The sequence below is a fragment of the Electrona antarctica genome (genome assembly GCF_951216825.1).
Source record: "Electrona antarctica genome assembly, chromosome: 23".
NCBI lineage: Eukaryota > Metazoa > Chordata > Actinopteri > Myctophiformes > Myctophidae > Electrona > Electrona antarctica.
Window position 1 is genome coordinate 33,720,539 of NC_136804.1, and position 72,089 is coordinate 33,792,627.

The 72,089-nt window shown below is 40.7% G+C and overlaps 1 protein-coding gene across 1 annotated transcript; it reads right to left on the reverse strand.

The window, feature by feature from the left end:
- Positions 1-26,070: 26,070 nt before the first annotated feature.
- LOC306916153 (beta-1,3-galactosyltransferase 1-like) lies at positions 26,071-40,061 on the reverse strand. The gene is made up of 3 exons (XM_079493910.1): positions 39,923-40,061; positions 29,704-29,862; positions 26,071-28,442 (listed from the first exon to the last, which is right to left on the reverse strand). The coding sequence occupies exons 2-3, from the start codon at positions 29,748-29,750 to the stop codon at positions 27,398-27,400; spliced, it is 1,092 nt and encodes a 363-aa protein (XP_079350036.1). The 5' UTR covers positions 29,751-29,862; positions 39,923-40,061; the 3' UTR covers positions 26,071-27,397.
- Between the last annotated feature and the right edge of the window lie 32,028 nt (positions 40,062-72,089).

Genomic DNA, 72,089 nt, shown 5'->3' on the forward strand with positions numbered 1-72,089 from the left:
TTCATGTCATGATTATGAATTGAATACCCAGGACCTGAATGGAAACAAGACCGCAAGGACTTTTTTCTGATTTCATTTCTGTTTGACCGTACCCTGTACTGATACATTTCTGCCAATAAAGTATTCATCAATCAAACTTTGCACCTCACTTTGACGACCAATGACCTAAACAACTAGCTTTGTTAACACATGGCTACATTGCTTTGTCAAAGCTGAAAGTAGCAACAAAATGATGTGACATTTCCTCCAGAAAATCAAATTTTATTAATCAATCAAATGATTTGTTTTCACAACGGACAACATATTACACAAAATGAGAGGGTTTAACAGTAGCAATCACATGACAACCATCATGGGAAGCATGTGTTCAGCATTTTGCTGTTGCATGTTTTGTGAAATCTTGCAACGAGCAAAAACATTGACAATATTAGATCTACAAGCTTGCATCGCAACACATTGCAAATTTGTAGATGTTTGCTATTCGTCGTATGACGAAATACATAGGGCATAAGTGGCTAAAATGAAAACAAACAAGGTTCAGTCCCACATGGAGACTGATTCAGCTATAAGGCACAATATAGTGTTAGATCTGCTCCTCCCGTCACGTTCTCTGTCAGCTGGCCGTCCAACCTGGAGTCATACAGAGCAGTGGTTCTCAAGCACTTTCACGTCACAAGGACCCCCAGATCACACAAGGTCACAAGGACCCCCAGATCACACAAGGTCACAAGGACCCCCAGAACACACAAGGTCACAAGGACCACACAAGGACCACACAAGGACCACACAAGGTCACAAACACCTCCTTCTAGTGACAAAACAGTGAGCATAGCATTGAATGATCCACCAGCATTATGCACTACTGAATGACAATTGAATGTTAAAGCGTAGATCAATTACTGACCGACTAGCCATCATCATTACATACACTCTGTTCTTTTCAGACAAAACTAGGACAATGACTATGTTTTAATGACAATGGAACACCATCCGTATGCACCACTTTGACTGCATTACATGTGAATGGTAAAGCCATAGAAGACTAATTAATGTATCACACGGTGTGATACATGGGTGTGGCAAGAAGTAATCAGACTAACCTGTGAAAGAACACTGGCGAAACTACTGACATAGCCAACATTGTCTACAGGGTGTGTAGGATGGGTGACAAATTCCAAATGTACTTTGTCAATGAATTTAGCTTTCTCTCTCCATTCTGTCATAAACTAAATAAAACCAAACCAAAACAGGGGGTAGAGTGGCTGGATGGTAACTGCAAGGTTGCCAGTTCGAACCTGGGCTCCCCCAGAGTTGGTGTCGAAGTGTCCTTGCACTATATATTTCTAAAACTATGAAACATTTCAAAGATTTCTTTTCATGCAAACATGTCCACCGTAAGATGAACCTAAATAGGTTTGAATGGGGTTTCTAGGTGTAAGTATGTAGGACTAGTAGCATGGCAAAGTTTGTGTTTTAAATACGTCGTAATTTCTCCCCCAGGTACATTATATATTTAAACTATTTTCAGCAATGGTACACTTGTTTTTTCAGTGGGTAGATCTTGTTGAGCTGGTCATTTTTAAAGTAGATCTCACGTCATAAATGTGTGGGCACCCCTGGTCTACACTCTACTACTCTATTTGTTGTATTTTATATTCAGCTCATCTAAATGATTCTCACTACCAGTCTAATGTTAATAACAGCGACTACACTGAGTTTTCATACTCATACAAGTTATTTCATATAACATTTAGGTGAACCCGTTTTCTTTTTTAAATATTTAATATTTCATTACATTTCTTCTGAAAAATAAAAATATTAATTTAAATTAAGACACATTATTCGTTAGTGTTATTTATTAGGACTTACTTAGTGTTATATTATTGTGTTATTATTCATGTTCACACCAGAAAATGAAATGGATGTAGTGCTGACATTGTAAAGTGTAATGCGAATGTATTTCAGGGTGTTGGTGGATGTCATGTATTTAAGTTTACCCACATTAGCTATTCGCATTGCTTAATAAAATATTCAAGCCTGCTAGCTTTTTAATATGCAATATTTAATTTAATTATATATTTCTAAATGGAAAGTCCCACAATTGTCTGTTGTTGTAAAATGAATGGGAAGCAAAAATGTTTCCCTTATGTTGTATTTCAATCAGTTACATTAGTTTACCTGAATGTAGTAAACATTTTTAGTAATGTATATTTATTACTTCCTGCTTAGGCCTACTTCACTTTTTAAAGTAGTGTTGAATACTGAACCTTGAGTGAGTTAGGTTGTGATTGGTGGTGATGGTTCTATTGTTCTCCTCTTTGGCCAATCATTGCAAGCCTCCGCCTCAGGCTCTCTAGTATAAGAAGAGTGTAGTTGTAACGTCTCCACAACTCCTCTCCAGAGTATCAATCATTTCGAACCAGAACTGACTGTGGACTCCAGACTTCAAGTGAAGATGAACAACAACAACAACAATTCTGCTCCTGAGGAGGGAGTGATGCTAGCAGACAGAATGGCTCGACAGGAAGAGGAGCTCACCTGTCCTGTTTGCTGCAACATCTTTAAACATCCTGTTATCCTGTCGTGTAGCCACAGCTTCTGCAGCGCCTGTCTGCAGCAATGGTGGACGGTGAACAAGAACAGGGACTGTCCTGTTTGCACAACAATGAATACCCTATGTGATCACTTTGACTCACTTGAAATACTACCTGAGGTTAATACTTTGTGTGAGTACTTTAATGTACTACAAATACAAAGAGGAAACTTTGTGTGAGTAATTTAGTACTGCATATACTACAAGACATAGTAATTAGTAGTGTGTTGTAGTAGTGTAGATCATTTGAATACTATATCAGTTTGTAACCACCTTTACACCTTGTTTGAGCTTGTATAGGTGTGCTATTTTTGATAGCATCCCTATTCCCCCAGAATAGGGATGGTGCTGGTGTTCAAGGTGTTAATTTAGTAAAAAATACTAAGGCAGGATTGAATCAATTAACATGTTTTGTCAAAAAAAATAAAAACACCACATAGACATCCATTGACATATGCATTACATGGCTTGTTAGTTAGTATTACAGTACACATGTCTGGGACACGTATACAAAAGGAGATTATATGATTATATGGCCAGGGAGTCATTTTTACTAAATCATTGGAACAGATTGAGCACCCCAACCTTTATGAACACATCTGTGAAGAAAGCTATTTTCAACTTGTGTTATGACCTTCTGATGATACTGATATGACAATATGAGAATCAGTGTTTGTCCACATTCGTCAGGAATTAAAATGCCATATTCATTATATTAATGAATGAATATGCATGCACTAGTGGTGCAATTGCAACTCGTCTGTGTGTTAACGTGTGTTTGAACAGATTATCACATTATATTAATCATCATTTGTTTAGATCATCATAGAGTGCATTGCAAAGTGAAATATGTACTGTGTTATACCAGTCAACATTCCTATTTTTCTTCTTTTTCAAATAAAGGTTTGACAGCTACAGTTCCTTTGTGTTTTCATTACAGAGAGTACATCACATGATCACAACACATCTGTTTCAGCCACGGTTTCACCTCATTTAATTATGGGCATCTTGTACTGTGAACAATACAGTGTTTTAATGACAATGGAACACCATCCTTATGCACCACTTTGACCGCATTGCATGTGAATGGTAAAGCCATAGCAGACCAATCAATGTATCACACCCACCCAACAAGTAATCAGGCACTTGTGAGGCCTCATTCACACGTATCAAACGGATGTTCTTAGCTGTCTCTGATTAATGGCTGCACAATGCAATTCCAATGGGAGTCACATGGTTTGACCAAACATTTGTGTTTGATGAGGCTGCAATCAGCAATAAAACACAAATGTTTGGCCAAACCAAAAATATCGGACAGATCCGTCTTGAGCACATGACTATAGAGATACTGTGTAGTGATTTGCGGGATTTTTGGACAAAATCTGGAGGAGTAATATTAAAAGATGTGTTTTACAAAAGTCGACCTCCTGGTGGCGCTATAACAGGCCGTTCTGAAAAACTGATGGACGGAGTGCAAAACATACTCTATCCCCTCCCCATGCCTTCGGCCTGGTGGAGACAATAAGGGATAGATTGATACCACATGGGCCAAAGTAGCACTAATTCCAGAGACCTTCCCTGATCCACTGCTTACAACAGGTGACAGTCAGTCTGTGTCCTATGAGACAGACTGAGTAGAAAATAATTGTGCCATTTTATCATGATTATTATTATTGAGGATAGGTTGAAAAGTGAAGATTGAAGATAGGTTGAAAAGTGGTGAAGTGGTCCTTTACACATTGTGGTGCATTGAGCTTGTAGATCAGCTACAGTATGTTTGAATCAGAGTGTAGAGTAGGAGAGTAGCGACACGCTTTGATCTCGCCACAAAGCGGGTGCCTATGGGCTATAGTTCCAAACATTGCTCCTATGGCTGGAACTATCCCAAGGGGCCAGTGAGGCTATTCAACGTTGAAGCACTGGGCCCTAGTGGTATGAGGAGGGACTACAAGCGGACCCGTGGATTCATGACCGGGAAACCCAGTGCAGCTGGGCTTTAACATTGAGCGCTCGGTTGCACTTCCGCATTTGACCACCAAAATGTGGTGGTCAAATGCGGAAGTAGACGTTCTGAGACGGTACTTCCGGCAGTCTTCCGGGTGCTTCAAAACGCCACTGAGCAACTTCCACTGACATGAATAGCTGGGGGGGGGCGGAGCTTCACGCCAGTTCAGTATCTATCCTTTTATATACTCTATGAACTATCCCATTGAGATAAAACGAGCACTTCCGCATTCCATTGTTACAATGGGAGTCAACGCTAGTGTCGCCACTGTTACTATTCCACTCAGGTTTGAATGGCCCAACAATGAAATGGGGTTAAAGTGGTTAAACTGATGTGTACGTAAGCCTTGCCGAGCCATGAGGCCCATATAGGGCCTGTTTCTGTAGCGTGAGGCAGCTTGATGTACAAGTACACCCCCTGGACATGACGCTATAGTATGTCGCAGGGACTTACCCCCAATCCCAACCCTTGATGCTGAGAGCCAAGCAGGGAGGCATTGGGTCCCGTTTCTGGTCTGGTATGACCCGGCTGGGGATCGAACCCCGACCGCAAGGCCACTGAGCTGATGTGTAAAGCGATATAAACTCATTTTGCTGGGAACACGTTGGAACCCCTTCGAGGATCCCACTTGGATCCAACCTGTACTTATCCAACCTGTACATATTTTATTTTTACCTTTTAGGATGATTAGAATTTAGTTGTTATTTTTTCATGTCATGATTATGAATTGAATACCCAGGACCTGAATGGAAACAAGACCGCAAGGACTTTTTTCTGATTTCATTTCTGTTTGACCGTACCCTGTACTGATACATTTCTGCCAATAAAGTATTCATCAATCAAACTTTGCACCTCACTTTGACGACCAATGACCTAAACAACTAGCTTTGTTAACACATGGCTACATTGCTTTGTCAAAGCTGAAAGTAGCAACAAAATGATGTGACATTTCCTCCAGAAAATCAAATTTTATTAATCAATCAAATGATTTGTTTTCACAACGGACAACATATTACACAAAATGAGAGGGTTTAACAGTAGCAATCACATGACAACCATCATGGGAAGCATGTGTTCAGCATTTTGCTGTTGCATGTTTTGTGAAATCTTGCAACGAGCAAAAACATTGACAATATTAGATCTACAAGCTTGCATCGCAACACATTGCAAATTTGTAGATGTTTGCTATTCGTCGTATGACGAAATACATAGGGCATAAGTGGCTAAAATGAAAACAAACAAGGTTCAGTCCCACATGGAGACTGATTCAGCTATAAGGCACAATATAGTGTTAGATCTGCTCCTCCCGTCACGTTCTCTGTCAGCTGGCCGTCCAACCTGGAGTCATACAGAGCAGTGGTTCTCAAGCACTTTCACGTCACAAGGACCCCCAGATCACACAAGGTCACAAGGACCCCCAGATCACACAAGGTCACAAGGACCCCCAGAACACACAAGGTCACAAGGACCACACAAGGACCACACAAGGACCACACAAGGTCACAAACACCTCCTTCTAGTGACAAAACAGTGAGCATAGCATTGAATGATCCACCAGCATTATGCACTACTGAATGACAATTGAATGTTAAAGCGTAGATCAATTACTGACCGACTAGCCATCATCATTACATACACTCTGTTCTTTTCAGACAAAACTAGGACAATGACTATGTTTTAATGACAATGGAACACCATCCGTATGCACCACTTTGACTGCATTACATGTGAATGGTAAAGCCATAGAAGACTAATTAATGTATCACACGGTGTGATACATGGGTGTGGCAAGAAGTAATCAGACTAACCTGTGAAAGAACACTGGCGAAACTACTGACATAGCCAACATTGTCTACAGGGTGTGTAGGATGGGTGACAAATTCCAAATGTACTTTGTCAATGAATTTAGCTTTCTCTCTCCATTCTGTCATAAACTAAATAAAACCAAACCAAAACAGGGGGTAGAGTGGCTGGATGGTAACTGCAAGGTTGCCAGTTCGAACCTGGGCTCCCCCAGAGTTGGTGTCGAAGTGTCCTTGCACTATATATTTCTAAAACTATGAAACATTTCAAAGATTTCTTTTCATGCAAACATGTCCACCGTAAGATGAACCTAAATAGGTTTGAATGGGGTTTCTAGGTGTAAGTATGTAGGACTAGTAGCATGGCAAAGTTTGTGTTTTAAATACGTCGTAATTTCTCCCCCAGGTACATTATATATTTAAACTATTTTCAGCAATGGTACACTTGTTTTTTCAGTGGGTAGATCTTGTTGAGCTGGTCATTTTTAAAGTAGATCTCACGTCATAAATGTGTGGGCACCCCTGGTCTACACTCTACTACTCTATTTGTTGTATTTTATATTCAGCTCATCTAAATGATTCTCACTACCAGTCTAATGTTAATAACAGCGACTACACTGAGTTTTCATACTCATACAAGTTATTTCATATAACATTTAGGTGAACCCGTTTTCTTTTTTAAATATTTAATATTTCATTACATTTCTTCTGAAAAATAAAAATATTAATTTAAATTAAGACACATTATTCGTTAGTGTTATTTATTAGGACTTACTTAGTGTTATATTATTGTGTTATTATTCATGTTCACACCAGAAAATGAAATGGATGTAGTGCTGACATTGTAAAGTGTAATGCGAATGTATTTCAGGGTGTTGGTGGATGTCATGTATTTAAGTTTACCCACATTAGCTATTCGCATTGCTTAATAAAATATTCAAGCCTGCTAGCTTTTTAATATGCAATATTTAATTTAATTATATATTTCTAAATGGAAAGTCCCACAATTGTCTGTTGTTGTGAAATGAATGGGAAGCAAAAATGTTTCCCTTATGTTGTATTTCAATCAGTTACATTAGTTTACCTGAATGTAGTAAACATTTTTAGTAATGTATATTTATTACTTCCTGCTTAGGCCTACTTCACTTTTTAAAGTAGTGTTGAATACTGAACCTTGAGTGAGTTAGGTTGTGATTGGTGGTGATGGTTCTATTGTTCTCCTCTTTGGCCAATCATTGCAAGCCTCCGCCTCAGGCTCTCTAGTATAAGAAGAGTGTAGTTGTAACGTCTCCACAACTCCTCTCCAGAGTATCAATCATTTCGAACCAGAACTGACTGTGGACTCCAGACTTCAAGTGAAGATGAACAACAACAACAACAATTCTGCTCCTGAGGAGGGAGTGATGCTAGCAGACAGAATGGCTCGACAGGAAGAGGAGCTCACCTGTCCTGTTTGCTGCAACATCTTTAAACATCCTGTTATCCTGTCGTGTAGCCACAGCTTCTGCAGCGCCTGTCTGCAGCAATGGTGGACGGTGAACAAGAACAGGGACTGTCCTGTTTGCACAACAATGAATACCCTATGTGATCACTTTGACTCACTTGAAATACTACCTGAGGTTAATACTTTGTGTGAGTACTTTAATGTACTACAAATACAAAGAGGAAACTTTGTGTGAGTAATTTAGTACTGCATATACTACAAGACATAGTAATTAGTAGTGTGTTGTAGTAGTGTAGATCATTTGAATACTATATCAGTTTGTAACCACCTTTACACCTTGTTTGAGCTTGTATAGGTGTGCTATTTTTGATAGCATCCCTATTCCCCCAGAATAGGGATGGTGCTGGTGTTCAAGGTGTTAATTTAGTAAAAAATACTAAGGCAGGATTGAATCAATTAACATGTTTTGTCAAAAAAAATAAAAACACCACATAGACATCCATTGACATATGCATTACATGGCTTGTTAGTTAGTATTACAGTACACATGTCTGGGACACGTATACAAAAGGAGATTATATGATTATATGGCCAGGGAGTCATTTTTACTAAATCATTGGAACAGATTGAGCACCCCAACCTTTATGAACACATCTGTGAAGAAAGCTATTTTCAACTTGTGTTATGACCTTCTGATGATACTGATATGACAATATGAGAATCAGTGTTTGTCCACATTCGTCAGGAATTAAAATGCCATATTCATTATATTAATGAATGAATATGCATGCACTAGTGGTGCAATTGCAACTCGTCTCTGTGTGTTAACGTGTGTTGTTTGAACAGATTATCACATTATATTATTCATCATTTGTTTAGATCATCATAGAGTGCATTGCAAAGTGAAATATGTACTGTGTTATACCAGTCAACATTCCTATTTTTCTTCTTTTTCAAATAAAGGTTTGACAGCTACAGTTCCTTTGTGTGTTCATTACAGAGAGTACATCACATGATCACAACACATCTGTTTCAGCCACGGTTTCACCTCATTTAATTATGGGCATCTTGTACTGTGAACAATACAGTGTTTTAATGACAATGGAACACCATCCTTATGCACCACTTTGACCGCATTGCATGTGAATGGTAAAGCCATAGCAGACCAATCAATGTATCACACCCACCCAACAAGTAATCAGGCACTTGTGAGGCCTCATTCACACGTATCAAACGGATGTTCTTAGCTGTCTCTGAATAATGGCTGCCACAATGCAATTCCAATGGGAGTCACATGGTTTGACCAAACATTTGTGTTTGATGAGGCTGCAATCAGCAATAAAACACAAATGTTTGGCCAAACCAAAAATATCGAACAGATCCGTCTTGAGCACATGACTATAGAGATACTGTGTAGTGATTTGCGGGATTTTTGGACAAAATCTGGAGGAGTAATATTAAAAGATGTGTTTTACAAAAGTCGACCTCCTGGTGGCGCTATAACAGGCCGTTCTGAAAAACTGATGGACGGAGTGCAAAACATACTCTATCCCCTCCCCATGCCTTCGGCCTGGTGGAGACAATAAGGGATAGATTGATACCACATGGGCCAAAGTAGCACTAATTCCAGAGACCTTCCCTGATCCACTGCTTACAACAGGTGACAGTCAGTCTGTGTCCTATGAGACAGACTGAGTAGAAAATAATTGTGCCATTTTATCATGATTATTATTATTGAGGATAGGTTGAAAAGTGAAGATTGAAGATAGGTTGAAAAGTGGTGAAGTGGTCCTTTACACATTGTAGTGCATTGAGCTTGTAGATCAGCTACAGTATGTTTGAATCAGAGTGTAGAGTAGGAGAGTAGCGACACGCTTTGATCTCGCCACAAAGCGGGTGCCTATGGGCTATAGTTCCAAACATTGCTCCTATGGCTGGAACTATCCCAAGGGGCCAGTGAGGCTATTCAACGTTGAAGCACTGGGCCCTAGTGGTATGAGGAGGGACTACAAGCGGACCCGTGGATTCATGACCGGGAAACCCCGTGCAGCTGGGCTTTAACATTGAGCGCTCGGTTGCACTTCCGCATTTGACCACCAAAATGTGGTGGTCAAATGCGGAAGTAGACGTTCTGAGACGGTACTTCCGGCAGTCTTCCGGGTGCTTCAAAACGCCACTGAGCAACTTCCACTGACATGAATAGCTGGGGGGGGCGGAGCTTCACGCCAGTTCAGTCTCTATCCTTTTATATACTCTATGAACTATCCCATTGAGATAAAACGAGCACTTCCGCATTCCATTGTTACAATGGGAGTCAACGCTAGTGTCGCCACTGTTACTATTCCACTCAGGTTTGAATGGCCCAACAATGAAATGGGGTTAAAGTGGTTAAACTGATGTGTACGTAAGCCTTGCCGAGCCATGAGGCCCATATAGGGCCTGTTTCTGTAGCGTGAGGCAGCTTGATGTACAAGTACACCCCCTGGACATGACGCTATAGTATGTCGCAGGGACTTACCCCCAATCCCAACCCTTGATGCTGAGAGCCAAGCAGGGAGGCATTGGGTCCCGTTTCTGGTCTGGTATGACCCGGCTGGGGATCGAACCCCGACCGCAAGGCCACTGAGCTGATGTGTAAAGCGATATAAACTCATTTTGCTGGGAACACGTTGGAACCCCTTCGAGGATCCCACTTGGATCCAACCTGTACTTATCCAACCTGTACATATGTTATTTTTACCTTTTAGGATGATTAGAATTTTGTTGTTATTTTTTCATGTCATGATTATGAATTGAATACCCAGGACCTGAATGGAAACAAGACCGCAAGGACTTTTTTCTGATTTCATTTCTGTTTGACCGTACCCTGTACTGATACATTTCTGCCAATAAAGTATTCATCAATCAAACTTTGCACCTCACTTTGACGACCAATGACCTAAACAACTAGCTTTGTTAACACATGGCTACATTGCTTTGTCAAAGCTGAAAGTAGCAACAAAATGATGTGACATTTCCTCCAGAAAATCAAATTTTATTAATCAATCAAATGATTTGTTTTCACAACGGACAACATATTACACAAAATGAGAGGGTTTAACAGTAGCAATCACATGACAACCATCATGGGAAGCATGTGTTCAGCATTTTGCTGTTGCATGTTTTGTGAAATCTTGCAACGAGCAAAAACATTGACAATATTAGATCTACAAGCTTGCATCGCAACACATTGCAAATTTGTAGATGTTTGCTATTCGTCGTATGACGAAATACATAGGGCATAAGTGGCTAAAATGAAAACAAACAAGGTTCAGTCCCACATGGAGACTGATTCAGCTATAAGGCACAATATAGTGTTAGATCTGCTCCTCCCGTCACGTTCTCTGTCAGCTGGCCGTCCAACCTGGAGTCATACAGAGCAGTGGTTCTCAAGCACTTTCACGTCACAAGGACCCCCAGATCACACAAGGTCACAAGGACCCCCAGATCACACAAGGTCACAAGGACCCCCAGAACACACAAGGTCACAAGGACCACACAAGGACCACACAAGGACCACACAAGGTCACAAACACCTCCTTCTAGTGACAAAACAGTGAGCATAGCATTGAATGATCCACCAGCATTATGCACTACTGAATGACAATTGAATGTTAAAGCGTAGATCAATTACTGACCGACTAGCCATCATCATTACATACACTCTGTTCTTTTCAGACAAAACTAGGACAATGACTATGTTTTAATGACAATGGAACACCATCCGTATGCACCACTTTGACTGCATTACATGTGAATGGTAAAGCCATAGAAGACTAATTAATGTATCACACGGTGTGATACATGGGTGTGGCAAGAAGTAATCAGACTAACCTGTGAAAGAACACTGGCGAAACTACTGACATAGCCAACATTGTCTACAGGGTGTGTAGGATGGGTGACAAATTCCAAATGTACTTTGTCAATGAATTTAGCTTTCTCTCTCCATTCTGTCATAAACTAAATAAAACCAAACCAAAACAGGGGGTAGAGTGGCTGGATGGTAACTGCAAGGTTGCCAGTTCGAACCTGGGCTCCCCCAGAGTTGGTGTCGAAGTGTCCTTGCACTATATATTTCTAAAACTATGAAACATTTCAAAGATTTCTTTTCATGCAAACATGTCCACCGTAAGATGAACCTAAATAGGTTTGAATGGGGTTTCTAGGTGTAAGTATGTAGGACTAGTAGCATGGCAAAGTTTGTGTTTTAAATACGTCGTAATTTCTCCCCCAGGTACATTATATATTTAAACTATTTTCAGCAATGGTACACTTGTTTTTTCAGTGGGTAGATCTTGTTGAGCTGGTCATTTTTAAAGTAGATCTCACGTCATAAATGTGTGGGCACCCCTGGTCTACACTCTACTACTCTATTTGTTGTATTTTATATTCAGCTCATCTAAATGATTCTCACTACCAGTCTAATGTTAATAACAGCGACTACACTGAGTTTTCATACTCATACAAGTTATTTCATATAACATTTAGGTGAACCCGTTTTCTTTTTTAAATATTTAATATTTCATTACATTTCTTCTGAAAAATAAAAATATTAATTTAAATTAAGACACATTATTCGTTAGTGTTATTTATTAGGACTTACTTAGTGTTATATTATTGTGTTATTATTCATGTTCACACCAGAAAATGAAATGGATGTAGTGCTGACATTGTAAAGTGTAATGCGAATGTATTTCAGGGTGTTGGTGGATGTCATGTATTTAAGTTTACCCACATTAGCTATTCGCATTGCTTAATAAAATATTCAAGCCTGCTAGCTTTTTAATATGCAATATTTAATTTAATTATATATTTCTAAATGGAAAGTCCCACAATTGTCTGTTGTTGTGAAATTAATGGGAAGCAAAAATGTTTCCCTTATGTTGTATTTCAATCAGTTACATTAGTTTACCTGAATGTAGTAAACATTTGTAGTAATGTATATTTATTACTTCCTGCTTAGGCCTACTTCACTTTTTAAAGTAGTGTTGAATACTGAACCTTGAGTGAGTTAGGTTGTGATTGGTGGTGATGGTTCTATTGTTCTCCTCTTTGGCCAATCATTGCAAGCCTCCGCCTCAGGCTCTCTAGTATAAGAAGAGTGTAGTTGTAACGTCTCCACAACTCCTCTCCAGAGTATCAATCATTTCGAACCAGAACTGACTGTGGACTCCAGACTTCAAGTGAAGATGAACAACAACAACAACAATTCTGCTCCTGAGGAGGGAGTGATGCTAGCAGACAGAATGGCTCGACAGGAAGAGGAGCTCACCTGTCCTGTTTGCTGCAACATCTTTAAACATCCTGTTATCCTGTCGTGTAGCCACAGCTTCTGCAGCGCCTGTCTGCAGCAATGGTGGACGGTGAACAAGAACAGGGACTGTCCTGTTTGCACAACAATGAATACCCTATGTGATCACTTTGACTCACTTGAAATACTACCTGAGGTTAATACTTTGTGTGAGTACTTTAATGTACTACAAATACAAAGAGGAAACTTTGTGTGAGTAATTTAGTACTGCATATACTACAAGACATAGTAATTAGTAGTGTGTTGTAGTAGTGTAGATCATTTGAATACTATATCAGTTTGTAACCACCTTTACACCTTGTTTGAGCTTGTATAGGTGTGCTATTTTTGATAGCATCCCTATTCCCCCAGAATAGGGATGGTGCTGGTGTTCAAGGTGTTAATTTAGTAAAAAATACTAAGGCAGGATTGAATCAATTAACATGTTTTGTCAAAAAAAATAAAAACACCACATAGACATCCATTGACATATGCATTACATGGCTTGTTAGTTAGTATTACAGTACACATGTCTGGGACACGTATACAAAAGGAGATTATATGATTATATGGCCAGGGAGTCATTTTTACTAAATCATTGGAACAGATTGAGCACCCCAACCTTTATGAACACATCTGTGAAGAAAGCTATTTTCAACTTGTGTTATGACCTTCTGATGATACTGATATGACAATATGAGAATCAGTGTTTGTCCACATTCGTCAGGAATTAAAATGCCATATTCATTATATTAATGAATGAATATGCATGCACTAGTGGTGCAATTGCAACTCGTCTCTGTGTGTTAACGTGTGTTGTTTGAACAGATTATCACATTATATTATTCATCATTTGTTTAGATCATCATAGAGTGCATTGCAAAGTGAAATATGTACTGTGTTATACCAGTCAACATTCCTATTTTTCTTCTTTTTCAAATAAAGGTTTGACAGCTACAGTTCCTTTGTGTGTTCATTACAGAGAGTACATCACATGATCACAACACATCTGTTTCAGCCACGGTTTCACCTCATTTAATTATGGGCATCTTGTACTGTGAACAATACAGTGTTTTAATGACAATGGAACACCATCCTTATGCACCACTTTGACCGCATTGCATGTGAATGGTAAAGCCATAGCAGACCAATCAATGTATCACACCCACCCAACAAGTAATCAGGCATTGTGAGGCCTCATTCACACGTATCAAACGGATGTTCTTAGCTGTCTCTGAATAATGGCTGCCACAATGCAATTCCAATGGGAGTCACATGGTTTGACCAAACATTTGTGTTTGATGAGGCTGCAATCAGCAATAAAACACAAATGTTTGGCCAAACCAAAAATATCGAACAGATCCGTCTTGAGCACATGACTATAGAGATACTGTGTAGTGATTTGCGGGATTTTTGGACAAAATCTGGAGGAGTAATATTAAAAGATGTGTTTTACAAAAGTCGACCTCCTGGTGGCGCTATAACAGGCCGTTCTGAAAAACTGATGGACGGAGTGCAAAACATACTCTATCCCCTCCCCATGCCTTCGGCCTGGTGGAGACAATAAGGGATAGATTGATACCACATGGGCCAAAGTAGCACTAATTCCAGAGACCTTCCCTGATCCACTGCTTACAACAGGTGACAGTCAGTCTGTGTCCTATGAGACAGACTGAGTAGAAAATAATTGTGCCATTTTATCATGATTATTATTATTGAGGATAGGTTGAAAAGTGAAGATTGAAGATAGGTTGAAAAGTGGTGAAGTGGTCCTTTACACATTGTAGTGCATTGAGCTTGTAGATCAGCTACAGTATGTTTGAATCAGAGTGTAGAGTAGGAGAGTAGCGACACGCTTTGATCTCGCCACAAAGCGGGTGCCTATGGGCTATAGTTCCAAACATTGCTCCTATGGCTGGAACTATCCCAAGGGGCCAGTGAGGCTATTCAACGTTGAAGCACTGGGCCCTAGTGGTATGAGGAGGGACTACAAGCGGACCCGTGGATTCATGACCGGGAAACCCCGTGCAGCTGGGCTTTAACATTGAGCGCTCGGTTGCACTTCCGCATTTGACCACCAAAATGTGGTGGTCAAATGCGGAAGTAGACGTTCTGAGACGGTACTTCCGGCAGTCTTCCGGGTGCTTCAAAACGCCACTGAGCAACTTCCACTGACATGAATAGCTGGGGGGGGCGGAGCTTCACGCCAGTTCAGTCTCTATCCTTTTATATACTCTATGAACTATCCCATTGAGATAAAACGAGCACTTCCGCATTCCATTGTTACAATGGGAGTCAACGCTAGTGTCGCCACTGTTACTATTCCACTCAGGTTTGAATGGCCCAACAATGAAATGGGGTTAAAGTGGTTAAACTGATGTGTACGTAAGCCTTGCCGAGCCATGAGGCCCATATAGGGCCTGTTTCTGTAGCGTGAGGCAGCTTGATGTACAAGTACACCCCCTGGACATGACGCTATAGTATGTCGCAGGGACTTACCCCCAATCCCAACCCTTGATGCTGAGAGCCAAGCAGGGAGGCATTGGGTCCCGTTTCTGGTCTGGTATGACCCGGCTGGGGATCGAACCCCGACCGCAAGGCCACTGAGCTGATGTGTAAAGCGATATAAACTCATTTTGCTGGGAACACGTTGGAACCCCTTCGAGGATCCCACTTGGATCCAACCTGTACTTATCCAACCTGTACATATGTTATTTTTACCTTTTAGGATGATTAGAATTTTGTTGTTATTTTTTCATGTCATGATTATGAATTAAATACCCAGGACCTGAATGGAAACAAGACCGCAAGGACTTTTTTCTGATTTCATTTCTGTTTGACCGTACCCTGTACTGATACATTTCTGCCAATAAAGTATTCATCAATCAAACTTTGCACCTCACTTTGACGACCAATGACCTAAACAACTAGCTTTGTTAACACATGGCTACATTGCTTTGTCAAAGCTGAAAGTAGCAACAAAATGATGTGACATTTCCTCCAGAAAATCAAATTTTATTAATCAATCAAATGATTTGTTTTCACAACGGACAACATATTACACAAAATGAGAGGGTTTAACAGTAGCAATCACATGACAACCATCATGGGAAGCATGTGTTCAGCATTTTGCTGTTGCATGTTTTGTGAAATCTTGCAACGAGCAAAAACATTGACAATATTAGATCTACAAGCTTGCATCGCAACACATTGCAAATTTGTAGATGTTTGCTATTCGTCGTATGACGAAATACATAGGGCATAAGTGGCTAAAATGAAAACAAACAAGGTTCAGTCCCACATGGAGAGACTGATTCAGCTATAAGGCACAATATAGTGTTAGATCTGCTCCTCCCGTCACGTTCTCTGTCAGCTGGCCGTCCAACCTGGAGTCATACAGAGCAGTGGTTCTCAAGCACTTTCACGTCACAAGGACCCCCAGATCACACAAGGTCACAAGGACCCCCAGATCACACAAGGTCACAAGGACCCCCAGACCACACAAGGTCACAAGGACCTCCTTCTAGTGACAAAACAGTGAGCATAGCATTGAATGATCCACCAGCATTATGCACTACTGAATGACAATTGAATGTTAAAGCGTAGATCAATTACTGACCGACTAGCCATCATCATTACATACACTCTGTTCTTTTCAGACAAAACTAGGACAATGACTATGTTTTAATGACAATGGAACACCATCCGTATGCACCACTTTGACTGCATTACATGTGAATGGTAAAGCCATAGAAGACTAATTAATGTATCACACGGTGTGATACATGGGTGTGGCAAGAAGTAATCAGACTAACCTGTGAAAGAACACTGGCGAAACTACTGACATAGCCAACATTGTCTACAGGGTGTGTAGGATGGGTGACAAATTCCAAATGTACTTTGTCAATGAATTTAGCTTTCTCTCTCCATTCTGTCATAAACTAAATAAAACCAAACCAAAACAGGGGGTAGAGTGGCTGGATGGTAACTGCAAGGTTGCCAGTTCGAACCTGGGCTCCCCCAGAGTTGGTGTCGAAGTGTCCTTGCACTATATATTTCTAAAACTATGAAACATTTCAAAGATTTCTTTTCATGCAAACATGTCCACCGTAAGATGAACCTAAATAGGTTTGAATGGGGTTTCTAGGTGTAAGTATGTAGGACTAGTAGCATGGCAAAGTTTGTGTTTTAAATACGTCGTAATTTCTCCCCCAGGTACATTATATATTTAAACTATTTTCAGCAATGGTACACTTATTTTTTCAGTGGGTAGATCTTGTTGAGCTGGTCATTTTTAAAGTAGATCTCACGTCATAAATGTGTGGGCACCCCTGGTCTACACTCTACTACTCTATTTGTTGTATTTTATATTCAGCTCATCTAAATGATTCTCACTACCAGTCTAATGTTAATAACAGCGACTACACTGAGTTTTCATACTCATACAAGTTATTTCATATAACATTTAGGTGAACCCGTTTTCTTTTTTAAATATTTAATATTTCATTAAATTTCTTCTCTTCTGAAAAATAAAAATATATTAATTTAAATTAAGACACATTATTCGTTAGTGTTATTTATTAGGACTTACTTAGTGTTATATTATTGTGTTATTATTCATGTTCACACCAGAAAATGAAATGGATGTAGTGCTGACATTGTAAAGTGTAATGCGAATGTATTTCAGGGTGTTGGTGGATGTCATGTATTTAAGTTTTCCCACATTATTAGCTATTCGCATTGCTTAATAAAATATTCAAGCCTGCTAGCTTTTTAATATGCAATATTTAATTTAATTATATATTTCTAAATGGAAAGTCCCACAATTGTATGTTGTTGTGAAATGAATGGGAAGCAAAAATGTTTCCCTTATGTTGTATTTCAATCAGTTACATTAGTTTACCTGAATGTAGTAAACATTTTTAGTAATGTATATTTATTACTTCCTGCTTAGGCCTACTTCACTTTTTAAAGTAGTGTTGAATACTGAACCTTGAGTGAGTTAGGTTGTGATTGGTGGTGATGGTTCTATTGTTCTCCTCTTTGGCCAATCATTGCAAGCCTCCGCCTCAGGCTCTCTAGTATAAAAAGAGTGTAGTTGTAACGTCTCCACAACTCCTCTCCAGAGTATCAATCATTTCGAACCAGAACTGACTGTGGACTCCAGACTTCAAGTGAAGATGAACAACAACAACAACAATTCTGCTCCTGAGGAGGGAGTGATGCTAGCAGACAGAATGGCTCGACAGGAAGAGGAGCTCACCTGTCCTGTTTGCTGCAACATCTTTAAACATCCTGTTATCCTGTCGTGTAGCCACAGCTTCTGCAGCGCCTGTCTGCAGCAATGGTGGACGGTGAACAAGAACAGGGACTGTCCTGTTTGCACAACAATGAATACCCTATGTGATCACTTTGACTCACTTGAAATACTACCTGAGGTTAATACTTTGTGTGAGTACTTTAATGTACTACAAATACAAAGAGGAAACTTTGTGTGAGTAATTTAGTACTGCATATACTACAAGACATAGTAATTAGTAGTGTGTTGAAGTAGTGTAGATCATTTGAATACTATATCAGTTTGTAACCACCTTTACACCTTGTTTGAGCTTGTATAGGTGTGCTATTTTTTTTTTTTTTAAGATATTTTTTGCGGCTTACGCCTTTTATTGTTTTTTTTTTTGAAGGGACAGACAGTAGGCTGACAGGAAACGGGAGAGAGATGGGGGAAGACATGCAGTAAAGGCCGTGTCGGGCTCTGGAGTCGAACCCGCGGCACACTGCGACTGGATTACCAGTCGGGTGCCCAGACGGTTACGCCACCGCCTGGGCCAGGTGTGCTATTTTTGATAGCATCCCTATTCCCCCAGAATAGGGATGGTGCTGGTGTTCAAGGTGTTAATTTAGTAAAAAATACTAAGGCAGGATTGAATCAATTAACATGTTTTCTGTCAAAAAAAATAAAAACACCACATAGACATCCATTGACATATGCATTACATGGCTTGTTAGTTAGTATTACAGTACACATGTCTGGGACACGTATACAAAAGGAGATTATATGATTATATGGCCAGGGAGTCATTTTTACTAAATCATTGGAACAGATTGAGCACCCCAACCTTTATGAACACATCTGTGAAGAAAGCTATTTTCAACTTGACCTTCTGATGATACTGATATGACAATATGAGAATCAGTGTTTGTCCACATTCGTCAGGAATTAAAATGCCATATTCATTATATTAATGAATGAATATGCATGCACTAGTGGTGCAATTGCAACTCGTCTCTGTGTGTTAACGTGTGTTGTTTGAACAGATTATCACATTATATTATTCATCATTTGTTTAGATCATCATAGAGTGCATTGCAAAGTGAAATATGTACTGTGTTATACCAGTCAACATTCCTATTTTTCTTCTTTTTCAAATAAAGGTTTGACAGCTACAGTTCCTTTGTGTGTTCATTACAGAGAGTACATCACATGATCACAACACATCTGTTTCAGCCACGGTTTCACCTCATTTAATTATGGGCATCTTGTACTGTGAACAATACAGTGTTTTAATGACAATGGAACACCATCCTTATGCACCACTTTGACCGCATTGCATGTGAATGGTAAAGCCATAGCAGACCAATCAATGTATCACACCCACCCAACAAGTAATCAGGCACTTGTGAGGCCTCATTCACACGTATCAAACGGATGTTCTTAGCTGTCTCTGAATAATGGCTGCCACAATGCAATTCCAATGGGAGTCACATGGTTTGACCAAACATTTGTGTTTGATGAGGCTGCAATCAGCAATAAAACACAAATGTTTGGCCAAACCAAAAATATCGAACAGATCCGTCTTGAGCACATGACTATAGAGATACTGTGTAGTGATTTGCGGGATTTTTGGACAAAATCTGGAGGAGTAATATTAAAAGATGTGTTTTACAAAAGTCGACCTCCTGGTGGCGCTATAACAGGCCGTTCTGAAAAACTGTTAGACGGAGTGCAAAACATACTCTATCCCCTCCCCATGCCTTCGGCCTGGTGGAGACAATAAGGGATAGATTGATACCACATGGGCCAAAGTAGCACTAATTCCAGAGACCTTCCCTGATCCACTGCTTACAACAGGTGACAGTCAGTCTGTGTCCTATGAGACAGACTGAGTAGAAAATAATTGTGCCATTTTAACATGATTATTATTATTGAGGATAGGTTGAAAAGTGAAGATTGAAGATAGGTTGAAAAGTGGTGAAGTGGTCCTTTACACATTGTAGTGCATTGAGCTTGTAGATCAGCTACAGTATGTTTGAATCAGAGTGTAGAGTAGGAGAGTAGCGACACGCTTTGATCTCGCCACAAAGCGGGTGCCTATGGGCTATAGTTCCAAACATTGCTCCTATGGCTGGAACTATCCCAAGGGGCCAGTGAGGCTATTCAACGTTGAAGCACTGGGCCCTAGTGGTATGAGGAGGGACTACAAGCGGACCCGTGGATTCATGACCGGGAAACCCCGTGCAGCTGGGCTTTAACATTGAGCGCTCGGTTGCACTTCCGCATTTGACCACCAAAATGTGGTGGTCAAATGCGGAAGTAGACGTTCTGAGACGGTACTTCCGGCAGTCTTCCGGGTGCTTCAAAACGCCACTGAGCAACTTCCACTGACATGAATAGCTGGGGGGGGCGGAGCTTCACGCCAGTTCAGTCTCTATCCTTTTATATACTCTATGAACTATCCCATTGAGATAAAACGAGCACTTCCGCATTCCATTGTTACAATGGGAGTCAACGCTAGTGTCGCCACTGTTACTATTCCACTCAGGTTTGAATGGCCCAACAATGAAATGGGGTTAAAGTGGTTAAACTGATGTGTACGTAAGCCTTGCCGAGCCATGAGGCCCATATAGGGCCTGTTTCTGTAGCGTGAGGCAGCTTGATGTACAAGTACACCCCCTGGACATGACGCTATAGTATGTCGCAGGGACTTACCCCCAATCCCAACCCTTGATGCTGAGAGCCAAGCAGGGAGGCATTGGGTCCCGTTTCTGGTCTGGTATGACCCGGCTGGGGATCGAACCCCGACCGCAAGGCCACTGAGCTGATGTGTAAAGCGATATAAACTCATTTTGCTGGGAACACGTTGGAACCCCTTCGAGGATCCCACTTGGATCCAACCTGTACTTATCCAACCTGTACATATGTTATTTTTACCTTTTAGGATGATTAGAATTTTGTTGTTATTAGTGTGGTTGCCCAAAGGCAACCAGACTATAGTACTTGTAACACTTTATTATTTTACTGGAGTAACCTTTTTTTTGAAACGCTACTCCTCCCACAGTTTTAACTGTACGCACTTGACCCATATGTCAAATTGACCGGAAAAATTGGGAATGGTGTGCTTGCTCATTTCTAAGAGAAATGTTGTATAGTTTAATTGATATTAATTTATTAGTGAATTAAATTTCCCCATTGACATGAATGGGAAAATGCGAAAAAATCACGTTCAAGTATTTTTTCCTCGGAGACCGTAAAGGCTATAGTTACAAAACTTGGAGGGATAATTCGTAATACTTACTAAAATTAATTAACTTATAATTATATCGGTCGGCCTCATGGTGGCGCTATAACAGCCCACTTTACGTTTTGGCTTATAACTCTTGAACCGTAGGTCGTAAAATCTAAATAATTTTTGCCCTGGATTCCTTGGGCAATGACGCATCTCCCCATATAGGCCACGCCCATTTGCGTCAGGATAGATTTTCCGCCATTTTGATTTTTCTTCAAAACACACCTTTATTTTCTATTTCTACAGATTTTGTCCGAATCTCACAGAAATCGGTACACATGATCTCTGGACCTATCGGACCGCGTTTCAATTTTTTTCAGATTTTTTGAATTTGTTTTGTCCGTATCGTTCGGCCTTAATCGTCGTCCGAAGTTAGTGGGAGGGGCCTATTTTACAAAAAATGCCTAAAGTCACGAACGGAATGTCCAATCCATCCCAAATTTGAATCAGATGTTGCGGGTGGTTTAATCAACCAAAAGCCAAAAGCGATTCCATTTTCATCCATAGGGGGCGCCGCAAATGCGAAAAATTTAACCGTTTCTTGCAGAAAAAAAGTTTTTTGGGGGGATAAATTCCATCCGAATTACTTACGCATGATCGCAGGGGTGACGCGACATTGTAATTGGCTGGCAATATCAGTGGGAGGGGCATATGTAAGCCACTGCGGCAACCACACTTTGCAATTTTTTAAAATTGCGACCTTTCTAGTTTAAAATACATTTCAATATTCCTTTAGGACTTAGGAGAATATAGTTAACAGATGAAAATATCTGTTAGTAGTGTGATCTGTCATAATGTAGATGCATTATTCAAATAATGTACATATGTCTTGTCTGTACAGATCAAAATGGAGTTGGAACAACTGAGGTCCGGGAGGTTTGACCAAGCAGAGGACGACCAAACACAACTCCACCAGCCATTACCAACTCCATCCTTGTGCCACCCGTGCCAACCACTCACCAGCCTTCAATCAGGCTGTCCACTCCTACCATGCCAATCACTGGGGTATTCAAATGCAAGTTTAAAAAATGGCAGCGTGGCCTGGGCCGTGGCTCAGCGGTCCAGGCACCTTGGCCGGTAGCCATGTCACCCCTAGGTTACGTCACCCCCCCCCCATCTCTCTTCCTGTCAGCCTACTGCTGTCTGTCCCTCTATAAAACATAAAATGAAGGCGAAAACCACAAAAAAACATTTTTAAAAAATGGCGGCATGCATAGTTTCCAGTAACCCTCCCTCCCTGTTTTCTTCTCCAGGTTCCAGAGTGGCAGGCTTATGCCTCGACCCCTAAGCCAAAGTATCTGGCTCATGCACAACCCCCCTAATCACACTGCCATCCATGTCCCGTGCTCTTACCACCACTACACGCCTTCGTGTGGTGATGACCTTAGTTAGATGATCATGCCGGCACCTTTAATGGCAAGGATTTTTGAGTTAAACTTAAAGAGCCCTAAGCCAGCTGTGTTTCTTAACCTTTCTTAACCTTTTGTTATCTGTGCATCGACATGACCACGCTGGCTCGCCAAACGTAATTTCATGCCGTGGTCATTCTAAGCCTTAGATCTAAGGTCTAAGGTCATCACTACATGCAAGCGGAGAGTGATGACCTTAGATGACCATTTCGGTTACGTAATAGGGTTGTGGCTGGGCTGAGGGAACAAACAGATACGCTCCCCCGTCTGTGTGTCCATCCTTCCGTCTGTTACCAGCTAATCTCCGGCACCGTTCGCTACGAATCTGTGCATGCACACACTCCCTTTTTTAAATAAATCAACACATGCTGTACCACACCATCAATCCTTATATACAATTGAAAACATGTCCCCAAAAGCACGCACAGGAACAAAAGGCACCAGCTACTACGTCACTGACACGCTGCAACACGCTGCAACACACACTGCAACAACACACTAACACGACACAGTCTTACCCTCCGCGTCGATCCACGGCTATCTCCTCATGTCGCGCCGCACGCCCACAGTCAACAACACCCGCGTAAAAACTGTCATTGCACTGCCACTACAGCCGCCTCCCGTCCACACTCACAAACATCAATATCAATAATAAACACAAACACGCCACAAGCACCGACACCCCCGCCTAATTTGTTGCCAGGTCTATGAAAACAAGCCCAGACTGCAACACGCTGCAACACACACTGCAACAACACACTAACACGACACAGTCTTACCCTCCGCGTCGATCCACGGCTATCTCCTCATGTCGCGCCGCACGCCCACAGTCAACAACACCCGCGTAAAAACTGTCATTGCACTGCCACTACAGCCGCCTCCCGTCCACACTCACAAACAACATCAATATCAATAATAAACACAAACACGCCACAAGCACCGACACCCCCGCCTAATTTGTTGCCAGGTCTATGAAAACAAGCCCAGAAAAAATGCCATTCAACACGCTACTTACAACTCGCTTACAATTCGCGGACCTGGCAACACTGCATCCTGTTTTCCCATTGGCTACGGTTGCTACAACACGCATTTGCACTGCATCTTGGGAGCAACACAGCTTAATGTAGGGGTCACCGATTGCTGTGCTACATCCCCCTCATGTCCTCACCACCCCGTTCGGCTACACCACACACACACTCACCTACACAATTCTCCACATGCAACACAGGGCCCTTATTGGCTAGCCCCCTCACATGGCGATCCCCACGCAACAAAACACAGCCAGCCACACACACACACACCCACCCACACACACACAACGCCCATGTTCGGAAATATCGCACTGAGCGCACTGTGCAAACCTGGCGTGGTACAAGCGGGACAAACCGACGCGCAAATATCGACACGAACAACAACAACAACACTACACGCACACGCGCGCGCTGCAACAACACACAGCTACGTCCAGTGTGTGTGTGTGCGTGCGTGCGTGCGCGGGGGGGAATTTGGATCGCCTCGCGATGCAGCGAAAATGCCACTACACTACACAGGGCTCGACAGTGCGACTAGGTACTCGCATTTGCGCCTTACAACATCACCGTGCGAGTTGTAACATTCACTTTGTACCACCGGTGCGACTACACAATCCGAACTTTAAAGCTACAACTTGCGCAGTTTACATCCACAAGAATGTGTCACTCTCTCGGTTCTGCACCGCTGCTGGAGAAGTATAGCACTGTCGCAGGCAGCGCCACTAATCCCCCCCCCCCCCCCCCCCCCCCCACACACCCCAGAGACGGAGGAGAGAGAAGAGAGCGAGAGAGACAGAGAGCACACACGTGAGTCCTGCAAATTATATTGACCCAATATTAATTTGTACAACCTAGCAAAGCATAAGATATCATGCTTTGGAGAATAGGCTGGTCTCTCTTTTTACAAGACATAAGCCATTGCATACAGCTTCTCAACCCTTTTAAATTGCAAGGACCCCCATAACTCTGAGAGTAAAACCAAATGGACCCATAAGAGTCCCATTTGTACAGTATCACAGTTAAACGTTATAACAGTCCATTTGGTTCCATTTGTACACTCTCAGAGTTACAGACCTGTAGGGTCCACTTGGTTCCATTTGTACACTCTCAGAGTTACAGACCTATAATGGGTCCATTTGGAACCCCCTCAAGGAACCATGAGGGTCCCTGGATCACACCTTTGACAGCCACTGCTTTAAATCTATACATAACTAATATAGAGCATATTTGATCCATTTATTGTTATGGATAAGAACAACAACACTACACGCGCGCGCGCGCACGCGCTGCAACACAAAACAGCTGCATACAACGCGTGTCACTGTGGACTTCTGTATCTGTGGACTTCTGTATCGCAACGCGGGGCAACGCAACTCTGGGATGAGCGGGCCGAAGGCCCGCGAAATTCTAGTATATTACAAACAATGTGTATTACATCATAGAATCTGATAATTATGAATCATGTGTCATTATAAAATAATTTTACATACCTTTGTATAACCAGACAAATAAAGGCCTATTCAGTCCAGTTTTCGGTGAAGAGGTGACCACGTGGTTAGTAAAAACAGAGAGATGTACTGTGTGAGCGCTGAGCACCGCAGCATGACGTCATGTTGTAGTTGGCAGTGGTGGATTAACCCAAGCTTTCATGTCATGTCATGATAGGCAAACATTAGGTTATTTTTCAGCGAAGAGATTTGGTGTAGAGGTGGAAGAAGGATAGGATATTTAGAGCGCTGAGGGCTCAACAAAGTATTTGTCGCCGTCAGGCAGAAACGTCTTGTCTACATATTTTAACTTTTTTTAGTTTTTTGCGTACGGCCTGCGTACGTGATCAAGCTACTGCGTCACACAAAAGCATCAAAAGTAGCAGATGGACAAGCGACGAAGCGCAATCTCCTACTTTTTTATTTTGTATTTCTTTCATCATGAAAAGTAACTCTGTTAAATGTTTCCTCCTGACAGAGACAATATAGGCTAGTATAAGTGTAATGGGGTTTAAGTGGTTACAGATACAGATCATGTTGGAGACCAAGAATTCTGAAAATACTGTAGGGTTTCCCGATCGGATCGGGTGATCGGAAATCGGAGAGAAAAGATCGGATTTTTAATTGTCTAATGTAAATCTCAAAGAAATATGTATAAGCAATGAGATTTTGTAAAAACTGTTGTGTTTATGCTAGTTGTTTTCCTTCTGGTCCCAGTCAGAGATCATCAAACAAAGACTAGTCACACTCAGAGGCGTGAAAGACACCTGCTTGATGGCATAGGTGTCTGTAGTACTCTCTCTGAATGAGAGAGATACTTTAATTTAAGAGTCTTAACTTGACTTCAGTTCTATAAGCTGTAGAACTGTATTCACTTTTAACCAATACATAATTATTTTGCTATGATTCCATGCTTTCATAGAAAGAAAAAGAAAAACACAATGACAGACATTCTAATAAAAGTATAGTCCCATTTTGCCTTTCAATAATTGAAAGGCAACACAAAAGACTAGACTAGACTGACATACATTAGGATATTTGCTATTGTGATATGGCATAAGTGTTATATAAAAATATAAAGATCGGATCGGGAAAGATCGGTATGTCTCAAAATCAATTGATTGGAATCGGATCAGGAGCAAAAAAGCTTGATCGGGACATCCCTAGAAAATAGCTAAAGATTTAATAAACGGCTTACATATGTATTTATTCCATTTTAGCCACTATACCTGGTGTTTTGGAATGTCTGGGTACTGTATACTGTATTATGCTATTTGTTAGTTATTTAATCAGTATTTCCCATTACATAATATGTTTGGGAAAGATCAGTGTAAACATTGATCTGATGACCATACTGCATGGCATCATGTCATACAGAAAAACAGTATCCATGTACTTGCTTTGTAGTGCTTTAATATAATCGTTGCTGACAGGAGGAAACTACACCTTTTTGAGTTTTCCTTCTCCATAAATCAGTGCTATTGAACACCCTTTACGCCTGTGTGTTGTTACAAAACCTCTTAACTCCACTGGACCCTCAAACTGTCTGCTAAAGTAACCAACACCTCTCCCCCTGTCATGCAAGTAATTGACAATATATAAAGTCACAACACCACCTTTGATGAGGCAGTATTGTTTTCAAAAATATAAAGGTTTTCTTCATTTCCAGAAAATTTTGGAGTTAGGTGGTTTCTTCCCCGACAGCAGAGAATATGATATATTCTCTGTCAACAAACAGGACTTGGTCTTTTCAAATCTACCCACAATGACATAATATCAGTGTTGTTATACGTTGTGGTGGCTATTAGCCTGGAGTAAGCACAGTGACTATAAGGCACAGGGTCCACATTAAATGAATACAGATGTGGGGGGTCGGTGTGTGCTATACCCAGGTATCTCATACACAAACCCAAGTATACATCCTCAATGTAAACAGCTTTAACGTGTCTGGATGCTTCCACAAGCTTTCCAGGCAGGTCCAAGGACATAACGTAGCCCAGTCCTAATGCATAATGAGGAAACTGCGACTCTGGGAATACCTCAACAGGCAGGTACCATTTAGAGCCCGGGTCTCTCATAACTACAGCTACGTTGGACACACATCCGGTCATATATTTGTCCTTGCTAGCGTTCAGCAGCATGTCGACCAAGTTGTGCACGTTTAGAAACATGTCCGAGTCAATCTTCATGGCGTAGGAGGCCATGGAGCAGCGAGAGTCCAGCCACTCCAGCATCAACATGGTCTTGATGGTCAGGTTATTGTAGCAGTCCAGGAAGTCACCCTGCAGCAGGTCCCTGTGCTCTCTGCTCTCCTCCAGCACTTGCCGCTGGGTTCGTTCTGCGTCTTCTCCTGTCGGCAGTCCCAACAAAAAGAACAGGCTCACTACTTTGCCCGACACGGGGCTCTCACTGCCCCACGTCCTACGGATGGCGTCACGGTGGGCTCTGTTGTGGGGAGCGACCGGGACGACCAGCACCACGAAAGGCTTCTGTTGTTCACATTTCTCTGGCTCGTCCACGGTGAAGTGGTAGTCGTGTGGATAAGCGACAATGTACGGGGACGCCGGCGCGGCGTCCTCGTACTTTGTCGCTGTTGTTGCATTTGTTATTATACTGTCATGCCTCCACATAACAGTGGCCCCCCACGACGGCAGGAACTCACTGTCCCAGATTGTGTACGTTGAGATGAGAAGAAGTAAGCATACGGACGGGATGAAGTATCGGAGGCAGAACCGTTTAGTCTTCCCTCCATGGTGCTGGATGTCTTCATTCCTGTGATTGAACATTTTCATAGAAACATTTGTCACAGACGGCGCATTGTGAGCTTGTAGAGCTATTTTCAAATAGCCGAAATGTATAAGATCGAAGTGGTTAATGTATGTTTTGTAATAATAATCACAATCTACTATAGCTAAAGTTTTCAAATAAATGTAGTGGAGTAAAAGTACAATATTTGGATTCAAAATGTACTATTGGAAATTGGAAATACTCATGTAAAGTACAAATAACTAAAAATAACTCAAAGTTAATTTAGACCTCTGGTCACGGAACACATTTATGTGAAGTCAAGTCACACACTTATAATAAGTAGGCTATATCTGAATAAGCAACTGAAAGGAATACCAGACACAGATGCTCACCATTAGGTTCAGTAGTTTTCTTAGAGACATATACGGTAGAAGTTACATGAATGGTTCTCCGCCAAAAATAAATCACACATATTGGCTGTATAGTTACAATTACTCATTATGGGTTCAATGACTTCTTTGCGCGCTATGAGCTTGTAGATCTGCTATTTTTCAATAGCTAAATTATAACATAATGTTTAAAACACCAAAAGGGGTTAACTGTCCTTTTGCGCAGATCACGCAAACCTCAGCAAAAAGAAAAAGGACAATATCGATGGCCTCCAACTGTAACTATAAACAGATTCTTTTCACAGCAGACACGATGACGGGTAAAGTAATACTGAAAGTAAATACCGTAGTAATGGATGCGTTTCATCTTTACAAAGAGACACTTACATGAAAGACAATTACGAATTGCACACAATTACACGAACGCATCTGTGTCGCTTCAGCGTTTAACCACTTAAACCATCATTTTAAATTTAGCTGTTGAAAAATATCAAATCTACAAGCTCATAGCGCGACACGAGTGCCGTGCTACGAGCTTGTAGATCTGATTATTATTATTTTTTTAAATCGTGAAAATGTGGCGCAAATCTTTGAATATAGATTTGCAGTGGACGTTTTTAACTCAAATGTTTGCTTCTGGGGAGGTCCCTGTCCCTGGAACAACATAATTTCAGATGGGGGGCCAATTACATATCATTTTTGGGGTCTGGTTGACATGAAATAGTTTGAGAAGTCCACTGACATAGAAACATAGGTTTATCAGAAAACGATTTAGAAGACATTTGTAGAATCTGGTCTCCCTTCCTAAATGGGTAGCTGCATTTACCTGTCAAAATGTTTGCTGTGAAAATTAAGGGTCCATTGTGACAGTGTGTCTTTTGTTCTCTGTGGCTCACCTGGATTCAGACACAACATGTGTTAGTGTTGCTAAGGCTTTCTTCATGTTTTCAACAAAACAAAGCCGCGTCCGGCCTGCGCATTAGACACCAAAAACACACAGCTCCTCCGCTGTCGATCCGGGATCTCCTCCTGATGCAGTCTAGAGCGCCCCAGTCCTTTGAGACACGAAGGAAATAGAGACGGATACATCATCATCTTTCATCTGAACGTGATGTTAATTTTCTCTTTTGACACTTATAGTACGTGAGTAGACTATACAATTCACACAGACTGGCCCTACGTATAAAGAGTGGAATGAGAACTGAAAGTTGCACCTGGAGTCTGGAGAACAACATTTTGGTTAGATTGACTGACGGTCATTCCTTTGCCTCAAGTCTGCGCTTGTCTCTCCACGCCCACACGGAGGGGTCTGAGAGAGAGGTTTGTTTTTGTGTGTGTGTGTGTCAGCACTCGGCACACCATTTCTGATGGTTCAACAAACATTCAAGGTGCTATTATTGTCACATGATGGACTCAACATTACAGCTGTATAGCAGCATTGCAGGCAGTGACTTATTTTTATTTTTTTTACTATTAACTACAGTACCATCAGTGCAAATCTAAGAAAGAACCAATGTTAATTTATAGAGGTGGCACTTATTGGAGTTGCTAGGAAATGTATTGCAATAACATGGAGGTCTCACTCCCCCTTTCCTCATTGTGAGAAGGTCCTCAGAATTGAATAGCTGTGTTTCTCTTGAGAAGATTACTTATCTTCTGCTTTCAATCTTCTGTGGGGGACAAACATTAAAAGATTGGAGAGTGAAGTGTGGTAATCAGGGACGGCTCCAGGGGGGAGGGGGCGGCTTTAGCCATTATAATGTCTCCCACATATAATGAGGTGGGCAGGGTGGGGTTGGAGAGAGGTGGTATAGTAAGCAAACACAATATTAAAAAAAAAAAAGATACAAATAATAATATCATGTATCATCAAATCAATAATCATGTTTGATGCAGCAGACCTTAAAGCTGCTATAAGCAATAATATGTCAACAGTTTGTGTTTTATTTTTTGGTATTCAGACAGCCAGCAAATGAGTAAAACGCTCCCAAAAATATTTAGTCTCTGTGACACATCTAGGGCCACAATCTGCATTCAAAGATGGGAGCATTTACCCATTGCTAGCTGTCTGAATACCAAAAAATAAAAAGGTCATTACAATTTTGACATATTATTGCTTATAGCAGCTTTAATGCCAGGGCGGGAATCTATAATCCATTTGTAAGTAAGTGTGTGCGCCCACACGGAAGGAAGGCTTCACATGTCATTGGAAAATGTGCATTTTGCTGCCACTAACACCCACCCACGAACCCAAACATGTCTACACAGTGCACACCCCACCTCACCTGTATGAGTTCATGATGAAAGATTTAGTCAATGAAACTGTTAAGCCTTTTCATACTCAACTGACAGTTACAACAGAATGGTGTATTGCACTTGTAAAGTTGCCCAAAGGGCCAAGGCTCCAAGAACAGTCAGAAATGCAATTTAAGGGTCTTTATTTTTCCCCAAAACTCCTCCACTAAAGTCCAGTACAGATTCAACAGTGCGAAAACAGAAAACATGTTGTGCTCAGCAACGTCTTATGTCTTGAGAGATACGTCCCGATGTTCTTATCGAGCCCATGTGTACCGTCCCAGCGTCACTTTAAAAGCGTAATTGTGTTTCCCCGGACAGCACTGGTTGGCAGGTATCAATACACTTTTAGACAGACATGTTTGTGCCAGCATGGATGATTACATTTATTTCTTGATTGCCTCTTGTATTGATTGTTTAAACATGATGACGTCATGGGCCACTATGCTCCATAACAGGCTTGATAAGCCCAAAGCTTATTGATAACGGGTACTCAATAAGCTTGTTATCAGATGTTTCCGGGTATCGGTAATCATGCTCCATCCCTATATACTGTAGCTACACAGTCCATATGCACTCATTCCATCTCTTCTATGCCAGTGGTTCCCAAGGTGGCGTCCGGGGACCCCCAGGGGTCATTGAGGCAGTTTCAGGGGGTCCCCAGCTAAATGACAAGAACCAAATGGACCCTTATGGGTCTAACAGGTTCCATTTGTACACTCTCAGAGTTAAATTAATATTGATTTTACCATATGAATTGGGGGTCCCAGAGATAGAAATGCCATTAAATGGGCATCCGGTTGAGAATCACTGCTAGAGCCATAGAATTCTTCTCAAGTGGGGGGGTAATGGTATATGGGCATATCTTTTTCAAATGGGTGTCCGCGGGCTAATACATGTCAATTTGGGGGTCCTTGGCATGAAAAGGTTTGGGAACCACTGTTCTATGCAACACAAGAGAAGTATGTGTAACAGTGTTACTGTATGAATAACTAACAAGAGTCGTAGCATGGTCTTACACAACGTACCTTCATAATTAAAAGGTGCCACAATGTTCTTGTTTAAGGAACTCTCTTACATGATTTAGTAGCAGCCAACCAACAATAGACATGCAGCTACTTCTCCAGTGTCAGTGGTTTAACGTAAGGATATAACGTGTCATACTGAGTTTCCTTGAACCTGCCTCTGGGGATCAAATATAACGTTCACCATCTCACCTTATGTAGCAGTTACAGTATATAGCAGTGGCTCTCAATCTTTGCACAAATGGATCTTTGCACAAATCTTTTCGCAATTGTGTTGTACAGACCTGTAATTGGGTCAATATGGAACCCCCTAAAGGACCCTGCCCCTGAGGGCCCCTCGATCGCACTTTGAGAACCACTGTTATCGTGTTATACTATAAATTTCAGCTTTCTATGCGTTATCGCAAGATCTCGTATACACTTTTTGCGTTTAGCTAATTTAAGTGGCATAAAATACACAAATCATACAAACAACAATGGACACAACACTATGAGGTTATTCTGAAACGTATCGCTGCAATGATACTAAGATAACAACGTAACAATGGGGAAGTGACTCGCTTTTCCATGGGAGGACATGCATGGCATAAGATATCGAGAATGGCAAGTAGTAGTTCCAGGCAACTGGAACTAATGTATGTGATGCTGTATAGGTAACCGGAAGGCTCACCCCAAAACACGTTTGTTTCTGCCCGACAGGCAGTACTGTACACTGTACAGTAATCTGGCAGTAATAGTAACTTGAACCTGTAGCCACCTTTCAAACAAACTGAACCACAACGGAACCCCAATTGTTGTAATCTATCTCCTCAGTCTTCTCATGCTCAACTCAGGTCTCTAGAGGCAAACCCACTACATTGTGTTAACTAATCCAAGCCATTAAAAACTGTACCCTGCTTCGGGTCCTTGATGCTTTCCACACTACAACGCCCCTTAAACAAACACTTAACCTGTTTCGGAATCTGTGTCAATACATGTTAAATCACAGTTTTGGCTATGTGTTGTACATAAACAGATCAATTTTCACATTAATGGTTGTATTTTACATTCCCACACCCCAAATTCAACAAAACTCTACCAAACTTAGTTTTTTGGCTTTTCTGTCTTTATTGATAGTATCAAGTGAAGACTGATAGGAAAGAGAGAGAGAGAGAGAGAGAGAGAAGGGGAGAGACATGCAGCAAAGGTCGTCATGAACGGGAATCGAACACGCAACGTGCTGTCAGGCCAAAGCCCATTATGTGGCATGCGCCTGGACCACTAGGCCAGCAGGCACCCGAAACTCAATGGCTTTGCTTCTTTTTAACGTGTCAATTGTTTTTAAATGTGACAAGCACCATGAGTAGTGGAGAACGGTATTTTGCTCCCCTGTATGCCTAGTGTATACTGTGGAAGTGACAATAAAAACTGATTCTGAAATCAGATGGGGCGGCAGTGGCTCAGGGGTAGAGTGACTGGATGGGAACCGCAAGGTTCCCGGTTCGATCCCTGGGGCTCCCCCAGAGTTAGTGTTGAAGTGTCCTTGAGCAAGACTCTGAACCCCTAATTAGTGTGGTTGCCCTAACAGGGCAACCAGACTATTGTTATTGTACATTTGGATACTTTGCCGCACTACTCCTCCCACAGTTAGTGTGGTTGCCCTAACAGGGCAACCAGACTATTGTTATTGTACATTTGGATACTTTGCCGCACTACTCCTCCCACAGTTTTTGCCGCACACACTCGAGCCATATGTCAAATCGACCGGCTTCATCGGGAATCGTGTGCTTGTATTTTGCTAAGAGATCCATTGTATAGTTTAATTGATATTAATGAATTAGTTCTCCATAGACTTATAATGGGGAAATCGAAGACAAAATTTAAGTATTTTTTTCCCTTGGGAAAAGACTTGGGGGGGAGGTTCATAATAATTATGAAAATTAATTGAAAGGGAATTACATCAGTCGGCCTCATGGTGGCGCTATTACAGCCCACTTTGCGTTTTTCCCTATAACTCTTGAACCGTAAGTCGTCAAATCTAAATTTATTTTTCCATGGATTCCTTGGGTCATGATGCATTTCCACATATAGGCCACGCCCATTATCATCAGGGAAAAGAATCCTGCAAATTTGAATTTTCTCCAAAACACACTTTTGGCTCCTCCTCCTCCTACAGATTTTGTCCAAATCTCACAAAAATCGGCACACATGATCTCCGGACCTATCCGATTAAAAGACCAACTGCAGAATTTTGGTAGTGCGTATACTTCGGCCGTAATCGTCGTCCGAAGTTAGTAGGAGGGGCCTATTTTAAAAAAAATGCCACAAATCACGAACGGAATGTCCAAACCATCCCAAATTTTAATCACATGTCCCGGGTGGTTCAATCAACCAAGTTCCAAGTTCCAGGAATTCCATTTTCATCCATAGGGGGCGCCGCAAATGCGAAAAGTGTAACCGATTGTTGCAAAAACATGATTTTGGGGGGGATAAATCCCCTCCGAATTACTTACGCATGATCACAAGGTTGACGGACATTGTAATTGGCTACCAACATTAGTGGGAGGGGCCTATGTAAGCGACTGCGGCAACCACACTTTACACTTTTTCTAAATTGCAACCTTTCCAGTTTATATTCATATTTGAACAGAAAAGAGAGGTCGAGCTTGTAGATCAGCTATTTTCAAATGGTCGAAATGTATATAGAGTTGAAGTGGTTACAGTAATGTATGTTTTTCTAATGAAAATGTAAATCTTCAAAGTAACTAGTAACTAAAGTTTTCAAATAATTGTAGTGGAGTAAAAGTACAAATGTTGGCTCTGAGATGTAGTGGAGTAGATGTAAATGTATTGGAAATTGGAATACAGTCAAGTAAAGTACAAATACCTCAAAATTGTACTTAAGTACATTATTTGAGTAAATGTACTTAGTTACTTTCCACCACTGGGTTAACGGCAGGAGGATGAGTTAACAAAACGTCAACAAAGAGAGAAGTATATGACAAAGCTGTCCGTCTGATGACAAAAAAGATTACGAAAGAAAGGAGAGAGAAGTATGACTAAGACAGTGGTCAATGTTATCCTCAACTTCATATTGACATCTGTTGTCCACATCATATCTCACACCAGGGCTGCAGGGCTGAATTATTCAGGCCGCGGTAGTCAAGTCATACACCCAGCCAGGCCACCCTATCCCTATACCCACACGCATGTACGTTTGGATTACAACAGAGCCATAGACTAGTATAGACAGAGTTGCGACATTGAGGGGGCAGAAAACAGCCCGGTCACGTGGTTCATGTACTCACGCGAGCCCTATCGACTACAATAGATCTCTTAAATACCCTCCGAATTACTTACACATGATCACAGGTGTGACTTGAAATTGTAATTGGCTAGCAACGTTAGTGGGAGGGGCCTATGTAAGCGACTGCGGCAACCACACTTTGCAATTTTTTAAAATTGCGACCTTTCTAGTTTGTTCATGTCATGATTATGAATTAAATACCCAGGACCTGAATGGAAACAAGACCGCAAGGACTTTTTTCTGATTTCATTTCTGTTTGACCGTACCCTGTACTGATACATTTCTGCCAATAAAGTATTCATCAATCAAACTTTGCACCTCACTTTGACGACCAATGACCTAAACAACTAGCTTTGTTAACACATGGCTACATTGCTTTGTCAAAGCTGAAAGTAGCAACAAAATGATGTGACATTTCCTCCAGAAAATCAAATTTTATTAATCAATCAAATGATTTGTTTTCACAACGGACAACATATTACACAAAATGAGAGGGTTTAACAGTAGCAATCACATGACAACCATCATGGGAAGCATGTGTTCAGCATTTTGCTGTTGCATGTTTTGTGAAATCTTGCAACGAGCAAAAACATTGACAATATTAGATCTACAAGCTTGCATCGCAACACATTGCAAATTTGTAGATGTTTGCTATTCGTCGTATGACGAAATACATAGGGCATAAGTGGCTAAAATGAAAACAAACAAGGTTCAGTCCCACATGGAGAGACTGATTCAGCTATAAGGCACAATATAGTGTTAGATCTGCTCCTCCCGTCACGTTCTCTGTCAGCTGGCCGTCCAACCTGGAGTCATACAGAGCAGTGGTTCTCAAGCACTTTCACGTCACAAGGACCCCCAGATCACACAAGGTCACAAGGACCCCCAGATCACACAAGGACCCCCAGAACACACAAGGTCACAAGGACCACACAAGGTCACAAACACCTCCTTCTAGTGACAAACAGTGAGCATAGCATTGAATGATCCACCAGCATTATGCACTACTGAATGACAATTGAATGTTAAAGCGTAGATCAATTACTGACCGACTAGCCATCATCATTACATACACTGTTCTTTTCAGACAAAACTAGGACAATGATTATGTTTTAATGACAATGGAACACCATCCGTATGCACCACTTTGACTGCATTACATGTGAATGGTAAAGCCATAGAAGACTAATTAATGTATCACACGGTGTGATACATGGGTGTGGCAAGAAGTAATCAGACTGTATTGTCCAATTATGGATGGACGAGAGATATTGGGTGTTACCATGTGCTCAGAGGGAGAGGAGAGCTAACTCTCTGAAGTGGTGGGTCTTCTACATTCCAGTAAGGCCATAAAGGGGGGTTTTGGTGATAAGCCACCTTCCTGGAGTGTAGAGGGGTCTACCAGACACCTCACAGAGGTGGGGGTGATGACTCACTGAATGGGCACATATAATGGCAGGGGAACAATGTGTAAACAAGTACCACTTTAATCCTGTCATAGGTGATCAATATGTGTTCTAGAGTCCATATTTAGATATTGGGTTACCAAACACCTTTATAATAATATCTAAGAGTCTACCGGTTAAGCTGGTCATAGAGAGTGCCAGGCTTGCAGCACAAGGAGTGTGGTGCAAGTTAGCTGACAGGCAAGGGCTTAGAACAGCCTATCTCAGGCAGAGAAGGGGCCACTGGGCTTTTGATTGGCCGGGGAGGAGGGACCTGCTGTATGTGGGGGAAAGCAAGCAGGGCCGGAGTTAGATTTGAAAGGAGACCATCAGGGAAGCAGGAAGGCGGGAGGCCAGTGGTGAGCATATAGAAATGTGTTTAATTGATATCATGTGTTGTGTTGTGTGATGTTAGATTATAACAATGTATGTATCTGTGCCTCTCGTTTGTCTCCCAGATTTAAAACCATAGCAGGTATAACCAGGTGAACATGGGTTGTAGACTACCATAGGTGAACTTAAGTTGGTAGTGTTGAGCTAAGTGTACCAAGATCGACAGGGGCTGAACTCCTCAAAGACAGATAGAGAGGAACAGGCTATTAGGCAAAGATCCCGAGTTCTGTATCCACCTGTGTCATGGGGAGGGAGAAACAAACCAGTGTGTATGTTGTATGTGTTTGTATTGTATAAAGAGCTAATAAACCTTATAAAAAGCATGTTGAGTTTGTAAGAGAAGCGATTATTGGAACATTTAGTTTGGCCTATGCGTGTTAATTCTTTAGTAAATCCCGTCTGCTGCTAGAGTCTGTCGGATACTCGGCTAATCTCCCGAAATCCGGACACAGACTAACCTGTGAAAGAACACTGGCGAAACTACTGACATAGCCAACATTGTCTACAGGGTGTGTAGGATGGGTGACAAATTCCAAATGTACTTTGTCAATGAATTTAGCTTTCTCTCTCCATTCTGTCATAAACTAAATAAAACCAAACCAAAACAGGGGGTAGAGTGGCTGGATGGTAACTGCAAGGTTGCCAGTTCGAACCTGGGCTCCCCCAGAGTTGGTGTCGAAGTGTCCTTGCACTATATATTTCTAAAACTATGAAACATTTCAAAGATTTCTTTTCATGCAAACATGTCCACCGTAAGATGAACCTAAATAGGTTTGAATGGGGGTTCTAGGTGTAAGTATGTAGGACTAGTAGCATGGCAAAGTTTGTGTTTTAAATAAGTCGTAATTTCTCCCCCAGGTACATTATATATTTTTAGGATGATTCGAATTTTGTTGTTATTTTTTCATGTCATGATTATGAATTGAATACCCAGGACCTGAATGGAAACAAGACCGCAAGGACTTTTTTCTGATTTCATTTCTGTTTGACCGTACCCTGTACTGATACATTTCTGCCAATAAAGTATTCATCAATCAAACTTTGCACCTCACTTTGACGACCAATGACCTAAACAACTAGCTTTGTTAACACATGGCTACATTGCTTTGTCAAAGCTGAAAGTAGCAACAAAATGTGACATTTCCTCCAGAAAATCAAATTTTATTAATCAATCAAATGATTTGTTTTCACAACGGACAACATATTACACAAAATGAGAGGGTTTAACAGTAGCAATCACATGACAACCATCATGGGAAGCATGTGTTCAGCATTTTGCTGTTGCATGTTTTGTGAAATCTTGCAACGAGCAAAAACATTGACAATATTAGATCTACAAGCTTGCATCGCAACACATTGCAAATTTGTAGATGTTTGCTATTCGTCGTATGACGAAATACATAGGGCATAAGTGGCTAAAATGAAAACAAACAAGGTTCAGTCCCACATGGAGACTGATTCAGCTATAAGGCACAATATAGTGTTAGATCTGCTCCTCCCGTCACGTTCTGTCAGCTGGCCGTCCAACCTGGAGTCATACAGAGCAGTGGTTCTCAAGCACTTTCACGTCACAAGGACCCCCAGATCACACAAGGTCACAAGGACCCCCAGATCACACAAGGTCACAAGGACCCCCAGAACACACAAGGTCACAAGGACCACACAAGGACCACACAAGGACCACACAAGGTCACAAACACCTCCTTCTAGTGACAAAACAGTGAGCATATAGCATTGAATGATCCACCAGCATTATGCACTACTGAATGACAATTGAATGTTAAAGCGTAGATCAATTACTGACCGACTAGCCATCATCATTACATACACTCTGTTCTTTTCAGACAAAACTAGGACAATGACTATGTTTTAATGACAATGGAACACCATCCGTATGCACCACTTTGACTGCATTACATGTGAATGGTAAAGCCATAGAAGACTAATTAATGTATCACACGGTGTGATACATGGGTGTGGCAAGAAGTAATCAGACTAACCTGTGAAAGAACACTGGCGAAACTACTGACATAGCCAACATTGTCTACAGGGTGTGTAGGATGGGTGTCAAGCTATCTAGTGTATTTTGCAGTTTCCCTGCTTGAAAGGGATGGTACAGACCATAGGGAGATTTTAACTGGGTTTCACTCATACAATGACCACACAGTTTCCTTCTTTTTACGCTTCTTTACTTTGTTTGTAGTTGAGTACAGTTGTACAGGCATGGGCATTGAGTAAGCAAGGCAGTAAGGTGAAAAACCTTAAAGGGAAAATAAAAAATAACTATTGTAAGTATAATGCACATTAAATCAATACACAATACACATACTTTGCATATCTGTTTTAAACACCTGTAAATATCATTCTTACTTAGTAGTGTCTCTTAATCAATTCATTTCTACTCAATTCGTTTTTAAACTGTTTTTAAACATAAACTCATGAAATGTAAATTAAATAAACTGAATTAATTAGTATCATTGACCCGTTTTTATCAACCAATAATCAATTCAAATGTATTTTAAATCAAATAATCATGTTCATTGTTCATGTCCAATTGGCCATCATGTTTCCTTTGACTTCTAGTCATCACACAACAACAAACAATAACAACTGTCCATGAACTGGCATGCAACCAGCATGATCTGTAAACAAATTAACAGTTCTCTCTCACCGGCTGTCTCTCCAACTTTTATATGGCTGCACCGTTCTGCTGTGATGTGTGTGTTGCTCCTGTTTGGATCCACACTGTTGTTTCTCATGGAGGTTTGTGTAGGATTTTATCTTTCCTCCTCTCTTCCTGTGTTTGGCCAACGCCCTACTCTCAGGTGCAGTGAATGCACTGACGCTGATTAGTCAGGCAATTGGGGAGTGATTGAGTGACAATCAGCTGAGTGTCAGTGGCAATGAGTGTCAGTCCAGATTTTAACCCCTTGCTCTCCATTTCTCCAAGTTGACTTCACAATGGGTGACAAATTCCAAATGTACTTTGTCAATGAATTTAGCTTTCTCTCTCCATTCTGTCATAAACTAAATAAAACCAAACCAAAACAGGGGGTAGAGTGGCTGGATGGTAACTGCAAGGTTGCCAGTTCGAACCTGGGCTCCCCCAGAGTTGGTGTCGAAGTGTCCTTGCACTATATATTTCTAAAACTATGAAACATTTCAAAGATTTATTTTCATGCAAACATGTCCACCGTAAGATGAACCTAAATAGGTTTGAATGGGGTTTCTAGGTGTAAGTATGTAGGACTAGTAGCATGGCAAAGTTTGTGTTTTAAATACGTCGTAATTTCTCCCCCAGGTACATTATATATTTAAACTATTTTCAGCAATGGTACACTTATTTTTTCAGTGGGTAGATCTTGTTGAACTGGTCATTTTTAAAGTAGATCTCACGTCATAAATCTGTGGGCACCCCTGGTCTACACTCTACTACTCTATTTGTTGTATTTTATATTCAGCTCATCTAAATGATTCTCACTACCAGTCTAATGTTAATAACAGCGACTACACTGAGTTTTCATACTCATACAAGTTATTTCATATAACATTTAGGTGAACCCGTTTTCTTTTTTAAATATTTAATATTTCATTACATTTCTTCTCTTCTGAAAAATAAAAATATATTAATTTAAATTAAGACACATTATTCGTTAGTGTTATTTATTAGGACTTACTTAGTGTTATATTATTGTGTTATTATTCATGTTCACACCAGAAAATGAAATGGATGTAGTGCTGACATTGTAAAGTGTAATGCGAATGTATTTCAGGGTGTTGGTGGATGTCATGTATTTAAGTTTACCCACATTATTAGCTATTCGCATTGCGTAATAAAATATTCAAGCCTGCTAGCTTTTTAATATGCAATATTTAATTTAATTATATATTTCTAAATGGAAAGTCCCACAATTGTATGTTGTTGTGAAATGAATGGGAAGCAAAAATGTTTCCCTTATGTTGTATTTCAATCAGTTACATTAGTTTACCTGAATGTAGTAAACATTTTTAGTAATGTATATTTATTACTTCCTGCTTAGGCCTACTTCACTTTTTAAAGTAGTGTTGAATACTGAACCTTGAGTGAGTTAGGTTGTGATTGGTGGTGATGGTTCTATTGTTCTCCTCTTTGGCCAATCATTGCAAGCCTCCGCCTCAGGCTCTCTAGTATAAGAAGAGTGTAGTTGTAACGTCTCCACAACTCCTCTCCAGAGTATCAATCATTTCGAACCAGAACTGACTGTGGACTCCAGACTTCAAGTGAAGATGAACAACAACAACAACAATTCTGCTCCTGAGGAGGGAGTGATGCTAGCAGACAGAATGGCTCGACAGGAAGAGGAGCTCACCTGTCCTGTTTGCTGCAACATCTTTAAACATCCTGTTATCCTGTCGTGTAGCCACAGCTTCTGCAGCGCCTGTCTGCAGCAATGGTGGACGGTGAACAAGAACAGGGACTGTCCTGTTTGCACAACAATGAATACCCTATGTGATCACTTTGACTCACTTGAAATACTACCTGAGGTTAATACTTTGTGTGAGTACTTTAATGTACTACAAATACAAAGAGGAAACTTTGTGTGAGTAATTTAGTACTGCATATACTACAAGACATAGTAATTAGTAGTGTGTTGTAGTAGTGTAGATCATTTGAATACTATATCAGTTTGTAACCACCTTTACACCTTGTTTGAGCTTGTATAGGTGTGCTTTTTTTTTTTTTTTAAGATATTTTTTTGCGGCTTACGCCTTTTATTGTTTTTTTTTTTTGAAGGGACAGACAGTAGGCTGACAGGAAACGGGAGAGAGATGGGGGAAGACATGCAGTAAAGGCTGTGCCGGGCTCGGGAGTCGAACCCGCGGCACACTGCGACTGGATTACCAGTCGGGTGCCCAGACGGTTACGCCACCGCCTGGGCCAGGTGTGCTATTTTTGATAGCATCCCTATTCCCCCAGAATAGGGATGGTGCTGGTGTTCAAGGTGTTAATTTAGTAAAACATACTAAGGCAGGATTGAATCAATTAACATGTTTTCTGTCAAAAAAATAAAAACACCACATAGACATCCATTGACATATGCATTACATGGCTTGTTAGTTAGTATTACAGTACACATGTCTGGGACACGTATACAAAAGGAGATTATATGATTATATGGCCAGGGAGTCATTTTTACTAAATCATTGGAACAGATTGAGCACCCCAACCTTTATGAACACATCTGTGAAGAAAGCTATTTTCAACTTGTATTATGACCTTCTGATGATACTGATATGACAATATGAGAATCAGTGTTTGTCCACATTCGTCAGGAATTAAAATGCCATATTCATTATATTAATGAATGAATATGCATGCACTAGTGGTGCAATTGCAACTCGTCTCTGTGTGTTAACGTGTGTTGTTTGAACAGATTATCACATTATATTATTCATCATTTGTTTAGATCATCATAGAGTGCATTGCAAAGTGAAATATGTACTGTGTTATACCAGTCAACATTCCTATTTTTCTTCTTTTTCAAATAAAGGTTTGACAGCTACAGTTCCTTTGTGTGTTCATTACAGAGAGTACATCACATGATCACAACACATCTGTTTCAGCCACGGTTTCACCTCATTTAATTATGGGCATCTTGTACTGTGAACAATACAGTGTTTTAATGACAATGGAACACCATCCTTATGCACCACTTTGACCGCATTGCATGTGAATGGTAAAGCCATAGCAGACCAATCAATGTATCACACCCACCCAACAAGTAATCAGGCACTTGTGAGGCCTCATTCACACGTATCAAACGGATGTTCTTAGCTGTCTCTGAATAATGGCTGCCACAATGCAATTCCAATGGGAGTCACATGGTTTGACCAAACATTTGTGTTTGATGAGGCTGCAATCAGCAATAAAACACAAATGTTTGGCCAAACCAAAAATATCGAACAGATCCGTCTTGAGCACATGACTATAGAGATACTGTGTAGTGATTTGCGGGATTTTTGGACAAAATCTGGAGGAGTAATATTAAAAGATGTGTTTTACAAAAGTCGACCTCCTGGTGGCGCTATAACAGGCCGTTCTGAAAAACTGATGGACGGAGTGCAAAACATACTCTATCCCCTCCCCATGCCTTCGGCCTGGTGGAGACAATAAGGGATAGATTGATACCACATGGGCCAAAGTAGCACTAATTCCAGAGACCTTCCCTGATCCACTGCTTACAACAGGTGACAGTCAGTCTGTGTCCTATGAGACAGACTGAGTAGAAAATAATTGTGCCATTTTATCATGATTATTATTATTGAGGATAGGTTGAAAAGTGAAGATTGAAGATAGGTTGAAAAGTGGTGAAGTGGTCCTTTACACATTGTAGTGCATTGAGCTTGTAGATCAGCTACAGTATGTTTGAATCAGAGTGTAGAGTAGGAGAGTAGCGACACGCTTTGATCTCGCCACAAAGCGGGTGCCTATGGGCTATAGTTCCAAACATTGCTCCTATGGCTGGAACTATCCCAAGGGGCCAGTGAGGCTATTCAACGTTGAAGCACTGGGCCCTAGTGGTATGAGGAGGGACTACAAGCGGACCCGTGGATTCATGACCGGGAAACCCCGTGCAGCTGGGCTTTAACATTGAGCGCTCGGTTGCACTTCCGCATTTGACCACCTAAATGTGGTGGTCAAATGCGGAAGTAGACGTTCTGAGACGGTACTTCCGGCAGTCTTCCGGGTGCTTCAAAACGCCACTGAGCAACTTCCACTGACATGAATAGCTGGGGGGGGCGGAGCTTCACGCCAGTTCAGTCTCTATCCTTTTATATACTCTATGAACTATCCCATTGAGATAAAACGAGCACTTCCGCATTCCATTGTTACAATGGGAGTCAACGCTAGTGTCGCCACTGTTACTATTCCACTCAGGTTTGAATGGCCCAACAATGAAATGGGGTTAAAGTGGTTAAACTGATGTGTACGTAAGCCTTGCCGAGCCATGAGGCCCATATAGGGCCTGTTTCTGTAGCGTGAGGCAGCTTGATGTACAAGTACACCCCCTGGACATGACGCTATAGTATGTCGCAGGGACTTACCCCCAATCCCAACCCTTGATGCTGAGAGCCAAGCAGGGAGGCATTGGGTCCCGTTTCTGGTCTGGTATGACCCGGCTGGGGATCGAACCCCGACCGCAAGGCCACTGAGCTGATGTGTAAAGCGATATAAACTCATTTTGCTGGGAACACGTTGGAACCCCTTCGAGGATCCCACTTGGATCCAACCTGTACTTATCCAACCTGTACATATGTTATTTTTACCTTTTAGGATGATTAGAATTTTGTTGTTATTTTTTCATGTCATGATTATGAATTAAATACCCAGGACCTGAATGGAAACAAGACCGCAAGGACTTTTTTCTGATTTCATTTCTGTTTGACCGTACCCTGTACTGATACATTTCTGCCAATAAAGTATTCATCAATCAAACTTTGCACCTCACTTTGACGACCAATGACCTAAACAACTAGCTTTGTTAACACATGGCTACATTGCTTTGTCAAAGCTGAAAGTAGCAACAAAATGATGTGACATTTCCTCCAGAAAATCACATTTTATTAATCAATCAAATGATTTGTTTTCACAACGGACAACATATTACACAAAATGAGAGGGTTTAACAGTAGCAATCACATGACAACCATCATGGGAAGCATGTGTTCAGCATTTTGCTGTTGCATGTTTTGTGAAATCTTGCAACGAGCAAAAACATTGACAATATTAGATCTACAAGCTTGCATCGCAACACATTGCAAATTTGTAGATGTTTGCTATTCGTCGTATGACGAAATACATAGGGCATAAGTGGCTAAAATGAAAACAAACAAGGTTCAGTCCCACATGGAGACTGATTCAGCTATAAGGCACAATATAGTGTTAGATCTGCTCCTCCCGTCACGTTCTCTGTCAGCTGGCCGTCCAACCTGGAGTCATACAGAGCAGTGGTTCTCAAGCACTTTCACGTCACAAGGACCCCCAGATCACACAAGGTCACAAGGACCCCCAGATCACACAAGGTCACAAGGACCCCCAGACCACACAAGGTCACAAGGACCTCCTTCTAGTGACAAAACAGTGAGCATAGCATTGAATGATCCACCAGCATTATGCACTACTGAATGACAATTGAATGTTAAAGCGTAGATCAATTACTGACCGACTAGCCATCATCATTACATACACTCTGTTCTTTTCAGACAAAACTAGGACAATGACTATGTTTTAATGACAATGGAACACCATCCGTATGCACCACTTTGACTGCATTACATGTGAATGGTAAAGCCATAGAAGTAATGTATCACACGGTGTGATACATGGGTGTGGCAAGAAGTAATCAGACTAACCTGTGAAAGAACACTGGCGAAACTACTGACATAGCCAACATTGTCTACAGGGTGTGTAGGATGGGTGACAAATTCCAAATGTACTTTGTCAATGAATTTAGCTTTCTCTCTCCATTCTGTCATAAACTAAATAAAACCAAACCAAAACAGGGGGTAGAGTGGCTGGATGGTAACTGCAAGGTTGCCAGTTCGAACCTGGGCTCCCCCAGAGTTGGTGTCGAAGTGTCCTTGCACTATATATTTCTAAAACTATGAAACATTTCAAAGATTTCTTTTCATGCAAACATGTCCACCGTAAGATGAACCTAAATAGGTTTGAATGGGGTTTCTAGGTGTAAGTATGTAGGACTAGTAGCATGGCAAAGTTTGTGTTTTAAATACGTCGTAATTTCTCCCCCAGGTACATTATATATTTAAACTATTTTCAGCAATGGTACACTTATTTTTTCAGTGGGTAGATCTTGTTGAGCTGGTCATTTTTAAAGTAGATCTCACGTCATAAATGTGTGGGCACCCCTGGTCTACACTCTACTACTCTATTTGTTGTATTTCATATTCAGCTCATCTAAATGATTCTCACTACCAGTCTAATGTTAATAACAGCGACTACACTGAGTTTTCATACTCATACAAGTTATTTCATATAACATTTAGGTGAACCCGTTTTCTTTTTTAAATATTTAATATTTCATTACATTTCTTCTCTTCTGAAAAATAAAAATATATTAATTTAAATTAAGACACATTATTCGTTAGTGTTATTTATTAGGACTTACTTAGTGTTATATTATTGTGTTATTATTCATGTTCACACCAGAAAATGAAATGGATGTAGTGCTGACATTGTAAAGTGTAATGCGAATGTATTTCAGGGTGTTGGTGGATGTCATGTATTTAAGTTTACCCACATTATTAGCTATTCGCATTGCTTAATAAAATATTCAAGCCTGCTAGCTTTTTAATATGCAATATTTAATTTAATTATATATTTCTAAATGGAAAGTCCCACAATTGTATGTTGTTGTGAAATGAATGGGAAGCAAAAATGTTTCCCTTATGTTGTATTTCAATCAGTTACATTAGTTTACCTGAATGTAGTAAACATTTTTAGTAATGTATATTTATTACTTCCTGCTTAGGCCTACTTCACTTTTTAAAGTAGTGTTGAATAGTGAACCTTGAGTGAGTTAGGTTGTGATTGGTGGTGATGGTTCTATTGTTCTCCTCTTTGGCCAATCATTGCAAGCCTCCGCCTCAGGCTCTCTAGTATAAGAAGAGTGTAGTTGTAACGTCTCCACAACTCCTCTCCAGAGTATCAATCATTTCGAACCAGAACTGACTGTGGACTCCAGACTTCAAGTGAAGATGAACAACAACAACAACAATTCTGCTCCTGAGGAGGGAGTGATGCTAGCAGACAGAATGGCTCGACAGGAAGAGGAGCTCACCTGTCCTGTTTGCTGCAACATCTTTAAACATCCTGTTATCCTGTCGTGTAGCCACAGCTTCTGCAGCGCCTGTCTGCAGCAATGGTGGACGGTGAACAAGAACAGGGACTGTCCTGTTTGCACAACAATGAATACCCTATGTGATCACTTTGACTCACTTGAAATACTACCTGAGGTTAATACTTTGTGTGAGTACTTTAATGTACTACAAATACAAAGAGGAAACTTTGTGTGAGTAATTTAGTACTGCAAGACATAGTAATTAGTAGTGTGTTGTAGTAGTGTAGATCATTTGAATACTATATCAGTTTGTAACCAACTTTAAACCTTGTTTGAGCTTGTATAGGTGTGCTATTTTTTTTTTTTTTAAGATATTTTTTGCGGTTTACGCCTTTTATTGTTTTTTTTTTTGAAGGGACAGACAGTAGGCTGACAGGAAACGGGAGAGAGATGGGGGAAGACATGCAGTAAAGGCCGTGTCGGGCTCGGGAGTCGAACCCGCGGCACACTGCGACTGGATTACCAGTCGGGTGCCCAGACGGTTACGCCACCGCCTGGGCCAGGTGTGCTATTTTTGATAGCATCCCTATTCCCCCAGAATAGGGATGGTGCTGGTGTTCAAGGTGTTAATTTAGTAAAAAATACTAAGGCAGGATTGAATCAATTAACATGTTTTCTGTCAAAAAAATAAAAACACCACATAGACATCCATTGACATATGCATTACATGGCTTGTTAGTTAGTATTACAGTACACATGTCTGGGACACGTATACAAAAGGAGATTATATGATTATATGGCCAGGGAGTCATTTTTACTAAATCATTGGAACAGATTGAGCACCCCAACCTTTATGAACACATCTGTGAAGAAAGCTATTTTCAACTTGTATTATGACCTTCTGATGATACTGATATGACAATATGAGAATCAGTGTTTGTCCACATTCGTCAGGAATTAAAATGCCATATTCATTATATTAATGAATGAATATGCATGCACTAGTGGTGCAATTGCAACTCGTCTCTGTGTGTTGTGTTGTTTGAACAGATTATCACATTATATTATTCATCATTTGTTTAGATCATCATAGAGTGCATTGCAAAGTGAAATATGTACTGTGTTATACCAGTCAACATTCCTATTTTTCTTCTTTTTCAAATAAAGGTTTGACAGCTACAGTTCCTTTGTGTGTTCATTACAGAGAGTACATCACATGATCACAACACATCTGTTTCAGCCACGGTTTCACCTCATTTAATTATGGGCATCTTGTACTGTGAACAATACAGTGTTTTAATGGCAATGGAACACCATCCTTATGCACCACTTTGACCGCATTGCATGTGAATGGTAAAGCCATAGCAGACCAATCAATGTATCACACCCACCCAACAAGTAATCAGGCACTTGTGAGGCCTCATTCACACGTATCAAACGGATGTTCTTAGCTGTCTCTGAATAATGGCTGCCACAATGCAATTCCAATGGGAGTCACATGGTTTGACCAAACATTTGTGTTTGATGAGGCTGCAATCAGCAATAAAACACAAATGTTTGGCCAAACCAAAAATATCGAACAGATCCGTCTTGAGCACATGACTATAGAGATACTGTGTAGTGATTTGCGGGATTTTTGGACAAAATCTGGAGGAGTAATACTAAAAGATGTGTTTTACAAAAGTCGACCTCCTGGTGGCGCTATAACAGGCCGTTCTGAAAAACTGATGGACGGAGTGCAAAACATACTCTATCCCCTCCCCATGCCTTCGGCCTGGTGGAGACAATAAGGGATAGATTGATACCACATGGGCCAAAGTAGCACTAATTCCAGAGACCTTCCCTGATCCACTGCTTACAACAGGTGACAGTCAGTCTGTGTCCTATGAGACAGACTGAGTAGAAAATAATTGTGCCATTTTATCATGATTATTATTATTGAGGATAGGTTGAAAAGTGAAGATTGAAGATAGGTTGAAAAGTGGTGAAGTGGTCCTTTACACATTGTAGTGCATTGAGCTTGTAGATCAGCTACAGTATGTTTGAATCAGAGTGTAGAGTAGGAGAGTAGCGACACGCTTTGATCTCGCCACAAAGCGGGTGCCTATGGGCTATAGTTCCAAACATTGCTCCTATGGCTGGAACTATCCCAAGGGGCCAGTGAGGCTATTCAACGTTGAAGCACTGGGCCCTAGTGGTATGAGGAGGGACTACAAGCGGACCCGTGGATTCATGACCGGGAAACCCCGTGCAGCTGGGCTTTAACATTGAGCGCTCGGTTGCACTTCCGCATTTGACCACCAAAATGTGGTGGTCAAATGCGGAAGTAGACGTTCTGAGACGGTACTTCCGGCAGTCTTCCGGGTGCTTCAAAACGCCACTGAGCAACTTCCACTGACATGAATAGCTGGGGGGGGCGGAGCTTCACGCCAGTTCAGTCTCTATCCTTTTATATACTCTATGAACTATCCCATTGAGATAAAACGAGCACTTCCGCATTCCATTGTTACAATGGGAGTCAACGCTAGTGTCGCCACTGTTACTATTCCACTCAGGTTTGAATGGCCCAACAATGAAATGGGGTTAAAGTGGTTAAACTGATGTGTACGTAAGCCTTGCCGAGCCATGAGGCCCATATAGGGCCTGTTTCTGTAGTGTGAGGCAGCTTGATGTACAAGTACACCCCCTGGACATGACGCTATAGTATGTCGCAGGGACTTACCCCCAATCCCAACCCTTGATGCTGAGAGCCAAGCAGGGAGGCATTGGGTCCCGTTTCTGGTCTGGTATGACCCGGCTGGGGATCGAACCCCGACCGCAAGGCCACTGAGCTGATGTGTAAAGCGATATAAACTCATTTTGCTGGGAACACGTTGGAACCCCTTCGAGGATCCCACTTGGATCCAACCTGTACTTATCCAACCTGTACATATGTTATTTTTACCTTTTAGGATGATTAGAATTTTGTTGTTATTTTTTCATGTCATGATTATGAATTAAATACCTGAATGGAAACAAGACCGCAAGGACTTTTTTCTGATTTCATTTCTGTTTGACCGTACCCTGTACTGATACATTTCTGCCAATAAAGTATTCATCAATCAAACTTTGCACCTCACTTTGACGACCAATGACCTAAACAACTAGCTTTGTTAACACATGGCTACATTGCTTTGTCAAAGCTGAAAGTAGCAACAAAATGATGTGACATTTCCTCCAGAAAATCAAATTTTATTAATCAATCAAATGATTTGTTTTCACAACGGACAACATATTACACAAAATGAGAGGGTTTAACAGTAGCAATCACATGACAACCATCATGGGAAGCATGTGTTCAGCATTTTGCTGTTGCATGTTTTGTGAAATCTTGCAACGAGCAAAAACATTGACAATATTAGATCTACAAGCTTGCATCGCAACACATTGCAAATTTGTAGATGTTTGCTATTCGTCGTATGACGAAATACATAGGGCATAAGTGGCTAAAATGAAAACAAACAAGGTTCAGTCCCACATGGAGACTGATTCAGCTATAAGGCACAATATAGTGTTAGATCTGCTCCTCCCGTCACGTTCTCTGTCAGCTGGCCGTCCAACCTGGAGTCATACAGAGCAGTGGTTCTCAAGCACTTTCACGTCACAAGGACCCCCAGATCACACAAGGTCACAAGGACCCCCAGATCACACAAGGTCACAAGGACCCCCAGAACACACAAGGTCACAAGGACCTCCTTCTAGTGACAAAACAGTGAGCATAGCATTGAATGATCCACCAGCATTATGCACTACTGAATGACAATTGAATGTTAAAGCGTAGATCAATTACTGACCGACTAGCCATCATCATTACATACACTCTGTTCTTTTCAGACAAAACTAGGACAATGACTATGTTTTAATGACAATGGAACACCATCCGTATGCACCACTTTGACTGCATTACATGTGAATGGTAAAGCCATAGAAGACTAATTAATGTATCACACGGTGTGATACATGGGTGTGGCAAGAAGTAATCAGACTAACCTGTGAAAGAACACTGGCGAAACTACTGACATAGCCAACATTGTCTACAGGGTGTGTAGGATGGGTGACAAATTCCAAATGTACTTTGTCAATGAATTTAGCTTTCTCTCTCCATTCTGTCACAAACTAAATAAAACCAAACCAAAACAGGGGGTAGAGTGGCTGGATGGTAACTGCAAGGTTGCCAGTTCGAACCTGGGCTCCCCCAGAGTTGGTGTCGAAGTGTCCTTGCACTATATATTTCTAAAACTATGAAACATTTCAAAGATTTATTTTCATGCAAACATGTCCACCGTAAGATGAACCTAAATAGGTTTGAATGGGGTTTCTAGGTGTAAGTATGTAGGACTAGTAGCATGGCAAAGTTTGTGTTTTAAATACGTCGTAATTTCTCCCCCAGGTACATTATATATTTAAACTATTTTCAGCAATGGTACACTTATTTTTTCAGTGGGTAGATCTTGTTGAGCTGGTCATTTTTAAAGTAGATCTCACGTCATAAATGTGTGGGCACCCCTGGTCTACACTCTACTACTCTATTTGTTGTATTTTATATTCAGCTCATCTAAATGATTCTCACTATCCGTCTAATGTTAATAACAGCGACTACACTGAGTTTTCATACTCATACAAGTTATTTCATATAACATTTAGGTGAACCCGTTTTCTTTTTTAAATATTTAATATTTCATTACATTTCTTCTCTTCTGAAAAATAAAAATATATTAATTTAAATTAAGACACATTATTCGTTAGTGTTATTTATTAGGACTTACTTAGTGTTATATTATTGTGTTATTATTCATGTTCACACCAGAAAATGAAATGGATGTAGTGCTGACATTGTAAAGTGTAATGCGAATGTATTTCAGGGTGTTGGTGGATGTCATGTATTTAAGTTTACCCACATTATTAGCTATTCGCATTGCTTAATAAAATATTCAAGCCTGCTAGCTTTTTAATATGCAATATTTAATTTAATTATATATTTCTAAATGGAAAGTCCCACAATTGTATGTTGTTGTGAAATGAATGGGAAGCAAAAATGTTTCCCTTATGTTGTATTTCAATCAGTTACATTAGTTTACCTGAATGTAGTAAACATTTTTAGTAATGTATATTTATTACTTCCTGCTTAGGCCTACTTCACTTTTTAAAGTAGTGTTGAATACTGAACCTTGAGTGAGTTAGGTTGTGATTGGTGGTGATGGTTCTATTGTTCTCCTCTTTGGCCAATCATTGCAAGCCTCCGCCTCAGGCTCTCTAGTATAAGAAGAGTGTAGTTGTAACGTCTCCACAACTCCTCTCCAGAGTATCAATCATTTCGAACCAGAACTGACTGTGGACTCCAGACTTCAAGTGAAGATGAACAACAACAACAACAATTCTGCTCCTGAGGAGGGAGTGATGCTAGCAGACAGAATGGCTCGACAGGAAGAGGAGCTCACCTGTCCTGTTTGCTGCAACATCTTTAAACATCCTGTTATCCTGTCGTGTAGCCACAGCTTCTGCAGCGCCTGTCTGCAGCAATGGTGGACGGTGAACAAGAACAGGGACTGTCCTGTTTGCACAACAATGAATACCCTATGTGATCACTTTGACTCACTTGAAATACTACCTGAGGTTAATACTTTGTGTGAGTACTTTAATGTACTACAAATACAAAGAGGAAACTTTGTGTGAGTAATTTAGTACTGCATATACTACAAGACATAGTAATTAGTAGTGTGTTGTAGTAGTGTAGATCATTTGAATACTATATCAGTTTGTAACCACCTTTACACCTTGTTTGAGCTTGTATAGGTGTGCTATTTTTTTTTTTTTAAAGATATTTTTTTGCGGCTTACGCCTTTTATTGTTTTTTTTTTTGAAGGGACAGACAGTAGGCTGACAGGAAACGGGAGAGAGATGGGGGAAGACATGCAGTAAAGGCCGTGTCGGGCTCGGGAGTCGAACCCGCGGCACACTGCGACTGGATTACCAGTCGGGTGCCCAGACGGTTACGCCACCACCTGGGCCAGGTGTGCTATTTTTGATAGCATCCCTATTCCCCCAGAATAGGGATGGTGCTGGTGTTCAAGGTGTTAATTTAGTAAAACATACTAAGGCAGGATTGAATCAATTAACATGTTTTCTGTCAAAAAAATAAAAACACCACATAGACATCCATTGACATATGCATTACATGGCTTGTTAGTTAGTATTACAGTACACATGTCTGGGACACGTATACAAAAGGAGATTATATGATTATATGGCCAGGGAGTCATTTTTACTAAATCATTGGAACAGATTGAGCACCCCAACCTTTATGAACACATCTGTGAAGAAAGCTATTTTCAACTTGTATTATGACCTTCTGATGATACTGATATGACAATATGAGAATCAGTGTTTGTCCACATTCGTCAGGAATTAAAATGCCATATTCATTATATTAATGAATGAATATGCATGCACTAGTGGTGCAATTGCAACTCGTCTCTGTGTGTTAACGTGTGTTGTTTGAACAGATTATCACATTATATTATTCATCATTTGTTTAGATCATCATAGAGTGCATTTCAAAGTGAAATATGTACTGTGTTATACCAGTCAACATTCCTATTTTTCTTCTTTTTCAAATAAAGGTTTGACAGCTACAGTTCCTTTGTGTGTTCATTACAGAGAGTACATCACATGATCACAACACATCTGTTTCAGCCACGGTTTCACCTCATTTAATTATGGGCATCTTGTACTGTGAACAATACAGTGTTTTAATGACAATGGAACACCATCCTTATGCACCACTTTGACCGCATTGCATGTGAATGGTAAAGCCATAGCAGACCAATCAATGTATCACACCCACCCAACAAGTAATCAGGCACTTGTGAGGCCTCATTCACACGTATCAAACGGATGTTCTTAGCTGTCTCTGAATAATGGCTGCCACAATGCAATTCCAATGGGAGTCACATGGTTTGACCAAACATTTGTGTTTGATGAGGCTGCAATCAGCAATAAAACACAAATGTTTGGCCAAACCAAAAATATCGAACAGATCCGTCTTGAGCACATGACTATAGAGATACTGTGTAGTGATTTGCGGGATTTTTGGACAAAATCTGGAGGAGTAATATTAAAAGATGTGTTTTTTTACAAAAGTCGACCTCCTGGTGGCGCTATAACAGGCCGTTCTGAAAAACTGATGGACGGAGTGCAAAACATACTCTATCCCCTCCCCATGCCTTCAGCCTGGTGGAGACAATAAGGGATAGATTGATACCACATGGGCCAAAGTAGCACTAATTCCAGAGACCTTCCCTGATCCACTGCTTACAACAGGTGACAGTCAGTCTGTGTCCTATGAGACAGACTGAGTAGAAAATAATTGTGCCATTTTATCATGATTATTATTATTGAGGATAGGTTGAAAAGTGAAGATTGAAGATAGGTTGAAAAGTGGTGAAGTGGTCCTTTACACATTGTAGTGCATTGAGCTTGTAGATCAGCTACAGTATGTTTGAATCAGAGTGTAGAGTAGGAGAGTAGCGACACGCTTTGATCTCGCCACAAAGCGGGTGCCTATGGGCTATAGTTCCAAACATTGCTCCTATGGCTGGAACTATCCCAAGGGGCCAGTGAGGCTATTCAACGTTGAAGCACTGGGCCCTAGTGGTATGAGGAGGGACTACAAGCAGACCCGTGGATTCATGACCGGGAAACCCCGTGCAGCTGGGCTTTAACATTGAACGCTCGGTTGCACTTCCGCATTTGACCACCAAAATGTGGTGGTCAAATGCGGAAGTAGACGTTCTGAGACGGTACTTCCGGCAGTCTTCCGGGTGCTTCAAAACGCCACTGAGCAACTTCCACTGACATGAATAGCTGGGGGGGGGGCGGAGCTTCACGCCAGTTCAGTCTCTATCCTTTTATATACTCTATGAACTATCCCATTGAGATAAAACGAGCACTTCCGCATTCCATTGTTACAATGGGAGTCAACGCTAGTGTCGCCACTGTTACTATTCCACTCAGGTTTGAATGGCCCAACAATGAAATGGGGTTAAAGTGGTTAAACTGATGTGTACGTAAGCCTTGCCGAGCCATGAGGCCCATATAGGGCCTGTTTCTGTAGCGTGAGGCAGCTTGATGTACAAGTACACCCCCTGGACATGACGCTATAGTATGTCGCAGGGACTTACCCCCAATCCCAACCCTTGATGCTGAGAGCCAAGCAGGGAGGCATTGGGTCCCGTTTCTGGTCTGGTATGACCCGGCTGGGGATCGAACCCCGACCGCAAGGCCACTGAGCTGATGTGTAAAGCGATATAAACTCATTTTGCTGGGAACACGTTGGAACCCCTTCGAGGATCCCACTTGGATCCAACCTGTACTTATCCAACCTGTACATATGTTATTTTTACCTTTTAGGATGATTAGAATTTTGTTGTTATTTTTTCATGTCATGATTATGAATTAAATACCTGAATGGAAACAAGACCGCAAGGACTTTTTTCTGATTTCATTTCTGTTTGACCGTACCCTGTACTGATACATTTCTGCCAATAAAGTATTCATCAATCAAACTTTGCACCTCACTTTGACGACCAATGACCTAAACAACTAGCTTTGTTAACACATGGCTACATTGCTTTGTCAAAGCTGAAAGTAGCAACAAAATGATGTGACATTTCCTCCAGAAAATCAAATTTTATTAATCAATCAAATTATTTGTTTTCACAACGGACAACATATTACACAAAATGAGAGGGTTTAACAGTAGCAATCACATGACAACCATCATGGGAAGCATGTGTTCAGCATTTTGCTGTTGCATGTTTTGTGAAATCTTGCAACGAGCAAAAACATTGACAATATTAGATCTACAAGCTTGCATCGCAACACATTGCAAATTTGTAGATGTTTGCTATTCGTCGTATGACGAAATACATAGGGCATAAGTGGCTAAAATGAAAACAAACAAGGTTCAGTCCCACATGGAGACTGATTCAGCTATAAGGCACAATATAGTGTTAGATCTGCTCCTCCCGTCACGTTCTCTGTCAGCTGGCCGTCCAACCTGGAGTCATACAGAGCAGTGGTTCTCAAGCACTTTCACGTCACAAGGACCCCCAGATCACACAAGGTCACAAGGACCCCCAGATCACACAAGGTCACAAGGACCCCCAGAACACACAAGGTCACAAGGACCTCCTTCTAGTGACAAAACAGTGAGCATAGCATTGAATGATCCACCAGCATTATGCACTACTGAATGACAATTGAATGTTAAAGCGTAGATCAATTACTGACCGACTAGCCATCATCATTACATACACTCTGTTCTTTTCAGACAAAACTAGGACAATGACTATGTTTTAATGACAATGGAACACCATCCGTATGCACCACTTTGACTGCATTACATGTGAATGGTAAAGCCATAGAAGACTAATTAATGTATCACACGGTGTGATACATGGGTGTGGCAAGAAGTAATCAGACTAACCTGTGAAAGAACACTGGCGAAACTACTGACATAGCCAACATTGTCTACAGGGTGTGTAGGATGGGTGACAAATTCCAAATGTACTTTGTCAATGAATTTAGCTTTCTCTCTCCATTCTGTCACAAACTAAATAAAACCAAACCAAAACAGGGGGTAGAGTGGCTGGATGGTAACTGCAAGGTTGCCAGTTCGAACCTGGGCTCCCCCAGAGTTGGTGTCGAAGTGTCCTTGCACTATATATTTCTAAAACTATGAAACATTTCAAAGATTTATTTTCATGCAAACATGTCCACCGTAAGATGAACCTAAATAGGTTTGAATGGGGTTTCTAGGTGTAAGTATGTAGGACTAGTAGCATGGCAAAGTTTGTGTTTTAAATACGTCGTAATTTCTCCCCCAGGTACATTATATATTTAAACTATTTTCAGCAATGGTACACTTATTTTTTCAGTGGGTAGATCTTGTTGAGCTGGTCATTTTTAAAGTAGATCTCACGTCATAAATGTGTGGGCACCCCTGGTCTACACTCTACTACTCTATTTGTTGTATTTTATATTCAGCTCATCTAAATGATTCTCACTATCCGTCTAATGTTAATAACAGCGACTACACTGAGTTTTCATACTCATACAAGTTATTTCATATAACATTTAGGTGAACCCGTTTTCTTTTTTAAATATTTAATATTTCATTACATTTCTTCTCTTCTGAAAAATAAAAATATATTAATTTAAATTAAGACACATTATTCGTTAGTGTTATTTATTAGGACTTACTTAGTGTTATATTATTGTGTTATTATTCATGTTCACACCAGAAAATGAAATGGATGTAGTGCTGACATTGTAAAGTGTAATGCGAATGTATTTCAGGGTGTTGGTGGATGTCATGTATTTAAGTTTACCCACATTATTAGCTATTCGCATTGCTTAATAAAATATTCAAGCCTGCTAGCTTTTTAATATGCAATATTTAATTTAATTATATATTTCTAAATGGAAAGTCCCACAATTGTATGTTGTTGTGAAATGAATGGGAAGCAAAAATGTTTCCCTTATGTTGTATTTCAATCAGTTACATTAGTTTACCTGAATGTAGTAAACATTTTTAGTAATGTATATTTATTACTTCCTGCTTAGGCCTACTTCACTTTTTAAAGTAGTGTTGAATACTGAACCTTGAGTGAGTTAGGTTGTGATTGGTGGTGATGGTTCTATTGTTCTCCTCTTTGGCCAATCATTGCAAGCCTCCGCCTCAGGCTCTCTAGTATAAGAAGAGTGTAGTTGTAACGTCTCCACAACTCCTCTCCAGAGTATCAATCATTTCGAACCAGAACTGACTGTGGACTCCAGACTTCAAGTGAAGATGAACAACAACAACAACAATTCTGCTCCTGAGGAGGGAGTGATGCTAGCAGACAGAATGGCTCGACAGGAAGAGGAGCTCACCTGTCCTGTTTGCTGCAACATCTTTAAACATCCTGTTATCCTGTCGTGTAGCCACAGCTTCTGCAGCGCCTGTCTGCAGCAATGGTGGACGGTGAACAAGAACAGGGACTGTCCTGTTTGCACAACAATGAATACCCTATGTGATCACTTTGACTCACTTGAAATACTACCTGAGGTTAATACTTTGTGTGAGTACTTTAATGTACTACAAATACAAAGAGGAAACTTTGTGTGAGTAATTTAGTACTGCATATACTACAAGACATAGTAATTAGTAGTGTGTTGTAGTAGTGTAGATCATTTGAATACTATATCAGTTTGTAACCACCTTTACACCTTGTTTGAGCTTGTATAGGTGTGCTATTTTTTTTTTTTTAAAGATATTTTTTTGCGGCTTACGCCTTTTATTGTTTTTTTTTTTGAAGGGACAGACAGTAGGCTGACAGGAAACGGGAGAGAGATGGGGGAAGACATGCAGTAAAGGCCGTGTCGGGCTCGGGAGTCGAACCCGCGGCACACTGCGACTGGATTACCAGTCGGGTGCCCAGACGGTTACGCCACCACCTGGGCCAGGTGTGCTATTTTTGATAGCATCCCTATTCCCCCAGAATAGGGATGGTGCTGGTGTTCAAGGTGTTAATTTAGTAAAACATACTAAGGCAGGATTGAATCAATTAACATGTTTTCTGTCAAAAAAATAAAAACACCACATAGACATCCATTGACATATGCATTACATGGCTTGTTAGTTAGTATTACAGTACACATGTCTGGGACACGTATACAAAAGGAGATTATATGATTATATGGCCAGGGAGTCATTTTTACTAAATCATTGGAACAGATTGAGCACCCCAACCTTTATGAACACATCTGTGAAGAAAGCTATTTTCAACTTGTATTATGACCTTCTGATGATACTGATATGACAATATGAGAATCAGTGTTTGTCCACATTCGTCAGGAATTAAAATGCCATATTCATTATATTAATGAATGAATATGCATGCACTAGTGGTGCAATTGCAACTCGTCTCTGTGTGTTAACGTGTGTTGTTTGAACAGATTATCACATTATATTATTCATCATTTGTTTAGATCATCATAGAGTGCATTTCAAAGTGAAATATGTACTGTGTTATACCAGTCAACATTCCTATTTTTCTTCTTTTTCAAATAAAGGTTTGACAGCTACAGTTCCTTTGTGTGTTCATTACAGAGAGTACATCACATGATCACAACACATCTGTTTCAGCCACGGTTTCACCTCATTTAATTATGGGCATCTTGTACTGTGAACAATACAGTGTTTTAATGACAATGGAACACCATCCTTATGCACCACTTTGACCGCATTGCATGTGAATGGTAAAGCCATAGCAGACCAATCAATGTATCACACCCACCCAACAAGTAATCAGGCACTTGTGAGGCCTCATTCACACGTATCAAACGGATGTTCTTAGCTGTCTCTGAATAATGGCTGCCACAATGCAATTCCAATGGGAGTCACATGGTTTGACCAAACATTTGTGTTTGATGAGGCTGCAATCAGCAATAAAACACAAATGTTTGGCCAAACCAAAAATATCGAACAGATCCGTCTTGAGCACATGACTATAGAGATACTGTGTAGTGATTTGCGGGATTTTTGGACAAAATCTGGAGGAGTAATATTAAAAGATGTGTTTTTTTACAAAAGTCGACCTCCTGGTGGCGCTATAACAGGCCGTTCTGAAAAACTGATGGACGGAGTGCAAAACATACTCTATCCCCTCCCCATGCCTTCAGCCTGGTGGAGACAATAAGGGATAGATTGATACCACATGGGCCAAAGTAGCACTAATTCCAGAGACCTTCCCTGATCCACTGCTTACAACAGGTGACAGTCAGTCTGTGTCCTATGAGACAGACTGAGTAGAAAATAATTGTGCCATTTTATCATGATTATTATTATTGAGGATAGGTTGAAAAGTGAAGATTGAAGATAGGTTGAAAAGTGGTGAAGTGGTCCTTTACACATTGTAGTGCATTGAGCTTGTAGATCAGCTACAGTATGTTTGAATCAGAGTGTAGAGTAGGAGAGTAGCGACACGCTTTGATCTCGCCACAAAGCGGGTGCCTATGGGCTATAGTTCCAAACATTGCTCCTATGGCTGGAACTATCCCAAGGGGCCAGTGAGGCTATTCAACGTTGAAGCACTGGGCCCTAGTGGTATGAGGAGGGACTACAAGCAGACCCGTGGATTCATGACCGGGAAACCCCGTGCAGCTGGGCTTTAACATTGAACGCTCGGTTGCACTTCCGCATTTGACCACCAAAATGTGGTGGTCAAATGCGGAAGTAGACGTTCTGAGACGGTACTTCCGGCAGTCTTCCGGGTGCTTCAAAACGCCACTGAGCAACTTCCACTGACATGAATAGCTGGGGGGGGGGCGGAGCTTCACGCCAGTTCAGTCTCTATCCTTTTATATACTCTATGAACTATCCCATTGAGATAAAACGAGCACTTCCGCATTCCATTGTTACAATGGGAGTCAACGCTAGTGTCGCCACTGTTACTATTCCACTCAGGTTTGAATGGCCCAACAATGAAATGGGGTTAAAGTGGTTAAACTGATGTGTACGTAAGCCTTGCCGAGCCATGAGGCCCATATAGGGCCTGTTTCTGTAGCGTGAGGCAGCTTGATGTACAAGTACACCCCCTGGACATGACGCTATAGTATGTCGCAGGGACTTACCCCCAATCCCAACCCTTGATGCTGAGAGCCAAGCAGGGAGGCATTGGGTCCCGTTTCTGGTCTGGTATGACCCGGCTGGGGATCGAACCCCGACCGCAAGGCCACTGAGCTGATGTGTAAAGCGATATAAACTCATTTTGCTGGGAACACGTTGGAACCCCTTCGAGGATCCCACTTGGATCCAACCTGTACTTATCCAACCTGTACATATGTTATTTTTACCTTTTAGGATGATTAGAATTTTGTTGTTATTTTTTCATGTCATGATTATGAATTGAATACCCAGGACCTGAATGGAAACAAGACCGCAAGGACTTTTTTCTGATTTCATTTCTGTTTGACCGTACCCTGTACTGATACATTTCTTCCAATAAAGTATTCATCAATCAAACTTTGCACCTCACTTTGACGACCAATGACCTAAACAACTAGCTTTGTTAACACATGGCTACATTGCTTTGTCAAAGCTGAAAGTAGCAACAAAATGATGTGACATTTAACCCTAACCCCTAAACCCCTTTTTTTTTTGCAAATCTTTGAATATACAGTATTTTTAAGCAAACATTTTTACCTAAAATCTTGAAACATCATTGGCCTACCGTATTGAGATGGGGTCCACGGCCAAATTAATATAATTTTGGGGGTCCTTGACATGAAAAGGTCTGTGCACAACTGATATAGTGACATGAGTTGTTAAAATGCTTTTATTTGTTTTTGTTTTCCATTATACAAGTGTTGCAACGTGTTCTGAGCTTGTATATCTGCTATTTTTGCTACTTAGGGCAGTGGTTCCCAAAGTGGGGTCCGGGGACCCCCAGGGGTACCTGAAGGAGTTCCAGGGGGTCCCCAGCTAAATGATAGTTTGGAACCAAATGGACCATTATGGGTCTGTAACTCAAAGAGTGTACAAATTTGTACACTCTCAGAGTTAAATTAACATTGATTTTACAATATAAATTGGGGGTCCGTAGACTAATGCATGTCAAACTTTAAAACCTTCTCGCATGGGGGTCCCTGGCATATGTTTTCAAATGGAGGTCCGCAGGCTAATTAGTGTCAATTTGGGGGTCCTTCACATGAAAAAGTTTGGGAACCACTGACTTAGGGTATACCTGCTATTTTTGCTACTTAGGGTATTTGACAGCTCGACTAAAACTAAGGATTTATTTTGTAACTAGTTAGACAAAACATACAACACTACAGGGTCTCATAGAAGAACAGAGGGGACTATTAACCAATATTGTGACTTATAGACTCATCATTGCGGCCATACAGAGAGAAGCCCTTTCATTGCAATTGTGGGGAAAGCGTCCGGCCGTCCGTCAAGAAAAAGAAAAATCACCAGAGAATTCACACTGGATAAGCCATACCAAGACCATACAATGTGGCTAATGTAGAAAAGGTTTCAGAAAGTCCCTGATTTTAGAGAAACACTACAGGATTCACACGTGAAAGAAATAATTCAACTGTGTACTGTGTGGGAGGAGTTTTGCTCAGTGTCATGGATCCACACACATACATGCAGGAGTGAAAGCCTGGCTTGCACTGTACCGAGTGTAGAAAAAGCTTTAGAAGGCCTATAACTCCAGGTTCTTTTAATCTCCATCAGAGAAGTCACACTGGAGAGAAACACTACAAATGCAAGAGTGCCATACATAAAATGCTATCTAGCCTATTCACACAAGCATGATTAAACTCACGACAGGGTTGAATAGAGTTTCTCTCCACACATATTTTCCTCTACTGCTGCCATGCACAGAAGATATTTCGAGAACCACCACTATAGACCAAGCAATGGTCTAACACCTCCTTCTAGTGACAAAACAGTGAGCATAGCATTGAATGATCCACCAGCATTATGCACTACTGAATGACAATTGAATGTTAAAGCGTAGATCAACTACCGACCGACTATCCATCATCATTACATACACTCTGTTCTTTTCAGACAAAACTAGGACAATGACTATGTTTTAATGACAATGGAACACCATCCGTATGCACCACTTTGACTGCATTACATGTGAATGGTAAATAGAAGACCAATCAATGTATCACACGGTGTGATACATGGGTGGGGCAACAAGTAATCAGACTAACTTGTGAAAGAACACTGGCGAAACTACTGACATAGCCAACATTGTCTACACTCTACTACTCTATTTGTTGTATTTTATATTCAGCTCATCTAAATGATTATCACTACTGTTAATAACAGCGACTACACTGAGTTTTCTATAGATCATAACATTATTTAGGCATTGAGAGTGCATTGGGTGTTTAAGTTAAATAACTCCGAAACTACAAATAATTTCAAAGTAAAAAGTTCCAGCATGTGTCTCTACAGTAAGCTGAATTATATGGTACACTTATTTTTTCAGTGGGTAGATCTTGAGCTGGTCATTTTGAAAGTAGATCTCACGTCATAAATGTGTGGGCACCCCTGATTTAGGTGCACCTGTTTTTTAAATATTTAATATTTCATTACATTTCTTCTCTTCTGAAAAATAAAAATATAAAAAGTGAAAGGGGATGAGTAGAATTGTTTTAATTTCAATTAAGACACATTATTCGTTAGTGTTATTTATTAGGACTTACTTATATTATAGCGTTATATTATTGTGTTATTATTCATGTTCACACCAGAAAATGAAATGGATGTAGTGCTGACATTGTAAAGTGTAATGTGAATGTATTTCAGGGTGTTGGTGGATGTCATGTATTTATGTTTACCCACATTATTAGCTATTCACATTTCTTAAAGGACCACTTCACCACTTTTCAACCTATCCTCATATAATAGGTCCTCACTAATAATCATGATAAAATGGCACCATTCTTTTCTACTCGGTCTGTGTCTCATACGAGGGCTGTGGGCAGTTCAGAAACCCGTCCACCAGTGACATCATCGTCAGGCAGATTTTTTTTTAAAACATTTTTAGATTTGTATTATCGTGAGAACAACGGCTTCCATTTTCGCATTGCAACTTTTCAAGACTAGAAAGCCTGCAGTTTCTATTAGCTTGGATTCCTCATCGATGATGTCACGGGTCTCTGAACTGCCCACAGCCCTCCTATGAGACACAGACCGAGTAGAAAGAAATAGTGCCATTTTATCACGATTATTAGTGAGGACCTATTATATGAAGATAGGTTGAAAAGTAGTGAAGTGGTCCTTTAATAAAATATTCAAGCCTGCTAGCTTTTTAATATGCAATATGTATTTAATTATATATTTATCTTCCTAGATGGAAAGTCCCACAATTGTATGTTGTTGTGAAATGGATGGGAAAAATGTTTCCCTTATGTTGTATTTTAATTAGTTAGGCCTACATTAGTTTGCCTGAATGTAGTAAACATTTTTAGTAATGTATATTTATTACTTCCTGCTTAGGTCTACTTCACTTTTTAAAGTAGTGTTGAATACTGAACCTTGAGTGAGTTAGGTTGTGATTGGTGGACAGATGGTTCTATTGTTCTCCTCTTTGGCCAATCATTGCAAGCCTCCACCTCAGGCTCTCTAGTATAAGAAGAGTGTATAGTTGTAATGTCTCCACAACTCCTCTCTCTGCAACTCCTCCAGAATATCAATCATTTCGAACCAGAACTGACTGTGGACTCCAGACTTCAAGTGAAGATGAACAACAACAACAATTCTGCTCCTGGGGAGGGAGTGATGCTAGCAGACAGAATGGCTCGACAGGAAGAGGAGCTCACCTGTCCTGTTTGCTGCAACATCTTTAAACATCCTGTTATCCTGTCGTGTAGCCACAGCTTCTGCAGCGCCTGTCTGCAGCAATGGTGGACGGTGAAAATGAACAAGGACTGTCCTGTTTGCAGAACAAACACCTCCCAGGACGCACCTCCTGTCAACTTGGCCTTGAAGAACCTCTCTGAGAACTTCTTAGAGGAGAGAAGTCGCAGGTCTCTCAGAGATAATTCCAAAGTGAATACTCTATGTGATTACTTTGACTCACTTGAAATACTACCTGAGGTTAATACTTTGTGTGAGTACTTTAATGTACTACAAATACAAAGAGGAAACTTTATGTGAGTATAATTTAGTACTGCATATACTACAAGACATAGTAATTAGTAGTGTGTTGTAGTAGTGTAGATCATTTGAATACTATATCAGTTTGTAACCACCTTTACACCTTGTTTGAGCTTGTATAGGTGTGCTATTTTTGATAGCATCCCTATTCCCCCAGAATAGGGATGGTGCTCAAGGTGTTAATTTAGTAAAAAATACTACGGCAGGATTGAATCAATTAACATGTTTTCTGTCAAAAAAATAAAAACACCACATAGACATCCATTGACATATGCATTACATGGCTTGTTAGTTAGTATTACAGTACACATGTCTGGGACACGTATACAAAAGGAGATTATATGATTATATGGCCAGGGAGTCATTTTTACTAAATCATTGGAACAGATTGAGCACCCCAACCTTTATGAACACATCTGTGAAGAAAGCTATTTTCAACTTGTATTATGACCTTCTGATGATACTGATATGACAATATGAGAATCAGTGTTTGTCCACATTCGTCAGGAATTAAAATGCCATATTCATTATATTAATGAATGAATATGCATGCACTAGTGGTGCAATTGCAACTCGTCTCTGTGTGTTAACATGTGTTGTTTGAACAGATTATCACATTATATTATTCATCATTTGTTTAGATCATCATAGAGTGCATTGCAAAGTGAAATATGTACTGTGTTATACCAGTCAACATTCCTATTTTTCTTCTTTTTCAAATAAAGGTTTGACAGCTACAGTTCCTTTGTGTTTTCATTACAGAGAGTACATCACATGATCACAACACATCTGTTTCAGCCACGGTTTCACCTCATTTAATTATGGGCATCTTGTACTGTGAACAATACAGTGTTTTAATGACAATGGAACACCATCCTTATGCACCACTTTGACCGCATTGCATGTGAATGGTAAAGCCATAGCAGACCAATCCCACCCAACAAGTAATCAGGCACTTGTGAGGCCTCATTCACACATTCACACGTATCAAACGGATGTTCTTAGCTGTCTCTGAATAATGGCTGCCACAATGCAATTCCAATGGGAGTCACATGGTTTGACCAAACATTTGTGTTTGATGAGGCTGCAATCAGCAATAAAACACAAATGTTTGGACAAAATCTGGAGGAGTAATATTAAAAGATGTGTTTTACAAAAGTCGACCTCCTGGTGGCGCTATAACAGGCCGTTCTGAAAAACTGATGGACGGAGTGCAAAACATACTCTATCCCCTCCCCATGCCTTCAGCCTGGTGGAGACAATAAGGGATAGATTGATACCACATGGGCCAAAGTAGCACTAATTCCAGAGACCTTCCCTGATCCACTGCTTACAACAGGTGACAGTCAGTCTGTGTCCTATGAGACAGACTGAGTAGAAAATAATTGTGCCATTTTATCATGATTATTATTATTGAGGATAGGTTGAAAAGTGAAGATTGAAGATAGGTTGAAAAGTGGTGAAGTGGTCCTTTACACATTGTAGTGCATTGAGCTTGTAGATCAGCTACAGTATGTTTGAATCAGAGTGTAGAGTAGGAGAGTAGCGACACGCTTTGATCTCGCCACAAAGCGGGTGCCTATGGGCTATAGTTCCAAACATTGCTCCTATGGCTGGAACTATCCCAAGGGGCCAGTGAGGCTATTCAACGTTGAAGCACTGGGCCCTAGTGGTATGAGGAGGGACTACAAGCGGACCCGTGGATTCATGACCGGGAAACCCCGTGCAGCTGGGCTTTAACATTGAACGCTCGGTTGCACTTCCGCATTTGACCACCAAAATGTGGTGGTCAAATGCGGAAGTAGACGTTCTGAGACGGTACTTCCGGCAGTCTTCCGGGTGCTTCAAAACGCCACTGAGCAACTTCCACTGACATGAATAGCTGGGGGGGGGGGGCGGAGCTTCACGCCAGTTCAGTCTCTATCCTTTTATATACTCTATGAACTATCCCATTGAGATAAAACGAGCACTTCCGCATTCCATTGTTACAATGGGAGTCAACGCTAGTGTCGCCACTGTTACTATTCCACTCAGGTTTGAATGGCCCAACAATGAAATGGGGTTAAAGTGGTTAAACTGATGTGTACGTAAGCCTTGCCGAGCCATGAGGCCCATATAGGGCCTGTTTCTGTAGCGTGAGGCAGCTTGATGTACAAGTACACCCCCTGGACATGACGCTATAGTATGTTGCAGGGACTTACCCCCAATCCCAACCCTTGATGCTGAGAGCCAAGCAGGGAGGCATTGGGTCCCGTTTCTGGTCTGGTATGACCCGGCTGGGGATCGAACCCCGACCGCAAGGCCACTGAGCTGATGTGTAAAGCGATATAAACTCATTTTGCTGGGAACACGTTGGAACCCCTTCGAGGATCCCACTTGGATCCAACCTGTACTTATCCAACCTGTACATATGTTATTTTTACCTTTTAGGATGATTAGAATTTTGTTGTTATTTTTTCATGTCATGATTATGAATTGAATACCCAGGACCTGAATGGAAACAAGACCGCAAGGACTTTTTTCTGATTTCATTTCTGTTTGACCGTACCCTGTACTGATACATTTCTTCCAATAAAGTATTCATCAATCAAACTTTGCACCTCACTTTGACGACCAATGACCTAAACAACTAGCTTTGTTAACACATGGCTACATTGCTTTGTCAAAGCTGAAAGTAGCAACAAAATGATGTGACATTTAACCCTAACCCCTAAACCCCTTTTTTTTTTGCAAATCTTTGAATATACAGTATTTTTAAGCAAACATTTTTACCTAAAATCTTGAAACATCATTGGCCTACCGTATTGAGATGGGGTCCACGGCCAAATTAATATAATTTTGGGGGTCCTTGACATGAAAAGGTCTGTGCACAACTGATATAGTGACATGAGTTGTTAAAATGCTTTTATTTGTTTTTGTTTTCCATTATACAAGTGTTGCAACGTGTTCTGAGCTTGTATATCTGCTATTTTTGCTACTTAGGGCAGTGGTTCCCAAAGTGGGGTCCGGGGACCCCCAGGGGTACCTGAAGGAGTTCCAGGGGGTCCCCAGCTAAATGATAGTTTGGAACCAAATGGACCATTATGGGTCTGTAACTCAAAGAGTGTACAAATTTGTACACTCTCAGAGTTAAATTAACATTGATTTTACAATATAAATTGGGGGTCCGTAGACTAATGCATGTCAAACTTTAAAACCTTCTCGCATGGGGGTCCCTGGCATATGTTTTCAAATGGAGGTCCGCAGGCTAATTAGTGTCAATTTGGGGGTCCTTCACATGAAAAAGTTTGGGAACCACTGACTTAGGGTATACCTGCTATTTTTGCTACTTAGGGTATTTGACAGCTCGACTAAAACTAAGGATTTATTTTGTAACTAGTTAGACAAAACATACAACACTACAGGGTCTCATAGAAGAACAGAGGGGACTATTAACCAATATTGTGACTTATAGACTCATCATTGCGGCCATACAGAGAGAAGCCCTTTCATTGCAATTGTGGGGAAAGCGTCCGGCCGTCCGTCAAGAAAAAGAAAAATCACCAGAGAATTCACACTGGATAAGCCATACCAAGACCATACAATGTGGCTAATGTAGAAAAGGTTTCAGAAAGTCCCTGATTTTAGAGAAACACTACAGGATTCACACGTGAAAGAAATAATTCAACTGTGTACTGTGTGGGAGGAGTTTTGCTCAGTGTCATGGATCCACACACATACATGCAGGAGTGAAAGCCTGGCTTGCACTGTACCGAGTGTAGAAAAAGCTTTAGAAGGCCTATAACTCCAGGTTCTTTTAATCTCCATCAGAGAAGTCACACTGGAGAGAAACACTACAAATGCAAGAGTGCCATACATAAAATGCTATCTAGCCTATTCACACAAGCATGATTAAACTCACGACAGGGTTGAATAGAGTTTCTCTCCACACATATTTTCCTCTACTGCTGCCATGCACAGAAGATATTTCGAGAACCACCACTATAGACCAAGCAATGGTCTAACACCTCCTTCTAGTGACAAAACAGTGAGCATAGCATTGAATGATCCACCAGCATTATGCACTACTGAATGACAATTGAATGTTAAAGCGTAGATCAACTACCGACCGACTATCCATCATCATTACATACACTCTGTTCTTTTCAGACAAAACTAGGACAATGACTATGTTTTAATGACAATGGAACACCATCCGTATGCACCACTTTGACTGCATTACATGTGAATGGTAAATAGAAGACCAATCAATGTATCACACGGTGTGATACATGGGTGGGGCAACAAGTAATCAGACTAACTTGTGAAAGAACACTGGCGAAACTACTGACATAGCCAACATTGTCTACACTCTACTACTCTATTTGTTGTATTTTATATTCAGCTCATCTAAATGATTATCACTACTGTTAATAACAGCGACTACACTGAGTTTTCTATAGATCATAACATTATTTAGGCATTGAGAGTGCATTGGGTGTTTAAGTTAAATAACTCCGAAACTACAAATAATTTCAAAGTAAAAAGTTCCAGCATGTGTCTCTACAGTAAGCTGAATTATATGGTACACTTATTTTTTCAGTGGGTAGATCTTGAGCTGGTCATTTTGAAAGTAGATCTCACGTCATAAATGTGTGGGCACCCCTGATTTAGGTGCACCTGTTTTTTAAATATTTAATATTTCATTACATTTCTTCTCTTCTGAAAAATAAAAATATAAAAAGTGAAAGGGGATGAGTAGAATTGTTTTAATTTCAATTAAGACACATTATTCGTTAGTGTTATTTATTAGGACTTACTTATATTATAGCGTTATATTATTGTGTTATTATTCATGTTCACACCAGAAAATGAAATGGATGTAGTGCTGACATTGTAAAGTGTAATGTGAATGTATTTCAGGGTGTTGGTGGATGTCATGTATTTATGTTTACCCACATTATTAGCTATTCACATTTCTTAAAGGACCACTTCACCACTTTTCAACCTATCCTCATATAATAGGTCCTCACTAATAATCATGATAAAATGGCACCATTCTTTTCTACTCGGTCTGTGTCTCATACGAGGGCTGTGGGCAGTTCAGAAACCCGTCCACCAGTGACATCATCGTCAGGCAGATTTTTTTTAAAAACATTTTTAGATTTGTATTATCGTGAGAACAACGGCTTCCATTTTCGCATTGCAACTTTTCAGGACTAGAAAGCCTGCAGTTTCTATTAGCTTGGATTCCTCATCGATGATGTCACGGGTCTCTGAACTGCCCACAGCCCTCCTATGAGACACAGACCGAGTAGAAAGAAATAGTGCCATTTTATCACGATTATTAGTGAGGACCTATTATATGAAGATAGGTTGAAAAGTAGTGAAGTGGTCCTTTAATAAAATATTCAAGCCTGCTAGCTTTTTAATATGCAATATGTATTTAATTATATATTTATCTTCCTAGATGGAAAGTCCCACAATTGTATGTTGTTGTGAAATGGATGGGAAAAATGTTTCCCTTATGTTGTATTTTAATTAGTTAGGCCTACATTAGTTTGCCTGAATGTAGTAAACATTTTTAGTAATGTATATTTATTACTTCCTGCTTAGGTCTACTTCACTTTTTAAAGTAGTGTTGAATACTGAACCTTGAGTGAGTTAGGTTGTGATTGGTGGACAGATGGTTCTATTGTTCTCCTCTTTGGCCAATCATTGCAAGCCTCCACCTCAGGCTCTCTAGTATAAGAAGAGTGTATAGTTGTAATGTCTCCACAACTCCTCTCTCTGCAACTCCTCCAGAATATCAATCATTTCGAACCAGAACTGACTGTGGACTCCAGACTTCAAGTGAAGATGAACAACAACAACAATTCTGCTCCTGGGGAGGGAGTGATGCTAGCAGACAGAATGGCTCGACAGGAAGAGGAGCTCACCTGTCCTGTTTGCTGCAACATCTTTAAACATCCTGTTATCCTGTCGTGTAGCCACAGCTTCTGCAGCGCCTGTCTGCAGCAATGGTGGACGGTGAAAATGAACAAGGACTGTCCTGTTTGCAGAACAAACACCTCCCAGGACGCACCTCCTGTCAACTTGGCCTTGAAGAACCTCTCTGAGAACTTCTTAGAGGAGAGAAGTCGCAGGTCTCTCAGAGATAATTCCAAAGTGAATACTCTATGTGATTACTTTGACTCACTTGAAATACTACCTGAGGTTAATACTTTGTGTGAGTACTTTAATGTACTACAAATACAAAGAGGAAACTTTATGTGAGTATAATTTAGTACTGCATATACTACAAGACATAGTAATTAGTAGTGTGTTGTAGTAGTGTAGATCATTTGAATACTATATCAGTTTGTAACCACCTTTACACCTTGTTTGAGCTTGTATAGGTGTGCTATTTTTGATAGCATCCCTATTCCCCCAGAATAGGGATGGTGCTCAAGGTGTTAATTTAGTAAAAAATACTACGGCAGGATTGAATCAATTAACATGTTTTCTGTCAAAAAAATAAAAACACCACATAGACATCCATTGACATATGCATTACATGGCTTGTTAGTTAGTATTACAGTACACATGTCTGGGACACGTATACAAAAGGAGATTATATGATTATATGGCCAGGGAGTCATTTTTACTAAATCATTGGAACAGATTGAGCACCCCAACCTTTATGAACACATCTGTGAAGAAAGCTATTTTCAACTTGTATTATGACCTTCTGATGATACTGATATGACAATATGAGAATCAGTGTTTGTCCACATTCGTCAGGAATTAAAATGCCATATTCATTATATTAATGAATGAATATGCATGCACTAGTGGTGCAATTGCAACTCGTCTCTGTGTGTTAACATGTGTTGTTTGAACAGATTATCACATTATATTATTCATCATTTGTTTAGATCATCATAGAGTGCATTGCAAAGTGAAATATGTACTGTGTTATACCAGTCAACATTCCTATTTTTCTTCTTTTTCAAATAAAGGTTTGACAGCTACAGTTCCTTTGTGTTTTCATTACAGAGAGTACATCACATGATCACAACACATCTGTTTCAGCCACGGTTTCACCTCATTTAATTATGGGCATCTTGTACTGTGAACAATACAGTGTTTTAATGACAATGGAACACCATCCTTATGCACCACTTTGACCGCATTGCATGTGAATGGTAAAGCCATAGCAGACCAATCCCACCCAACAAGTAATCAGGCACTTGTGAGGCCTCATT

What these genes read in the sequence shown, in the direction of transcription:
- LOC306916153 (XM_079493910.1), bottom strand. Translation starts at nt 29,750, where the DNA reads ATGAAGAAAGCCTTAGCAACACTAACACATGTTGTGTCTGAATCCAG. An exon ending in CATGTTGTGTCTGAATCCAG is followed by an intron (nt 28,443 to 29,703) that starts GTGAGCCACAGA and finishes GTTCAATCACAG; the next exon opens with GAATGAAGACATCCAGCACC.